This window comes from Rhincodon typus, chromosome 29 (assembly GCF_021869965.1).
Source record: "Rhincodon typus isolate 14 chromosome 29, sRhiTyp1.1, whole genome shotgun sequence".
NCBI lineage: Eukaryota > Metazoa > Chordata > Chondrichthyes > Orectolobiformes > Rhincodontidae > Rhincodon > Rhincodon typus.
The window spans coordinates 12,289,874-12,352,510 of NC_063360.1; the positions used below are offsets into that span (position 1 = coordinate 12,289,874).

Here is a 62,637-nt window from a genome sequence, read left to right on the forward strand (position 1 = left end):
GAATGTTACATTTATTTTGAGGGAGACAGGAGTAGGTCTGAGACTTTTTTTTTTACATCATTCAATAAGGGTATTATAAGGGCATAAAAGCAGAACTGCCTAACCATATTGGCAAATGAAGACAAATGATATGTCAATAGAAACATAATGGCAAGAATTTAAGATTAAATTTCAGACTACACCAAATAAATACATTCAAATGAGTAAGAAAAATTCCACGGTATAGACTCATGATTGACTAGAAAGGTTAAAAGCTAGTATGATACATAACAATAAAGCATATAATTGCGCAGAGATAAGTGGCAGGTCAGAATGTTTACAAAAGCAAAGATAGGCCACAAAAAGAAGTAATAAAAAAGTGAGAAAACGCAATGCAGAAATATAAAAACCAGCAGTATGAGTTTTTATAAATATTTCAAAAAAATGGTTAACAAAGTGAATGTCAGTCCTGTAGAAAGTGAGTCTTCAGCATAACTCATGGAAAATAAGGGGTTGACAGATACACAGAACAGGTATTTTGCATTAGTCTGCACCATAGAGGATACAGGTAACATTCCAGAAGCAGTTATAATCAGGAAATGGAAGAGAGAGAGGGAGAGGTTGTTAACTTGCTCGCCAAGCTGGCTTGTTTTCATTCAGACATTTCATCACCATGCTAGGTAACATCATCAGTGAGGCGTTCATCGGAGGCCTCACTGATGATGTTACCGAGCATGGTGACAAAACATCAGAACGAAAACAAGTTAGCTCGGCGATCAAGTCAACAACCTCATCCACAAGTTGAGCTACAAATCTTTGCTAAAACCTCAGACAGAGGGGGACTCGGGTACATTACAATTACCTGAGAAGTCATAGGGAGTAAATTGTTGGAATTGCAGGCTGAGTTATTTTGTTGTTCATTAGTACCTGAATCCTGATGGACTTCATCCTACTATCTTAGATGTGGTGCTTAGCGGGAGAATGGGGGCATTGGTTTTAATTTTCTAAAAGAGCCTTGATTTGGGCATGTCCCATTAGGTTGTAAAGTAGCAAATTAAACTCCTTTATTCAAATAGGGAAAGAGACAGAAAGCAGGAAACTACAGTCAGTTAGTTTAACATCTGTCATAGAAAAAAATGCTAGAAGCTACTATTAAAGTTATAGCAAGTCATTTAGATAAGTTCAAGGTAATCAACCAGAGTCAACATAGTTCTGTGGATAAGGATAAACTCATGGATGTACTGTACTTGGATTTGCAGAATGTAGTTGATAAAGTTCCACATTGAATAAAAGCTGCTTGTAGAGGGCAGCATATTGGTATAGACAGAAGTTTGACTGCCTAACAGGATTCAGAGAGTAGGCACAAATAAGTTTTTTCCTGGTTGGAAAGATTAAATGCATGATGTGCCACAGGTAATAGTGCTGGGACTTCAATTGCAAGGACGGAAGATACATTTGCCAAACCGATGGCACAGACAGATAGGGAAGTAAGTTGTGAAGGGGAAATTGGATGTTACGAAAAGATTGATAGTTTAAGTGACTGGACAAAGATCTGGCAAATGGAGCAGAAATGGGGGAGTGAAATTATCCATCTTGACAGAAAACAAAAAGCATATTATTCAAATTTTGAAAGATTGCAGAGTTCTAAGATGCAGAAAGATCAGCGCTCTGCGTGTCCTCATTCATGTGCAGATGGAGCAAGTTAATAGAACGTCACTATTTATTGTAAGGGAAATTGAACACAAAAGTAGGAAGGTTATGCTTCAGTTACACAGAACACTAGTGAGGCTACATCTAGAGTACTCTGTATAGTAGTTGTCAAATATTTAATGAAAGCTGTAAATGTTTTGGAAGCATTTCAGAGAGTGTTTATCAGCCTAATATATGGAATAGGTGAGTTATCTTGTAAGGTAATGTTACACAAGCAAGGAATCTGGTTTTTGCCCAATCCTATATAATTAAGAATTTTATGCTAACCAGCATTAGGCTCAGTGAACAGGTTGATTTGAGAGAATATTTAAATGAAAATATTTAATTCAAACTTCAATTAAAATACATTTTACAAACAAAACAGCAGACATTCAGCAATGTAGTGTTTTATTGTAACATTGACATTTCATAAGAAAAAAACAGCAAGAACAAAGAGCTATCAAATAAGTTCCATCCACTTCACCAACCTAATCGTTTAAATTAGGGTTAAATATGCATGAGAAATGCATAGCCTCCATTTTAATACAGTTCATGTTCAGGTGTTCATTCATTTGCGAATATAAATGACCTGGAGTTTTTAAAAAATGCTTTGAGCTTTCGGAACAGACTTCAGCTGAAATCAGGAGTACAGAACAATTCTGAATGTTAATAAAGACAAAGTCACAAAAAGAACACTCCTGTGCGGCAACATGATGGCTTAAACACACTACCTGAAAATTCCTTAACTGAAAGTAAGACCTATTGCTAGGTCATAGTATGAAGTGGATTCACACTGCTTATCACTTGTAACGGGAAACGTGATTCAACCCATTGCGTACTACTTGCCAGCTGCCAGGCACTAATACACTCTTAATATCAAACAGTCTTTGATTTAGAAATACATCAAAGTGGGGGAAATATTTCCATGTCTTTTTATATACAATCATTAACAAATATATACAAAAAACTGCATATGTACAGAAAAGTAATTAGTTGAGCCACTGGCCTGAGATTTAATAAACAATACTATCAGGAACAAAGGACAATAACACATCACAGATACCTTATTAATCAGGAGACTTTTGCTGTCAAATAAATGTTATGATATTTATTCAGAGTTGTAACCCTAAAAATTTAAAACTATATTCCATAATTTTAATTCATAAACGCTATATATTTTTGCTGCATTGCTCCGTCAATGTCTGAATAAATCAGAGGCAATGACATTTCTTAGTAATAATCTTATCCTTCTCACTGATGCAAAACATTGGTACCACGTATAGCCACATTGTGAAATAAGTAGGAGCTCTTCCACTTCACTCTGTATAAAGTGTGAATGCATAAAATCATGGTGGACAAGATGCAAACCTGTTTCTATGTCTGCCTAATGCACATGGACATCTTCTGCTATTGTATAACTATGGCATCTCCAAATACACACAATTTTCACAGATAACTCAAATTTAATTTGTTGAAACATTTAACAGTGGCAGGAACACTGGAATGCATAAAATAATCAATACTAATATTTTTTGATTTGTAATATTCAACAAAAATAATCAAATGGTTCATTAAAGCATTTGAAATTTGGAGTTTCTCCACAAAGCTTTTTTTTAAAATCAAATTTCTCACCACCTCTTGTATGTGCTTCTTAGTGTGGGAAACAGTTCCACTGTAGCTTTCTGGTAGTTCAGTGTGGAAGCTCCACATTCGTAAATCAGAACACTGCAAGTTATTTGACCATTCAAGGCAAAACACTGATGTAGAGACTACCTTCACCAAGTATCCATACCATCCAGAAGCCAATTAGTACCAATCAGGAATATGGATATTGTCCAATGTTCACCTCCCTAGTCCAGGAGCACATCATCAATTGTTGTGCCCTTGTGCCAGAGATCTGGGTTTGAAGTTTTCTGAAGAAGGGCTCCGACCCAAAACATCAACTTTCCTGCTCCTCTGATGCTGCCTGGCCTGCTGTGCTCCTCCAGCTCCACACTGTGTTATCTCTGACTCCAACATCAGCTGTTCTTACTATCTCTTGAAGTTAAGACCACCTGGTTCATAATGTTTAACAGTGTTTTGCTTTTGCCATTTGAGCCATTGAGAATCACACTACACATTTTAGACTTGATGTTACACAGTTTTTCAGAAGAAAAGTTCATGTAGAAATGCAGAGCAATATACACTGACAAAATATAATTTTACTGCAAAAAGGCATTCAGCCCAAATTTGCAAAATGAGCTCAGATACCACAGTTTAATTATGTCTCTTGAGAATTATACAATAAAAACTGATGGATCATATTACTGAAATTTCATGTGATATAATGGACAAACTGGGTCAGGAATATAAATAGTCAGGGGATCTTTAGGTTAATGAAATTAAGTACAATTTACCTGGGAAGGAGACCAAAGTAAACAGTATAAATGAGATTAAGATATTGTCTTTCTAAAGAGATTGAGGGTTGTGATGGGAAAGTGGGGATGATTTAATCAGCTGGCTTGTTCAAACTAATTAATGGACATCATACAGTCTTAGTACCTTGTATATTAAAATTTATACAGATAGAGTAACAACATTTGAGTTTGGCCATTAAATTATAGGGGATGCTTCAGACAAATAATTCTACATTGTATTTCTTTTTGTATTCTACAGCAATAGAATCATTTTTCTGGAAGATATTTCACCCTGAGATTAAGAGACAGCTTCAGGACCTCCTGCAAAAAATGTCTCCAATGAAGGCTGCTACTATAAAATCATATTCACTGCTGACTGTTAAGACCATTTTCTGAAACTGTTAATATTGTTGCCATTACACACAATAAAACTCAGAGGTTAGTATTCTGAGGAAGGGGGTAGGGCAATGATAAGCTAACTGTTAGAACGGATGAATGGAAGGTTTTTAATCCAGTTTTAAATTGACCATTATGCTAAATTTATAAATCGATGGCTTTGCATCCTTGATTCTGCTTTCTGTTCATTCCTGAAAGGAGTTTTTGAAAAATGGGATTTGATTGTCGATGAAATATCCTGAATCACTCGACATTCAGAACAATTCCTGAAAAATTTCTAAAACGATTTCTCCCAACTATCCATTATCAATATGGTCACTGCTTAAGATCAATAAAAATAAATGGAGCTTTACTTAATTACTATTTAAAAGTTATTTTGTTGTTCATTAGTTATATCCAGCCAACTTTCTAAACTAGGAATTTTCAAACACCTGATAAAGATTAAAAAGGATGCAAAACAACTGACAGTGAATAAAGTAGTTTTGTCACTGGGTTTATTTATTGTATTGGTGGAATTGTGGTACACGAAATATTCTACTTAAACAAAATATATTTCAATGCTCTTAGTCCAATTCCTCAAACTGCTCCTCCAGACCTGTCTACCACTAAAGCTTCACCCTAGTTCAGTAGTACACAGATCTATATACTCCTGAAGATACAAACAAGTTTGGGAGGACAGAATCTGATGGCATTACTGGCTACTCTTCAGCCCTAAAACATAGTCAATGATAAAAGAATCACTAAAAGCCTAGTGACATTGTTATGTGCTGATAATTCAGTAGATAAACAATGAAGCTAAGTAAGCCAGAATGACAAGCAATTTTTCTTAGCCTTATTGATGAGGAAACATTTGGAAGCGTTTAATCTGTATCTCTAATTATTTTCTCCAAACCAACTGAGCAAAGAACGATGGAGAAGTGGATTTGTTGTGAGGTCAATCTAAGGCCTGTGGGCTCAAACAAATCCGTACTTATGATAATAAGTAAAAAAGGCTAAAGTTTTATGAATAACCTCCGTTATGGCTAACTTGAATCAGCTTGGTTATAGCTACTGAACCATACAATATTATCTATTGTGCTATATTAATGTCAACATCTCCTGGTATGCTGATACTGTGAAAACACTAGCAACACCAAGGTAAAATTTGGGCAATTTGAAGTGGGCAATGGCATGTATGCAAACATGTATGAAGTTAGTGGCAAGCACAAACTGCAAACTGAATATAAGACAGATAAAACAGTATTTGAGAAGATCTATAGCTCAGGTTGTGGATGAGGTTGTAGACTAGCTCACCGAGCCAGTGGGTTTGATTGTAGAAATTCGACACCCTGCTAGGTAACATTGTCAGTGCGCCTCCGGTGAAGTACTGGTGTTGTGTCCCACTTGTTATTTATATGCCTTGGTTTGCTGGGGCTGTTGGCATCACATCAGTTCTGTTTTTCAGTTATATGCCTCAGTTTGCTGGGGTGGTTGGCATCACTTTCAGAAAAACAGAGCCGGAAGTGATGCCAACCACCCCAGCAAACCAAGGCATATAAATAACAAGCGGGACAGAACACCAGTACTTCACCAGAGGCGCGCTGACGATGTTACCTAGCAGGGTGACAAAATGTCTACAATCAAACACACTGGCTCAGCGAGCAAGTCTACAACCACAGATAAAGCAGATTTGGAAGAAGTAGAAAGACCTTCACTTATCTACATAAACATTACCAGAGTGCAATCAAGATGGAGTTCTGCTTGATTATTCAGCAATTTTGGAAAATACAAGACTCTGCTTTCATCAAAACATTCCATCCAAGAATTATACGTCAAACAAAAATACAGATACCTGCAATTCTAAATTGCATCTTAAAAAAAATTAACTGAACACTACCCACGTAATATTTCTTAACTTAAGTTATCTATTTACTCAACCTATGTGCTTGTAGTAACATATCTTTGAAAGATAAAAACACTTAAATATTTTCTTCATGCATTATTCAACAGAAACCATAGTCATCATTTGAATTTCAGCAAAATAAAACAATGATTTGCACATTGACTTTAATGTTAAATATAAACATCTAAGGAGATAAATCCATTGTCTATGCTTTAAAACTGTGCAAAGGGCATGTATTAAAACCAAACCAAAAAAATAGAAAAAAAATGGACTACTGAGAAAATGAAATTTTTAATGTTTTGTCTTTCACCTATTCTCTCTCAAGAACAGTACTGTCATTCACAAAAACCACACCCTTTGTTACTAATAACCTCTTGTCGACAATCTACATGTTTACAGTCACTCGTCAATTAGCTGAATGGGTGGGTTTGCAATGCAGGTGATGCCAACAGCATGGGTTCAATTCCTGCACTGGCTGAGGTTACCATGAAGGATTCTTCTTCTCTACCTTTCCCCTTACCTGCGGTGTGGTGACCCCCAGGTTAAACTACCACTAGCCATCTCTCTCTAATGACTTTACCTTTTGGAGGTAGAATATTTGTATGATGTGCTGAAAACGATTAGTCTCCTGTGCAATCAAGTACTTTGAAAAGATCCACTAAACAGAAGTCACAGCAGCTCCTTAACATTTAAAACAATGAAAAACTAGATGCTATTTCAGGAAGGGTGTCTCAATTAGAACCAGTGAAAGATTTCAAATGAAAATTTTCAAATACATTGTCTTCTCAATAACTGATGATTAACAAGGCTTTTCAGACCTTTTAAAATTTTGACCATTTGTACTTTTGTTTTTAAAATGAAAATTCCAAAAGAACAGACGGAAAGATTTGCATTTGTCTAGCACTGTATCACAGCTCAAAACTCCCAAAGTGCAGCACGTAGAATTATCTTAATATGTAGTGACAGTTGTGGGTAAATGTGAAGCTATTTAGAGCACAGCAAGCTCCCACAAACAACATTAAATGAAGTTAGTTTATTGTAAAGTGGGAAAATTCATGTTCAAAATATACTTTTCACAGCAAAAAAACCATTCTCTCACATTTCAAGCCAGGACATTAAATTCTTTTAAAATATTCATTAACAACTTGTTTCACATTAGCTATTTTCTGTTCCTGATTATTAAGTAGGTGGTGACATTCAATGACATAAAAAAGTGCATTTTAAAACTATAGTGAACGAACCATGAATATTTTTTTAAAAATGCTAAAGTGTACGGTCTACTGTGCAACAATTATTGTTACTTTTCCCTAGCAATATGAGCAGGAAAACCTGCATGGATACAAAAACATGAGAAAATGGTAATAATACCAATACTTTAACGTCTGCAATAAATTGCCAGCCAAGATGGGAAAATTTAATTAACACAATTTATTGGGAAGTGTATTTTCACCTCTATCGCTAATTAACTGTAAAAATTATTCAAGCTCTGTTTTATAGGGATTTTACAGCTGTCAATATTTTAGTACTGAACCATAGGACACTACCATCAATCCTAATGATTGATGAATGTGATAGCTACCTGCATCAATGGAGATGAATTATTCTAAGACAAAACTCATCTGAATTTTCACTCCAGTTACCAGTAGATTAAGTAAAGATGGAAATGCTGAGAATCTGAAATAACAAATAATGTAGGAACTGAGCAGCACCTCCACCAATTCTCAAAAAGCAGCTTAATCTCGTAAGCACATCCCTCCTTGCATTTTTAGCATCAAATGCCAAAATGTTAATACTGTGTCATACTTGAATCAACTGTGCTTGAAAAAAAAGGAGAAAGTAACAATTGACTGTAATTTCATCATTCCATTTGGAAACTTAATATTAGTGAAGTTTATTGATATTAGGAAAGTTGATAGCAAATATTGTGGAAGCTTAGCTATACAATGTATAGAATTTTTAAAGGGAAGGCCCTTCAATTGGAGTACTTGAACTCACTACTGCTTTCCAAACACTAGACAACAAAATTCTGAACAAGGTCTTTCGTACTAAGTGTGATTTCTTACCCTATTATTTCAATTCTCCTCCCTTTGACATCACGCTCCCAAAGCACCAAATGGGATACATGATTACATCAGAATAACTCGGCCTAAACATCGTGCGCTTTAGTGGCCATTAATCATGTGAATTCAAATTTGGGTGACAGAAAACAGCAAAATGCAAGGGACAAGATAGCCAAGGCAAATTACGTCCAGAGACATTTTCCAGCATGAAGCACTGTACAGTATTTGAGAAAGAGAATCCTAACTGATCATTTACTTCTGTAATTAAAATGCACCAAGGACACTGTAGCTGCCTAACAGCTACCTTACGGTTAGCCGGAGTACAAATGTGATGTGAAAAGAATTCAACTATATATGTGAGTCAAGAATGAAGAGAACAACCTTAACAGTGATAATGTTAAACTGTGTTTCTTTTTAAAAAAAAAGGACACTCTCCTATCTAGCTATCATGCCATTTAAAAAGGTTGAAAATGTTTAAAATAAGCAATCCTTCATAATTTGTTTAATTTCACTTTTTCAAATGAACAGAATGCTCCTTTCACTGAATTGCTTGCGGTCAAAACTCTTCCACAGCTTAAGAGCCACACTGCTCTTTCCATCAATGCAGGTGGGGTGCAAAAACAATTTTGAAAATAAATATATGGTGCAAGAGCCAACTGGTAATGAAACAAAGTCACAAGTTGCAATTTAAATAGATTGTGACAGCCAGACACTGCATGATTTGTAGAAGCAATGTGGTCAGTGAGTGTGGACAAAATTAAAACAATTTTCATTGTGTAAAGCATTAAGTAGAAGATATTGCATGATTGAGAGATATCTCTACTACTTTGTCAGCACAATGGCCTTCAGTAAAATAAGATCACCAATTAAACTTCTTTGCAGAGGGACACTTACATAATTTACGCTGTTTTTGAATGTGTACGTGTGTTAGGGGTGGGGGGCTGCAAGTTCGAATAGATAAACAGTTCCATCTCTTAATTACAACCCAAAATAGACCAACAGTAGATTGGCATTGATCTAGGGAGGGAAGCAGTGTTAGGAGATAATTTTAATCTGGAGTAAGTTTATGTCTGAAGAAGCCAGGGTCAGTTAGAAAACAGAGATAGTTCTGCAAATCCGTTATATATATAACAGCTTTTTTCAAATAAGTTACCTTTTCAATAGGTACATGGGCTGAGGAAACACACATGAAAACTAATTTAGTCTCCTAATCATTCCAAAATAAGACGGAAGGACACAATTCAAATAAATGCAAAGCTTTAAATGTAAATCTGCCTTCCTATCACTGGGTTTAGATTGGCTGTTCTGGAGATCCAATTTCCAATGTCTTAACAGTTTGTACACTGTGTTAGCAAATTTTAAGCATTGGATTACTGTTTATTCTGAGTTCACAATTCAAGGCTTATATCAGATCATGGGGACCGACTCCTTCCAACTCATTCTCCTTTTGCTTTTACCGAAATTAACCAATCAACAGGTCTGATTACCTTAACATCTAAAAAGGTAACAACATATTTAAATTAAACATCAAATACTAGTGAACAGAGTAAACTGCATCAGTACATGTCCTTAAATATCTGGGGAAATAAATCTTTTTTTAATTCCCAGTCTCTGAATGATGTGTCAGGACATCAATACACTCAAGCCTTCAAAATCAAGCCTCTCCAAATTCAACGCACTGCCAGTCAGAATTCACAACTGGAGAAAGCAATGACCCAATACTAGAAATCCCCACATAAATCTGACAGAGGTTAGCACCAGAAAAGTTTATAAGAGAAATTTTTCAGCAATGTAAACCATATCTGAATTTTAAATCAATTTATGGTACTAGTACTCAAACAGTGGCAACTGTAGTCAGAAGGGATACACAGTGGAAGAAATATTTTCAATTAAACTTGCAACACCTATGCAAGTAACTAATCTTTTGCTTTAAGTTTAGTTTTGAAAATATTTAAGGAATGTGTCTGAGAACTACTATTCAATCATAATATGGTTCAGCTGGAGTCTTACAAATGGTAAAACAACTATTCGCTAAAACTTGGTCACGTCTGAAGTCTTATACTTCATGCAGTTAGTATTTCAATAAATATCATTGCTAGTCCTTCAACGTGATCTGCACTCAATTGACAGCACAGAAAATGTTGGTAGTTGGTATCGGCAATCAGCACAAAAAAAAGGATGGAAATAATGTCAACAGAATTGGCAGTATACATTTTTTAAAAAGTGATTTTTTAGTTAGTTATTTAACAGAACCGGTTCAAGCATCTGTTAAAAACTAAAACAGGCTTTGCTGTTTTGGTTTAGAAGCAACTTGTATCTATATGATGTTTTTCATGACCTTAGGAAGTCCCAAAGCATTTTACAGTCAATGTGGCACTCTGAAGCATAGTCACTGTTCTAGTGTCAGAATATCAAGAGTTCTTGGATTTTTATTTCATTTGAGCTCATGCCTCTTATCTCCATACAAACATATGTCCAACCTGAGTGACTATCGAATAATGATATTTCTCAGTTTTTGATTTCTAAGTAAAGGAAAACAATAATTAACATTGGGCACAGCAGACACTTTACACCTGATACATACTGGTGATCAGGAACCAATTAGGTTGATTACAAAAATTTTACAAGTTTAAAACTTGTAAAATTGTGCACTTAAAATGTCAGGACCATCTACAGAGCTTAAACCTACTTTTAGGCTCTTCTTTAGAATTTGTAAATTGTAAGAACAGAAACTTCACACAGCACAAACTAGTGAGTAAAAGATCTATTCACAAATTGGACTAAGTTGCCTGTGTATGAAGTGCCTAATTACCTGGTCTAATGGGGCTGCAGTTTTGACATCCTAAATTAAAACAGCTGAGTTATGAGAATGGACTGGAGGGGGACAACAGTAGGTTCTTTCTAATGAATAATTTGGGAAGAACAACTCACTTTACTCATTTCCATTCATTTGTAATCTGGATTAGGAATAGAATATCCTTGACACAATTGCTTTAACGGAAATGGAACATTCGAGTTTGTCAAACCTCTTATGATAGTTCATTTCATAGTTACCCAAGTGTAATGTTCATAGTTGTAAGATAATTTATCATACATATTTTGGATATTTTCATACACTACACAGGTTCAATTTGGGTTGCAACAATTTAAAAGATTTAGATATACAAAATTCAAAACATTAAGTTTTTATACACATCTGCAATTCTGTATTGCAGCTGACATGTCTAGAATAGTATGGTCTGTTCAGAAAACACATGCACTTCAGAAACACGATGTGTCACAGAAGCAAAGGAAGTGCTTTTCAAATGCTGGGGCTGAGATACATTGTTGGGATAATATGAAGGAAACATTTTATATGCATTTGACCCATGCTGTACTTAGACTTAGTACAGTACCTCGTCCTTAATTGGCAACATACAGAAAGCTTGACATTGCATACAGTTTGTGTTGGACCTGACTTGTGACATACTTGATTTTAAACCTGGGATTCAGATTTAGGAAAATGCTTTATCCCATTAAATATTTCTCAACCCGATTGAGACACACAATAAAAACTAAAGTCGCAAAAAGACTTGCAGCTTTGGAAGGCTTTTCATATATATGTATGCAATCAAGGTTTCTGATTGATTGCCTGTCACAAAACTGCTCTGCTTTCTACACTTTTCTTCCCATAAAAAATAAATAAAATGTCTGACAACTGCATATTCAATTCTGGAAAATGCACTTCCGCCATCTGAGGCATGTTCATTTTTGAATTGTGCTTCCTGGTTTATAGCTTTCAGTGCTTCAGTATAACTCAGCTTTCTACTTATATTCACAAACAAATTAATGTTGACTAATACTAAAGCAAAATTAAGCTCAGCACAAAATGAAGAGCTTGATCGCTCGCACATGATTTACACAACTGGAATCACATTGTCTAAAGCTGCACGAACTTTGGATAAACAGAAAAAAAAATGCACATTCACAGAGGTTGATCATGGCACTCTGCAATCTGTTTGAGAAGACAGAATCTAACTGAACAGGTTTCGGCTGGACGCAGATTATTTAGCAGTGATTTGTCACTGACAAGTATTGACCACATAAAATCACATGATATAGTTGCTGCATGAGCAGAGTTGTGCAGAAATTTTGTTAACACTAACAAACAAGTTCACCTGCTGCCCCACCACTCCCATTCCCAACAAAGTGTCTTGGTTCCAACTCCCCAACATGAATTCTGTTCCAGATGTTTTCTTTGCCCAAGTTTCACATACTACATAGTGGAACACATAGGGCCCAGCCTGAGTGATAATATGATATCACTCTGATTCAATGGAGTGAGGCAGCTTCAGACCAAAATACATTGTTCTTCTGGAAGAACTTTCCTCTTCATTCTTCAAAAATGATCGGGTAAGTTTTACTGATGAGAAACAAAACACAGTGTTACAAAATGATCAACTTTAGTAAAAATACCAATATCAGTAAGAACAATCGTATTCTGAGGTGCTGGTTCTTGATTCTGTAAGTACTTGCAGACCTCAATTTCTATTCGACACATCAGTGTAATTGGCAAGTGCCAGCAGACTAGACAATTATGGACGACAATTATGTAACTGAAATGATTCTGTCTAGATAACCACAGGTGTTTTAAAGGCAATCACAAACTGAATGATTTTTTTTTTCCTTTCTCAGCTAAAGGGCACCATTGTCAAATGCAGCACCTCCACCTCTATCTAAGTTGGAGTCAGCTAATGCAGCATTGATAAAGGACTGAATGTAGGACTACCTTCATGCAATTATTTAAGCCAAACAAACAAACAAACAAACGTCAATTTTGGTGTAACTACTTAAGAAAATGAAATCAATGCAACCATTTACTGAAGTGCTGATGCCTACCACCTGAGAGGTGCAGCAGGTATGTGTGAGGTCTATAACCCAGAGATGTGACTGATTGAAGCCATCCACTGACATGTAAAGTTGTATGGCAGACCACCTGGGAATACCAGGTACAGTAGAAACCTGAACTCTTGTGGCACAGTGGTCATTTCCCTACCTCTGGTCCAGGAAGTCTGGGTTCAAGTTCCAGTTGGCTCCAGAGGTGTGCAATAACATCTCTGAACAGGTTCATCAGAAAATATCTTTTAAGGCACTTGTTGTTCAGTTGTAATGTCACCAGCCATGAAAGGATGCCCAGGTTCAAGTCCCATCTGCTCTAATGTGTGTCAACATACAAAATAGGAGTAGGCGGCATCTGGCCCAGAGCCTGCTCTGCCATTCAATAAGATCATAGCTGATCTTTTCACGGACTCAGGTCCACTTATCCGCCTGCTCACCAGAACCCTTAATTCCTTTACTGTTCAAAAATCTATCCCTGCCTTAAAAACATTCAATGAGGTAGTCTCAACAGCTTCACTAGGCAGATTCACAACCCTTTGGGTGGAGAAGTTCCTTCTCAGCTCAGTCCTAAATCTGCTCCTCTTTATTTTGAGGCTATGCCCCCTAGTTCTGGTTTCACTTGCCAGTGGAAATAGCCTCCATGTTTCTAACTTATCTACTCCCTTCATAATTTTATATGTTTCTATAAGATCCACCCTCATTCTTTTAAAGGCCAATGAGTACAGTCCCAGTCTACTCAATCTCTCCTCATAAGCCAACCCTCTCAGTTCTGGAACAAACCTAGTGAACCTCCTCTGCACTCCCTCCAGTGCCAGTGCATCATTTCTCAAGTAAGAAGACCAAAACTGTACACACTGCTCAAAGTGTGGCCTCACCAGCACCCTATCTGGCTGCAGCATTACCTCCTTATTTTTGAACTCTTATCCCCACTAGCAGTCAAAGACAATATTCCATTTGTTTCCTTAACTACCTGCTGCGCCTGCAAACCAACTTTTTGCAATTCATGCACAAGGACACCCAGGTCCCTCTGCACAGCAGCATGCTGCAATTTTTCACCATTTAAATAATAGATCATTTTGTTGTTATTCCTACCAAAATGGATGTCAAAATAGGTTGATTAGAAATATCAATATCTATTGTGACAACAACACTTTAAAATTTAAATCTTTGGCACCTAGTATGAAAACAGCTCTAAAAACAGTTGTATCACTGTCCAAAAGACAGCCAATGTCTCATGTCACATCATCCACAACACTGGCTCAGGGCAAAAATGCTATGATGTTCAGCTTACTCCACAAATCCCCACAAGAAACCAGGACTATTCTTGGTGGATTACTTGTACACCATAACATAAAAACTAGTACTGTTTGTGGGTTTAAAAATGAAAAATAATCTCTTGGTAATGCAGAATTTGAATATTGCTGCAAATAAAAAATTCTTTTGAAATTTTCCATCTCGCACTCATCAAAGCAGGTGCAAAAGATACTAAATTTCAAAGGGAATTACAATTTATTCTGCAAAAAGCATACTGATTGGCCAATTTGCCAAGTAATCAGCACCCTTATTTTTTGTATGCAGTATAAACTGTTGCTTCCTTTGAAGTACGGTAGTCTTACATTTGTCCTGATGATTGCTAGATAAAAAAGTTTGACAGCAGATCTGTTTATCAAAACAAAATGTAACAACACATTTTTATTTATTTATTTTGAAAGTACTTGGATTATTTACAGCTATAGCCATTTTATAAAGAGAATGAGCAAAATAAAAGCTTCATTTACAAAAAAATGTTATTAACATGAGGAATTCCAGTGTTGGAAAACACAATCCCCTTCAGTTGCACATTGCAACATAAAACATATCCAAGGAGGTGCAAAACAACTAGGTGCAAAATAATTCTAAACTCTGTCCCATTGAATACAAGGTCAGGAACAGCATAGGTTAGGTGGAGAGTAGAAGTTCCTCTATGCTTTTTCAATAATGCACCTCAGCTTTCATATCAAAAAAAAGTCCCTCTCCTGCAACTCCCTGTGCCACTTCTAATGAACATTTGTTAGCAATGAAAACTTGGTCAATGTGGGAGTTTACATTAACTAGGATCAAAACTATCTAAAATCCATGCATATAACCTCTATGCAAGAACAGACAAAGCAAAAGTTCATTCGCGTCAGCTTGACTAGATCATATCCCAGAGGTATTTTATTCATTGTAGTGTGCACACTCTCCCAAATCTCAGCAATAATGATCTGGTTTTGAAAGCTGATCATTTGGTTAGAGATCATCCAATTCTGTTGTATTCGTGACCAGAGAATGGTAACTTCACCAACATATACATGAAAATTTTTCAAATACAGCTAGTCAATAGGCAGTGGAAGGCATCTCAAAAAAAATTCTCTGCAAACATGTTGATGTCAATATGTCTTTCTATAGCTTAAATTTGGTTTACATATTTTTCATGTTCCACAAAGGAAATGGACAAAAATTAGTCATGATATAAGTTTACAGAGAGGAAGAGTTGATCTAACGGTAGAAAGCCCACAGCCATACACATTTTTAACTATAAAACAATAAAATTTCACAAACAACCAACTTTAAAATAATTCAAACTGCCAAAACATTAATTTGCATATTTGGCAGAAGTTGAAAACGCTTGTTTGTTAAAAATTTGTAAAAGGACAATTTGTAGATGTTTCATTTTATAGATTTTTGTTAATTTACCCAACGAGAATAAGGGTTCCAGTGAAACCCAAGAACCTGTGACCATATTGTTTCAGAGAATACTAAAATAAGTTTGTAACAATATCCCCAAGGTACATTCCATATTTCTGATCAGGCTACCAAATATTTGCTTTACTAATTACTACAAAGCATGCAGTAGGTAATTCAAAGCTGCATGATCTCAAATTTTCTACCACAAACATTTGTGTGGTCATAACAAGGGTAAAAGATCCAGTCATAAATGCACATCTTACATAGTTAGCACTAGTGAGAATTGGAAATCACAGGGTGAACTACCTATACATTTTGGCTAGAAAATGAGGGTTTGTGATCCAAGGCAGGGAGAAAGTGACGTTAAAAAGTTAGAACATATTGTATTCAGTTAAGAATGTGGCGTTTGTTTTCTGGAAAAAGATGAGATTTCAGGGTGTCTGAAATGCATTTTGAAAACGTATGACAAGATTGATCTAGATAAATTGCTCACGATTGTTAAGGGTTTAAACACCAGATCAAGATAGACATTAGGAAAATAAAAATGAATTTTTACCCAGAAGTAGTTCAATTGATGTAGATGGCGTAAATGGATTAGGCGAACAATTAAATGCAGCTCTGGTGAGAAGACGAGCAATAAAGGCACGCCATAAGAAAAGCTATGGAGATTGATTCATGAAAAAGGATGTTTTTCAGGGGGAGGACAGGGGAAGGAGAGAACACCTTATGGTTCCTAAAAATTTTTAATTTCTTGGTTGAAGTCTTTGCTGCTGATTACTACTGTCCAATCTGTTTTCCAGAGGATGCTGACAATGTATACAAGAAGGGGATAACACAGCTACTGCAGATACCTAAGCCTCATGGGATAAAAGATTTTCAGAATAAACCTAGTCAATGACAATGTCCCAATTAAATACTAGAATCACCGGTCTGATCTTACAACAGAAAATAACATGGTGGTGTACTACTAAATAAAATATGGTGGCATCTTTTTGATTGGGAAATTCCAAAAACTACAATAGTTTCAGAAGATTAATATTTTCAATTAGATACTTGAGTAGGAAGCATTTTTGATGTAAGTGGTAAAAAAAATGAGATCACCAAGTCTTTGTATAATTTACATTATAAATCTAATAATAATGGCATAGTAAAATACCATTATTAAAATACCTTTCAATTTCATCATACCCAAAGCCATGCACCTGCATTAGTGCTGAGTTGAATGTTCATTGTATACCAAATGTACCATTTATATACTTTATCTAGATAAAAATGGACATTTGACGAACACTGATGGAGGTACAAGAGTTATTTCAAAGCAAAGCATGTATCACACGAGTGTTGTTCACTCAATAAGTATTAGTTTATATATCAGGAAAGGTAAAAGAATAATCTAATGAATAAATAGATTAGATAAATTATTTGCAGTTTAAATTCGACTCAGTACTAATTCTACATATCACCACATTTGCTTAGGTACCTAATCTTAATGCACGTTGTTTTGAAGCAAACAGCACATTACACTTACAGTTTCACTTTCTCCGTCTGAAACTGAACGTACGTGAGAGCCATAGTGAAGAGGAGAGTAAATCCAGACCCTCTCTTCTGCACACTGAATAGGCGGAATCAAGAAGACACAAGAAGAACAGAAATAATGGAAAGCAAAAAAAGGAAGAAAGGCGAAAGGCAGTAACTGGTGAAAAACAGGCCATATGTTACATATATATCTAGAGTATGAATACAAGAAGAATAAAATAGAACATGTCAGCAGCACTGCTGATAGCAATGAAACCGTTTCATGGTGTAGTGGTTGGCATATTATCCCCACAAAATACTGAATTCCAGCAAGCATAGAATTGTCTTAAGAAAAAGAAAACAATTTGTATTCTGTCTTGTTTTGACAGTTGTAATAAAATGGTACAAAACCATGAATACTAAGTGTAGCTTATGTCCAAGTTGAAACTAATATGCTATTTTTTCCAATCAAGGCACCAAAAATGGAAGCAGTTAAAAATGAGTCTACTAATATTACCTCAATGGAAATCAACATCAACAACTAGAAATTATTCCTTGAAAAGGAAATTACTTGCATGAGGGAACTGCTTGTTAACAGATACAATTGAAACTCTCAAAAGACAGTTAAATCTTCACTATACAGAACTTCTTTCTCATTTGCAAACTATATAATTCCTTTATAAATTGTTGCCTAGAAAAGACAAATAAATTTATCAAATTTCTCATTTGCAAGAAGACTCAAACTATAGGCTTTGTTTGGTTAGCTGATCTCAGCAATGCTACTAGGAGAACTACACTAATGTAGTCATGCCTAGATTTGATTTAGATAGGGAATAAAATAATTCAGATTTGCGTCACCATCTGGTGACCCCTGATGGATGCAATCAGTGAGGTGAGTGCGTGAAGGAGTGGAGAGGAGTTGAAAATGTGTGTGCACGTGACACACACTCCATGAGAACAGAATTGAAAACTATGGTCAAAGAGCCTGCCGAATCACTGTGGTCCAACAGGGCTGATGATGCTTTGTGTCACAACCATACATAAATGTGAAATCGAATTTTCTCTGCAGCATGATACCCCGAAGATGTTGATATCTCCTTTCTAGGGTAGAAGCAGCAAACACGTGAGGGGGAAAAAAAAACTTTTGTACATTTCATTTTATGCTTTATCATCATTTATGGCAATTTCTTAATCAAGCTATATGAATATAGCCAATTAACCATTTTGCCAACATATTGGATATTTTGTCAATCACTTATGTATTTTAGCCAGTAAGATTACAAAATTACCTCATCACTTCAAACTCTGAAATATTTGCTACCTGCTGTCAAAATAAACCTCTTCTATTTCTAACCCAGATAAGGATTGATAAAGAGGACAGTGTAACAGTAACAACCGTGGTCCCATGTGTTGCCAGAAATAATGCTGCCAGCTGAAATACTGGATTGAGAACTATGATATCTTTCAGCTAAGGACAGATCAGAAATCCTATTTCAACAACATCTTGCTTTTACATCACCAAACTCTACGGGCTATAAATTTTTAATGTTAAATAAATGCAGGAAGGCAAAAGAATGGAGGCTGGAATTTAATGGGGCCCTTAGCCCGGGAGAGGGTAACAGGGAGGAAAATAAACGGGAAAAAAAATACAATACTGGAATGCCCATTACCTCCTTGACACTGTGGAATTCTATTAGTGGCAAGGACAGTCTCTTCATCCGTAGCCAATTTAAGTCGCAAAGGGCTCTCGGTCACTACTGGCTTTTTCAGGGGCAGATGGACACTTGTAAATGTAGAAAGGTTACCCATTAAGCCCTGGCAGCTTCTCTTTCAGTCAGAGATTAATGGGTGGGGGCAGGGATGCCCAATCAGGAAATGATTGCCCAACAGCAAATCCCCCTTACCAATCGTATCCCAGCCCCTTCAATGCCCACCAGCTACTGGGGCCTACTGTTGATCTGACAAAACGTAGCTGTGAATGGGGGAAAAAAAAACTCTATTGTATTAATATATAGTTTTGGCAATAATCTTGTTTCTCTTTTAATCTCAAGATCATATGTGGCAGAACTTTGCTAAGCTAACTTTATTGACAGACTAACTTTAGTATTGAAATAGCAACTATTTTCTGGAATGGAAATTTCTCTGCATTGATTTTGTTCTGGTCTGTTTTCATCACAAACTTGTATGGACTGAAAACAAGTTTCAAACTTTTCACAGACAAATGGATATATAACAATGTTAAAACTAAAATTGGGAACACTTAGTTGAACACAAAATAGAGATGATGGAAGATCAATTCAGCAACATTGAGGAGGATCTTTAAATTATAAGAACCAACTTACACTCTCATCAGAAATTGAAGTAGCTCGGGAAAAACTGCGTTGTGGAGAGTAAATCCAGTACTTTCCATCCATAAACTGGATGGTGTGATAAAAGCATGACAAAAATCAGGAAAGGCGAAAGTGATGGTGGAAAGAAAAATATTAAAACAATGTAAGTGAGAAAGACAAAGACAAAACAGAAAATGCAAAGTGATAATGTTAACAAAAAATAAAGCAAGATCATAGTAAAAATATCCTAGATACCTAATCATAACATTAATCCTTACCTAACTCTAATTCTTTAAGCTAATTGCAGGCACAGTCATCCAGACACTATGGTATCTAGCAAAGAATAATCCACTTCATTCGAGTAGCACACCTTTCTACACTTTCTCAACAAAAAAAAAAAGTGACTGCCGATTTGGCCAAATTGTCCCAGGAAGGGCCTGCTCACTCCTTAGGAAAACTAGGCTAAAAGAAGATTAGAGGAGGAATCAAGATCTTTAGAAGGTTATGGATATTGGAGAAATCAGATCATCTGTTGACAAACAGTAAACAGTGAAGACGAAAGGAGGAAATAATTAATATATTTTCAATTATGATCCCTACAAAGAAGCCACAATGAAGTAGTCACCCAACAATCAGCTTTGTGACATTAAAATAATTAATGGTTTTGTACAAATAACTAACCTCACTCAAGTGACCCCAAGTTCACAGAACTAGTACAATGAAGCAATTATTGAGGAAAAGTCCTAATGGCTGATCAACTTTTCTAGGTCCCATTAATGAGCTAAATTGTTATTCTCAATCAAAGACCTATACCAACCTAGTTTAGGCATTAGATTATTAAGTTTATTAAAGTGAGTTTTCTCTATTTCAAATGTCCACCAAGCAGATCACCTTGGAACCATTTCAAAACCAAAGAGACTTGGGTTTACACTTAACCCTCCAAATAGAACAGTCAAATGTTGGTCATCTAGTATCAGACATACACAGGTTTAAGCACTCACATGGAAGATAATAAATACGAAAATCTCAGGGCCGTTGTGGCCCAGTGGTAGCATCCCTATCTCTGATGAGGAGGCCTGGATTTTAGTCCCACCTGCTCCAGAGTTGCCTAACAACGTCTCTGAACAGATTGATTAGAACATGTTTAGATACCAGATACTTCTCATCAACAGCTCAACTATCCATTAACTATCCAGCACTGTGCTGCTAGATTAGGAGCTCTGATATGAATAAAGAATATGAAAGATGTAAACCCTATACAAAAGCAAAGCAAATTTCACTGCAGACCTGCTCCATAACTGCAGATACCAAAAACATGCAGTTTTGTCAAGTTTAAAACATAGAATTTTTCAGATCAGTTTAAATTTTCTTTAACCTACCCAACCCAAAAGTTTCTCAATGAGTCGACTACTGCAGAAGGTGAACTGAAATTAGTTATGTCTATCAACCTGGTGCAAACTCTCATACATAGTGTAGTTTAATGAAAGTGACTCTAATTCAAATACACCTGATGTCATCATATTGTAAGGAAAAGCTAGAACAAATCAATTCTTAGCCTGGAGGTATTGAGTACCTGGCACAAATTTAACTGAGTTGCCTTTCTGGACAAGTCTTACACATTTGCACTTTGCAGGCTTTAGTTATTTCCTGAGTTATACTGTGACTTTTGAATTAATAAATGCAAAAATACTTCAGGTAGGTAAAAACATGACCCTGTGTGCACATTATTCTTAAAACATATAATTTTGGAGAAAATGTTAAACTTCCTCTTGTAAGAGATCTGTTCAACAATTTCACATAAAATTCCTTTCTACATTATCCCATTGTCTGAAGAGGTTTCTTCCTCATTCATTCCAAAATGTTCTTTGTGACAAGGTGGAGGGTTTTCATACTCACAAAATACATGTCTGTTGCTGGAACCTCCTCATCGTCATCATCTTCTGCCTCCTCAGAGGCATGGCTAGCTGCCTCTGAGATTTGACTCACAGTGTCTGCTTCCAAAGTAACAGTGGAACTTGTACGTGCAGATGCTGAAGGAACTTCCCTAAAATGTAGAGATTCTCATTTAAAAGGTTCAGAAGAGACCTCCTGCTGACACACTTGCATACATGGAATTACACTTAAATGTCTTAATGCTCAATTCGTTCTACAAGAACAGTGAACAGTATTGGGCGTAACACCAATCTCTGAAGAACACGAAACACAACTGGTAATCTCAGTGACTTCGAAGGATTCTCTTGGATACGTAGATCATATCTCTGCACAGACACACACAGACACACAAAAACAACTAGGAGCAATGTACTAATTTGCAAATACAGATGCACAGTTAAAATGCTGGAGACAGAATGCCAATGTGCACTGGAATATACTGGGGGCATTGCTCTATACATTACAGGGCATAAGTGAACAGGTTAGTATGCTAATATTTGTACAGAGTACACGACTACATATCCAGGTCTAACACAAGGACATCTTACGAACATACAGTTACCTTGTGGTACAGTCAAGAAACTACACAGGTAGAGAAATTAAACTTCTGGATTTAGATTTTTTTGGTCAAATTAGCTTGTTCAAGTAAATTTGTCTCTAAAATTTGAAATGTTATCACACTGAAAACTTCAGACAAATTCCACATTTCCAGAAGATGCACGACTGCACTAAAACCTGAATATGCTTTCATTTATGTTCACAATTCTACTTAATATTTCCAAAATATACCAATTTTGAACATGGAACCAAATTATTACACAAGTGTCTGAAAAACATTTACCCTTTCAAAGAAACTCTTTAAAGCCAACAATTTAACATTGTGCACTATAAACAAGAATGTGAATGATTAAAGCTGACAGATGGTGCAATGAACCACAAATTTTAAATGCCAACTCTTGTTTCTATTGTTGAGTGTAACTACGTCAAATGGTTAAAGTGTGCTTGGTGGCTCACCAACAATTGTGTTACCATTTGCCCTGCAGAAGTAAAGCTTACTGGCATGCTGGAAAATTCTGAAGTGATTAGATTTTTGTGGATTTTTTTTCAATAAGACAGGTAAAAATGGTCAGCCACAAAAGCAAGAAGAGTCAAGTTTGATTAGGCAGGACAACTTTAAATTGGATAGTGTATCAACTGCACAGAAGCAAAATAATAAAAGTCAAGTACTTGAATAGACTTACTCATTAGTATCGTGTTTTTTTTGCTCCTGCTTATCATGCCGAGACCAGGGTTCAGAAAGGGAGCAGTTCTTGAGTAAATTAAGAAAAAAGGCATGTGCCATAGTAGAGCTTTTATTTTTCCAGAGCTTTGGGGCAAATTCCAGAAAAGAAGAATGAGACCCAGAGAGTTTTTTTCTAAAGCCAGTGTGGTAAGAATGGGCCAAGTAGCCTTGTTATAATCCTTCTATGATTTTGAGATCTGTTTACCCCAATGTATATGTGATATAATGACTGATGCTCAATAATGGTCTGATTTAGGTACGTGTTTTCATGATCTCAGAAAACAAATAGAATGGCTTTTAATGAATATTAGTTGACAGTCTATCCCGAGAAAGCCAGGAAGGGGAAAAAAGTTTTGGAGATTGCCCCTATGAAGAAGAGATGGGTAGAAAATGGAAGAAAATTTTATGAATTTTTACAGTTCAAGATAAGAGCAGAAAGTAGCACTGATACACAATCATCAAAATACCAGGAAAAGAAGTAATGCAAGATTGCAGGGAAAAAAAACAAGAACTGCACAATACATTCTTGACTGCCTTAGTCCTGTCCCTTCCCACATGGAAATTAATCTGCATTCAATCCCTAACTCTTACTTGAATAAGAACACAAGAATATAAGAAATAGGAGCAGGAGTAGGCTATCTGGCCCATCGAGCCTGCTCCACCATTCAAATAAGATCATGGCTGAACCTTTTGTGGGCTCAGCTACACTTAACCACCCACTCACCATAACCCTGAATTCCCTTACTGTCCAAAAATCCATCTTTGCCTTAAAAACATTCAACGAGGTAGCTTCAACTGCTTCACTGGGCAGGGAATTCCACAGATTCACAACCCTTTGGGTTAGTAAGTTCCTCCTTACCTCCAATCTGAATCTGCTCCCCCTTATTGTGAGACTATACACCCTAGATCAAGTTTCACCCACCAGAGGAAACAACCTCCCTGCTTCTAGCTTACTTATTTCCTTCATAATTTTATCTGTTTCTACAAGATCCCCACCTCATTCTTCTAAATTCCAATGAGTATTGACCCAGTCTACTTAATCTCTCCTCAAAAGCCAACCCTTTCAACAATTAAGCACAATTATTCATATCTATGTATTTCAAAGTTGCTTAGCTGGTTCTTTAATGAAGATGTTCATGGATGGTGAAATAGTTCTGCATTATCTATCCCAAGGAAATATAATTTCTAATCTCCAATATTGAGTAACGTGAAATTTGTTACACATAACATCATAATATTGAGCTATCCCCAGAAAACATACACTAACGTTTTATCCTCTTCCTCTTCTGTTGCTTCTTCCTCAGCTGTATGCTCAGTTTCGGTACTGGATTTTGCCTCCAGCTCAACAGTGACCCGCTGTAGGCCAGTTTCTGTGACCATCTCATCAGACCTAGGAACAAAAAAAATTTTAACAGAAGAATTTTTGGCAGGTTTGTACTATTTTTCTGAATTTTATATTAGTGAAATTATAAATAACTTTACAAAGATACCTTTTGATTAAGACTGTCTTCTTGCATTCTAATTCAAATTTCCCTATTAGCTTAAATGGGACAATCAGTGCAGAACGATGCCATACAAATCCAGAGATCTAGGGACCGGCAGGATGAAACAGCTTGGGCTCAGTTTTGGTCATTAACCAGCATCTGATGCTGGAAGCATACATTTGGATACTGGATGATTTCCGTCTCAGGATAGCATGTGCTGTGCACATAAGAACATAAGAACTAGGAGCAGGAGTAGGCCGTCTGGCCCTTCGAGCCTGCTCCGCCATTCAATAAGATCATGGCTGATCCTTTCGTGGACTCAGATCCACTTACCCGCATTCTCACCGTATCCCTTAATTCCTTTATTGTTCAAAAAAATATCTACCTTTTTTTTAAAAACATTTACTGAAGTAGCGTCAACTACTTCACTGGCCAAGAAATTCCATAGATTAACAACCCTCTGGGTGAAGAAATTCCTTCTCAGTTCAGTCCTAAATCTGCTCCCTCTAATCTTGAGGCTTTGCCCTCTTGTCCTAGCTTCACCTGCCAGTGGAAACGTCCTCTCTACTTCTATCTTATCCATTCCGTTCATAATTTTATATGTTTCTATAAGATCCCCCTTCAATCTTCTGAATTCCAATGAATATAATCCCAATCTACTCAGTCTCTCCTCATAAGCCAACCCCCTCAATTCCGGAATCAACCTAGTGAACCTCCTTTGCACCCCCTCCAGTGCCAGTACATCCTTTCTCAAGTAAGGAGACCAAAACTGCACACAGTACTCCAGGTGTGGCCTCACCAACACCTTGTACAGCTGCAACATAACCTCTCTGCTTTTTATTTCAATCCCTTTAGCAATGAAGGACAAAATTCCATTTGCCTTCCTAATTACTTGTTGTACCTGCAGACCTACCTTCTGTGATTCATGCATAGCAGCATGCTGCAACTTTTTACCATTCAAGTAATAATCCTTTTTACTATTACTCCTACGAAAATGTATGATTTCACATTTATTTACATTGTATTCCATCTGCCAGACCTTTGCCCACTCACTCAGTGTATCTATGTTCCTCTGCAAAGTTTCACAGTCCTCTGCACACTTTGCTTTGCCACTCATCTTAGTGTCATCTGCAAACGTTGACACCCTACACGTGGTCCCCAACTCCAAATCATCTATATAAATTGTAAATAATTGCGGTCCCAACACCAATCCCCGAGGCACACCACTAGTCACTGACTGCCAGCTAGAATAGCACTCATTTATCCCCACTCTTTGCTTCCTGTTAGTCAATGTCAGCACATGAGAAAGGTAGCAATAGGCAGCTGCCATTGTAAAACTGCACCTCAGTAAATTTTTCAAAAGATGAAGGGCAAAAATAAATCCAGGACACCAACAAACTTGTAATCACCTCAACTGTTTTGCAATTGAACAATTACAGGCTGCCAAGTTGAACTGCAATAAAAAGATTTATTTGATGTTTAAAATCTCTAGTTAATTTTGTTAAGATGAACACTTCGTAGATTTTTGTTTTTCTGTTTTCTGTTTCCTTCCCCTCCACTTGGAGCTTGAAGAAAATATTACACCCTGAGGTGTGATGAGCCCAATGACCGCCTTTTATACTTTGACTCTATGTCTGTGACACTAAGAAAAAGAAACTAATTTGAAAAGCTACCGGCCTCAAATCAGCATTCTGCACTTTAAATTATTGCATTGCAGAAAGAAATTGTCTATTCTCTCAATGAAATAATTTCAGAATAACCAAAAAGAATAACTGGTGTCTTAGGTTGGTTGCTGTGTATTCGTGTCTCAGATATGAAAGCTTGAGTATTGCTGAAAAAGGGAAACATGCCATTGAAGCTTTTCATCTTGCACTCAGAAGGATGTACATAAGAACACCAAATTTTAAAGGGGGAAGAACAATTCATGCTTCATGAGAAAAAGGTGTTGATTGGTGTCAAATTCACAAATGAACCAAAGGCTCCCACCTTTGATCCTGAAAAAGGCACAGTCCACTTCAAATTATCCTGGCAGGGTAAGGAACTTCAAAAGCTTGAGCACAGGTAATGTTAGTCATTTCACGCTACTACTAAGCAATAACGACACAAGTAGTATGCTCCACTAATCAGATGCTGCCACCAAGTCAAAATGATACATATTCCGCATCTCACTGGTCCTGAAATTCATCGACCACACCGATAAGTGAGGGGTACATGAATTTTAGTATCATTGTGACGCTGGGAATGTAGTCCACACATCCTAATCACTGATGGATTGTATCAATGAACACATCCTTTCAGCTGTTAATAACAGGCAGAATATCAACCACAACCAATCAATACATGCTTGAAAAACTCAGACTAAAGTGTTAACTTTGGATGCAATTTGGTAACTGGACAACATGAATGAAAAATTTCAAGCGTGCTAAGTATTAGATTAATGACCAAATTAAGATCAGTCAGGTTTGCAACATGGTTTACTTATGATTGTTAAAAACTACATATACGCAGGACCCTGTCCTCTGCAAACATAGGAACATGTACAAGCATTGGGCCTTCTTCAACCGAACCAATGTTGGGGGACAGCAGTTCCCTGGTGTATTCCCCATCGCAATGCTTCAACCAGAGTCAGCATGTGTTTCTTGAATTTAAACCAAAGGCTTGGAGATTACTGTTCCTCAGATGATTATCTGTGGCAATGCCTTGACCAATCAAGCAATCAGTATCTTTCTCTTCCACAATATAAATTGTAACTTCTGCTTAAAATTTGGTATTCATACCTATTCAGATGAATACAGGACGAGTACAAGATGAGAAGCTTCAACCTCACAGGTCTCAGAAATACTCAAATTCTGTACTACCAAACACAGTTTATTTATTAGAACTGTTCACCTCTTGACGCTCTATGGCTGGCCTCCGTACAGTTCATATATCCTGGTGTGGCTCTCTACTCAAAATGTTGCTGAACCCTTAGACAGGCAAGTCAACTAAAAACTGCTGTCTGGTTTATTGCTAACTAAGCACAAGTTATGAAAGATACTAAACAATATGAAATTTGGCAAAAATGCCTAGCAAATAATTGTTGGTGCATAGTGAGCATAAGTTCAGTGAAAGAAAAATTCAAAAGGAGCAGGATGAGTTCTCAAGAGTGGCTAAATATCCACAGGATGAGGTAAATGGGTGATCACTTGTTATATGTTTGACTGCCTTTGGGGCTGGGGCAGGAGTGGAAGCCAGAAAATAACATGCTCAGTACTTTTTCCTGCAATTGATCAAGGAGTTTTTTTAACAAGCTATCTTAAGAAATTTCATAGCTGAATTGGGGGTCGGCGGCAGGGTAGGAGGAGCGGGAGGCAGGGTAGAAGAGAGGAAACACCATTCTAAGATGGGATTTATAGTAAACCAATTTGTTTTTTAACCTGTTCTTTCTCATCATTCTATGAAAATCCAATTAGAAATGTTGTGATATTGTCCCTACCTGTGGACCAGGAGACCTGAATTCGAGTTCCACCTGCTCCAGAAATATGTAATGACATCTCTGAACAGATTGATTAGAAAATAGCGACAAAATCTAATTCATTGAGGCTACAGGTTTACTGCAGAAGTGAATCATAATATGAGCAATTTTTCTCTAGCATGTCACTGCCATCAATGACAGTGTGATTCGGAAGTTTGCAACAATCTAAGGTCATGAGATCAAAATACTTCCAATTAAACAATGCTTAGCTATAGAATAAGTGGCATCCAAAAGAATTTTCCCTTTTTTGGATGCGATTATGATGTGGAATACAACTGAAAAGGTGGTGGAAGCAGATTCAATAGTAATTTACTAAAAGAATTCAATTACAAGACCATGGGGAAGAGCTATGGAGTGAGGCTAATTAGGGAACACTGAAAGAGCTGGATAGATAAGAGAACTTTATTTGGTGTTACGTGAATTATTAACAATACCCAAGCCAGGTCAGATTGGATATTTTGTAATGGTATATAGTCCGGCCAAATTATGAGCCGTGCTCAATGTGACAAACCTCATCTTCATCATAGTGGTAACTAGCTATATAATACCCAGACATATATTCCGCTCATTGGTACAACTCTGAGCTTAACAGACAACACAGAAAATAGCAAGTCTGATTCTCACCCAATATCTGGTGCTGATGATAGTGTAGTTTTCCTAAGCAGGCATAAACAAACAGAATAAACAGTAAAAGATAATGGAGATTAGATCGCCATGTATATTAAAACACATTTGTCTAAGTAGAACGATGAGGCCTCAACTTAAACATAGAATTGTCACCTTCTGAGAAGATCAGTTCACAAACGGGTTTATACGCAAAATGATCAAGTATCATCCATGGAGATGAGTTAGTGGAACTCTGGTCACTACATCACAAGATTCTGAGATTAAGTCCCACTCTCAGTCTTGAGCACAGAAATCACAGGCCGTACTTCAGCACAGTATCGAGGGAGGAAACATTAAGGCCGGCTCTGTCTACTTGCGTGCATGTAAAAGACTCTACGACACAATTTCGAAGGGCAGGACAATTAGTTCCTGCGTCTTGGTCAATAATTATCCCTCAATCAACATCACAAGAAAAACTAATCATCTGGTCACATGGCTGTTTGTGGGAGTTTGCAAGGTGCAACTTGGTTACCATGCTTTCTATGTTACAAGAGTGACTACATTTCAAAGGTACTTTATTTGAGATTATGGTGGTTGTGAAAGCACTATACAAATGAAAGTCTTTTATTCTTTATTAAATAAAGTATATTGTGCTAAAATGCAACATTAGGCAAACCAACTGTCCTGTTATGAGATTTATCATTTTTCAAATGACCTTCACTACTGGTAAATCAGACATGATTATTTTGAGTTGACGCAAAAGGCAAAAATAAGAAATTTATAGGCAGTGAAGCACAAAATGGCCTCCAAGTTCTACAGCTCCTTCCCTCAACCTCGCTACTCCTTTAATAGGAGAGTTACAGTAAAATCGCTTTGACCTAGCTTTTAACTACTTTTCTCAATATTGCCATACATGGTGTTAAATTTTGTTTGATGATATTCTTGTGAGGCATCTTTAGATGCTTTAGTAGGTAAAAGATGAAATATGAATGCATGTTGCTGTTTTCCTTTGAATAAAACAAAACATCAAAACAGTACACAAGTAGATTACCAAAATTAGACAATAATTTAATATTTTATTCACTCCTGAGGATGTGAGTGTCACTGACTAGGTCTGCATTTATAGCCCATCCCTGATTGCCCTTGAGGAGATGGTGGTGAGCTGTCTTCTTGAACTGCTGCAATCCATAAGAAAGGCTGGATGGGCTGGGACTTTTTCCACTGGAGCACAGGAAGTTCAGAGGTGACCTTACAGAAGTTTATAACATAAGAGGTATAGATAGGGTTAATGGTAGTTGTCTTTTCCCTAGGATGGGGGATTTCAAGACTAGGGGGCACATTTTTAAGGTGAGAGGAGAGAGATTTAAAAAAGACGTAAGACACAAATTTTTTACACAGAGGGTGGTTTGGGTGTGGAATGAACTTCCTGAGGAAGTGGTGGGTGTGGGTACAATTACAATGTTTAAAAGACACTTGAACAGATACATGAATAGGGAAGATTTGGAGGGATATGGGCCAGGAGCAGGCTGTTGGGACTAGTTTAGTTTGGGATTATGTTCAGCATGGACTGGTTGGACCGAAGAGTCTGTTTCCGTGTTGTATGACTCTGTGCGCTGCAGGTAAACTTATAATGCCCGTATGGAGGGAATTCCAGGATTTTGTCCAAATGACACTAAAGGAATAGCAACAGATTTCCAACTCAGCATAGTGAATGGCTTAGAGGAGATCTTGCAGGTAGTTGAGTTCCTGTGAATCTTGACCTTTTAGATGGTACTGGTGCTGTCGAAGGATCTTTGGTGAATTTCTGCAGTGCATCTTGCAGCTGGTACACACTGTTGCTACTGAGCACCAGTGGTGGAAGGAGTGGACATATGTGGATGTGGTGCCAATCAAGCAGGTTGTCTTATCCTGGATAGTGTCAAGCTTCTTGAGTGTTGTTGGAGCTGCACTCATCAGGCAAATGGGGAGTATTCCATCATCCTCCTTACTTGTGCCTTATAGATATTGGATAGACTCGGGGAGTCAGAAAGTGAGTTAATTGCCTAACCTCTGGCCTGCTTTGGTAGTCACTATATTTATATGCAGAATCAGTTAAGTTTCCGGTCAATACTATTCCTCAGGATGTTGGTAGTAAGGGACTCAGTGATGGGAACACCATTGAATGTCATGGGGCAGTGGTTAGACTGTCTCTGGAGATGGTCATTGTCTAGTATTTGTGTGGTGCAAATGTTACTTGCCATTTGCCAGCTTAAACCTGGACATTGTCCAGGTCTTGGTGTATTTGAACACGTACTGCTTCAGTATCTGAGTAGTCACGAATAGTGCCCTTGGACACTATGCAACCATCGGCAAACATCGCCACTTCTGATCTTATGATTCTAAACATAAATTAGGGGATTAAATAAAGCTTTTAATAAAAGGGAGCACTTGCAAAAGAATCACACAACTTGAATTAACTCAAAGAAATTTCAACAATAATTAATATTAAAAGCTTTACTATCATCTAAGGAACTCTGTCTGAAGGCTCCAGGACTTATGTGAATTATAACCTTGGCATTAACGTTATTTGGTACATCTCACAACAGCCACCCAAATATAATTCTATGAATTAATGACAATAAGAATGTGAATTGGCATCACATATCTAACAGGAGACTCATTATGGAAACCTTTAATGGCCAATTATGTAAACAGGTAAGAAGCCTAAAAAGGAAAAGGACATTTTTTTTTAAAAAAAAGAAGAGATACATTTCATATATAATGTGCTTTCTGATGCACTTTTTCAAGTCATTCGGACAGCCATATGAATCTCCGGTCTGGTAGTTATGACTATACAGTACAGAACAGACAGGGTACCTGCTAACAAAGATGATGGAAGGAATAGGCACCGAGTTCTATTACAATCATTAGAAGCAATGGCCAAAAATTATACTAATGATATTTTTTAAAGCATGAGACATACAGACAAATGGATTGGTTACTGAAGGTATGTCTACCCAAAGGATTCAAACTCATGCTACATACCTGTAGCGATGATGATGCTCTGAGCCTTCTGATGGTGACTGTTCTGTTATTGACAAGGATGTTGTTGATGACAGGGTTGTTGCTATTGAAGCTGTAGTTGCTTCTTCAAATGAAGGGGGAGTGCAAGGAAGGAGATCTGGCCGGCCCAACAGTCCTAAAAAAAGTTGCCAAGTTAAAAAGCTACCAACAACATCAGAAAAAAACCACTACCCTACCACAACATGAAGCTAAATTATCCAAATTAAAAATGAGTGACGAGGGATCCTGTTCAGCTCAATGTTATGACTATGTAACTGCCTTCTGGTTATTCCTTATATTTCACGCAAAATACATAAACTTAAAATAAATCAGGATGCTGGATTCAGATGACATGCACACAAAAGGTGATTAAAGAGCTGGGCCACTTGTTTTAACAGCTCCTTGCCAAAATATCAGTAGTAACAGGGCCTGTTTCCTTGAATCGGAAGGATGCTCATATTGTTTTAATTTTCACTAAAGCATGACAAGTCAGTTTAGGAGAAGTGTAGACCTTTCAGTCTAAGGTCACCTGCAAGTAAAGACTGCCAAATAGATCATAGGGGATGCTTTTTAAGTTCAAGTTAGATTAGATCAGGAAGTTAATTTAGCCATTAGAATAACTGATAAAACTGAAAATACTGATAAAACTGGTTGTGTCCTACAGACTTACTAAAATTCTTTTACTAATTAGTGGGTGGCAGTGGTATTTTCAGAGACCTCACAATAAGCAAGAATTTTGTGGAATCAGTGTAAAGTGGTTACAAGGAATTAGATTTAACTGTATTCCCACTGGCAGAACACTATTATTCATAGCTGTAGATCTACTCAGAAGTAACTGATTAGAGGCCATTGACTAGAAATGTCTCTGGGGGATCAGTGTTAGAATCTTTGCTGTTAACTATCTTCATAAATTACCTGGATATAGGCATTATGATAATGATCTGCAAGTTTACAGATGAGATCATTTGCTTTAGGAGTGGAGAACAAATTTCTGCAAATAGATTTAGATGTTATGGAAATTGAGCCAAACTGGTAAATGGCAGTGTACCATTCGGTGCACTGGTATTCTCATTTGAGGAGAATCAACACTAGCAGTGCACTTAAACTTTATATTTTTTATGTAAAGGGTTATTGGAGAGAGATAAAAATTTGAAGGGATTCTGTTGTAGGGACAATTACCTTCATCTTCAAGAGTTGGGAAGCTCCTGGCTCCCCGCAGGTCATACCGTTTATCTTCATCTTCTGTAGGAATCTGACTGGCAGAAAAAGCTTGCCCTGGACCAATATATTTAGGAACTGGTAGAGAAGCACGTCCTTTCTTGGATGGGGATGACTTCAAGGCTGTCGTGTTATGAAATTGAAATGCTAAATGAATGTCAATGAATGAGACATATCAGACATCAAGGTTAATATAAATCATGTTTAAAGACTCTATGCCACTATACTGTCCTGGGACATGGTGTAACCAAGATTCCTGTTTCAATGAAAGTTAAGATTAACAAATAATCCTCTTTAGATTGTTGCAGGATCTTGCTGCATGCAAAATAGTTTCGTCATCATCTGCATTGTATTTGCTGAAGTGTAGAAAAGCCACTAATTCTGCATAAAACACCTTCAGACATTTCTGAAAGATGTGATAATAACTACTTAAGTAAAATCAGTTATTTTTTAGTGGATAAATGCACCCCATTGTGGTGAATTAAACCATACCAATTAACAAGCTTGATTCTAAACCTCTGCTGATGTCTGTACTGCAGGAATAGGAACATGAGATCAGCCTGTGTTTCCCATAGTCAAGGATAGATAACTGTTAGCCATACTCTACTGGAGATAAATATATTTTGATAGGATCAAATTTAGCTGGCATATCCCTACAGTAGAACTACCTGTTGCCTCTCTGTCCAAACTCAACCATAATGAATAGTCCTTCTTGGACTGTGTTACGTGTGGACTCCATAGCTATCCGTTTTTTTTTTAAAACTTTTTAACTCAATTCATGGTAACCTTAGTCAGAAGTACCAGATTGAAAGATTGCGTTTCTGACTAGAGTACAATCCTTACTTACGTGATGTCTTTCTGAAGACAGTGTTGCTCATAAATTTATAAAACCTTTCAGCATAGAAGTTTGGCCTGTGCACTGACACAGTGTCCTGTAGAAGCAAATAAGAATGATAAGATCACTCAACTGTTACATTTTGCAAAGGAGCAGCTATTCTTAACAAACTTAGACCAGTTATGACTAACTAATGCAGAGTTGTAGAATCAAACCATCAAATAGTTAATTATTAGGCACTGTGCTAAAGATTTTTAGAAGTTTTTTTTGTTTTGTTTTTACATTCTCCTGACAATCATGAGATAACTAAAAGTGAAATCCTGGACACAAATCCAGAGCTTCAGCTGAGAGTTGCAATTGGTTTCCCATGATTTTAAGTATTACCATATAGTGTACTGTTGACATGAAACATTTCAATTGTATCATTTTAAGATGAAAACTTACACCATCATGAACAAGTGCTTTCCAAGTGTGTTCCAATTTCTTGATTAATCTGAAAATGAACATCTACATAGTGAGATTAACATTAGTTTCTATTAAACCTCAATCTATTTACGTTAAGATGGAAAGCATCCTTTCAACACTTCAATAAACTTTAGCACTTTCATGAGAATAAAAAGATTGTGACATTAAATAGACATCAGCATATAATCTAGGCTAACACCTCAATGCAGTATTGGAACTGCTGCATTGATGAAAAAAGTCATCTTTCAGATGACATTATTTAGATAATATTAAATCCAGACATCTAGTCCCTTGGAATGAATACATAGATCCCATAACATTATTTTAAGAACAGACAACTGCACTCCTAAACCTCAACAAGTATTACTAAACAGATATGAACATTACCCTCTTTTTTTTTTTAAATGAAATCATACAGTGCACACATATGCTACAATTGCTAATATTTAATCAGTGCAATACATAAAACTTCAATGTTAAATCTGACTTCAAACAAGAGCACTAATAGAACGAGCTCAGGTCTAGAAAGAATACGAACAGGGAAAAGAGAAAATTGCCTTCAGCCCTTAGTGACTTGTGGTAAAATCAGTGAGGATCTAATTTACACAAATGAGAAAAGTCCCCGACTCTATGACCGGACTTAGCCATCCTTGGCCCAAGTAGCAGCTGGATTCCTTCACTTGGTCTCAGTGCATCTTTTAAACCATGTGGTCCTGTATGGGACTCTGCCACCAGCACATTTCAATTTGTTTCACTCCAGTCCTGATGCTGTCCCACTCTTGAATTCAACAAGACTCTTTAGATAGCATCTTCCAAACTCATGAAAAGTAGCATCTAGAAGACAAGGGCAGCAGATCTGTGGAACATCACCACCAGCAAGTACCCCTCCAAGCCACGTTTAATCCCAATTTGTAAACATATGGCTGTTCCTTCATTGACACTGAGTCAAAATCCTGGAACTCCCTCCAAACAGCATTGCGTGTCTACTTACACTAACAGGATTGCAGCAGTTCAAGAAGGTACCTCACCATCACCTTCTTACGGACAGTAAATGGTGGCCATCCAGTGACTCCCACATCTCGTGAATGAATTTTAAAAATGTCCTTAAAATTGTTCTTAAATATACTTCATCAGGTCTTCTTTGTCAACCTTGTCTTTTGCCATCTGGTCCTGTCCATTTAACTGTCACTCCACGCACAGTGGCTCAGTGGTTAGCACTGCTGCTGCACAGTGCCAGGGACCCAGGTTCAATTCCACCCTCAGGCGACTGTCTGTGTGGAGTTTGCACATTCTCCTCGTGTCTGCATGGGTTTCCACCGGGTGCTCCGGTTTTGTCCCACAGTCCAAAGATGCGCAGGCTAGGTGGATTGGCTATGCTAAATTGCCTATAGTATTCAGGGATGTGTAGATTAGGTAAGTTATACGGGGATGGGTCTGGGTGGAGGCTCTGAGGGTCGGTGCGGACTTGTTGGGCCAGAGGGCCTGTTTCCACACTGTAGGGATTCTATGGAAAAAAAACTGCATACCAGCTGTGTCTATGCCACAATGCCCTGTTGGCACCTCTGACCAGTTCTATATGGCCCTCTAATTAGTGATCTCTACAAATGAATACCCAGGGACTTATGTAGGCAATACTGTTGGAAATTATCCAACTTAAATGACTTGTTTGTTGTTCTCTTCTACGTCCCGCTGGCACAGATTGAACTTGGTACATCAGATATGTGGAGGTGTAGCTTCACATCTGTGTTGTTGGTGTTGGATGCCCATACCATGCGATTGATTGGAAAACTGAAGTTGCTTTGCTGCTTCTTTTATGGACGTCAACTGCTATATCACCCTCCCTGGAGATGTTACTTTTTTAGGGAAAGAAAGTGATCTGTGTCTTCAATATCATGTGTCCAATGATAATGAGGATGGGAGGTTTGTTGCCAGCCAATGATGATCATCTTGGTCTTCTCACAGCTGACGTACAGCCAGAGTTTTATGCCTCTACTCTACAGACTGGTCGTCATGTCTTGGAACGTCATTGATTCTTCAGTAAGCAAGATGATGTCATCTACAAAATCCAGGTTTATCAACTGGTGTCGTTGTCACAAGATGCTAAAGTCTGCATCTATCATCACTTTCCTCATGATGAAATCAATAACCAAGGGGAAAAGGAATACAGAGACTATGTAACCTTAGCATAGTTCTCTAATGAAGAAGGAGACGGTAGTGCCCTTGCCGATCTTTATGCTGCAGTTGGAGTTGTGGTACAAGATTTTTAAGATACAAATTTACATTCCTGAATGCTGTAGTGCCTTGAAATGGAGCGGAAAGACTACCGATGAATACAATCAAAAGCCTTCTCAAAATCAATAGTTAGTACCAAGCGGCTTTTGGTAATCTAGGTTGAACATAACGAACTGCACACAGCATGATCTCCCAACCCAGAAATCTACCTGATCTTCACAAAGGTTACATCTACTTCTGTTTTCAATCTGTGAAGGAAGACCATGCTGAAGATCTTGCCCGGTACTAACAGCAGTGTTCTGCTCCTCCAGTTGCTCCAATCGCCAACATTCCTTTTGTTGGCAGCTTGGCGATTGTCTTCGTCATCTAGGTATTGTTGAACAAATCTGTTGTGACTGCATCTTTGTCATGTTTCAATAGCTCTATTTGTATCTCAGCTCATGATGGTTCTTTGAACCTCTGATCTGGCAATTTCGCCCAGGTTGATGTTCAGCAACTGAGGTGTAGCGTAGTCATTGAATTCTGGGCTAAGCAAACAAAACATTTCCAGCTCTTTACTGCTATCCAGCAACGCCTGCTTGAAGTATCATAAGGACAAAATTAAGTTTAGCTGCCATGTCACTTCCAAGCCAAATACCTTACAGTTTTCAACCACTAAACTTAAATGAAGGCTACTACAGGCCACACAAATCTGTCCTCAAAAATTGGATAGAGTCAAAAGAATATAAAATTAACAAAACCAGTGGTCTGCATTATATTTTTCACAATACACAGATGTTAAAATGAAAAACCATTCAAACTCCATTTTACTCACTGCATTTAAGCAGAAACAATGGCCTACCTGTAGGACTGCAAAATGTCAATTATACCAATGTACAAGAGAAGTCTCTCTCCTTTGCCATTTATGGCAGGTATACCTCCCATCCTAATACAAAGAGGAGAAAGTGTAAATACTATGTTATGACCTAATAATGTAACATTGTACAGTAACAAACAACGAATGAGATCAATTTCTCACGGGAAAAAATATCATTGCTTTTTTGGGACTTCCTTTTGAAGTTACACAACTTGAACCTAATTGTCAATTAGTTTCCATAATTTCTTCAACATGCAAGTGCAGATCACCTTATTAAGCATTCAGTTCTAAGACTGTCTAATGCTGAAAGTGTTGCTCGTGCTCTTCTCTTGACACATGGATCTTGCATACCTCTACTGTCGTTACGGTATTCATACAATTCGAGCAGTGTTACCATGATACTTCATCAAGGATGGGGCCTATGATTGCAACAAGTAATTTTGGATGAAAGTCATGCTGAAGTTGTAAAGAGCGGATTTCAAAATGAATTTAGGTAAACCACACAATTTAACCACTTAATTGGTAGAGTCAGACTCTGGGGAAGGCAAACAAGAATTTTCATTGGTGCAGGAGGAAACATCTTTTAAAGACTCAGAAGGAAGTTCTTCAATTCAGCAATATAGTTCAAGTTTAAATCATGCTGCATTTACTTGAGAGCAGTTGATAAAAACAAAGTTCAAGTTAATCATATCAGGCCCTGTCATTTGTAAACTAAAAGTTAAAATGAAAATTTCTTTTTAAAAATACATCACATACGTATCATCTGTGTCGATTGACTCGCCCCGTGAAGTTCCACCTTGAATAGATTCCATGGCTGTGGAATATAGAGCTTTCTGTGCAATAGGTCGCTTCTCATCAGAGGTACTTAGTAATCCCTCAGCCTGTCTTTCACGTTCTGCTTGGTCCAAATTGTGAATGCCCAACAATAAACTGTAATCCATGATTTTAAAGCTCTCTAAAACCTATTAAGATCATAGGAATTCAGAAATACAATAATTAGTGATGCTCCAAACAAGAATGAGAGGAAGTCAAACAATCCAGATTGAAAATTTGACTGACAGCACAAAATTAATCAAATTGGAATTAAAATATTCCAAAACATTCCAATTTTAAAAATATTTTAAAATAAACATTAAAATTTCATTAAAGTATATTCAACCTAAAATAAGAAACATGCTACAAAACTGAAATATTCCTTCTAATCTCAGATAAATTACGTTAAATTGGAAGCATTTACAATATTACCCATTGGTTTAGGTCGGGAAAACAGTGGCTAAACCATACACACACCATATCTCCCCAAGAAACACTTTGGTCAGATAAACTGTTCACCAGTCAATTGAGACAAGGATTTAAAAAGGTGTTAGAAGAATACTTATTCCAATTTTTACTTATCATTCCCCTTCCAAAAGGTAACACTCATGGCCCTTCAAGTTGTATCTTCTATGGTGGTGCCAGGTTTTCCTTAAAGTTATCTTCTTTAATCTAATTTTGTTTTTTTTCAATCTCTTGTACATTTTGACATTCTTGTTCCTCATTCTTCCCGAGTGTTACCTGATCAAATCATTAGAAACTATTTTCCAAATCAGTTCCTTGCTCTAATCTTGAACATACTGTTAAGTCATATTATTTTCTCCCTTAAAAGCTCAATAACACAGATGCTAGCCTTACCAGACAATCTCTCTGTAGAGTTTTAATCAGAGCACTGTTTGTGTCTGTGTCCAAAAGTAACCCATCTGCGAAATCCTGCATGAAGTCCAGGTCTTTGAATGTTGGCCTGCATTTCTCACGCTCTTTTCTTGAAGCTCTCCGTTTGTAGGTTGAACCTTTTAAATCATACTTCAAATGCATCTTCACCACTCGTGGTAACACATTATTCATCACTGCCACTCGGATATTTTTGCCACCAGACTGGACACAATAAAGTCCATAAAACTTTGGCAAGAGAGTCCTTGGGTTTTGATTCAGATTCTGGAACAAAATAGACAAACTACTTTCAATATATTAGCGAAATACATGAATGAATATCATCCTTCATATGTCAAGAACACAGGATAATGCTCCACATGCCAAGACTTTTGCCTAGATTTTGGCTAGAGTGTCCCAATCCCCACGTTGGTGTCATTCTCTGATAACCAACGTTTTTAATAATCAAATGGATATCGGCTGCTAAAAGGCAGCCCTTGAACCATTCTCATCAAAAACAATCTTGAGGCAGGAACATGTCAGCAAAATGACTAGCAGCACAAAACTACAAGCCTGGTGATCAGGCTGTTCTGGCCTCTGCCAAATTTCCAAAATCATCCCCAGAGTCACTGGATGTCATTTCATCTTAAAATTAACATTCAATTTTTCTCCTATGGGTGAATTGAAATGGAATAGAAATATTTATACATTTCAGAGATTGCATAACAGTTAGACAGCTGGCTGATGAGAAGTGCATCAAATTCCACGCACAAATATTTCCAATAACTTACTACCATGCAGCATCTCAGGCCTCATGTGGATGGCTGTTGGCTGAGGTACCAAACGGTTATGGTGTCTATGGAACTATATTCTAGCAAGGGTCAAGACCTTTAAAAAGAGGAGGTGGTAAAAATGGGGGATGGTTGAAGAGTGGATGGAGAGAAAATTTACTCACCATATAATAACCTGGAAGTAACTTTTGCAGAAATTCTGCTTCTTTGTTTACAACGGTCTTTATTATGAACTCATCATCACTAGTCACATAAAAGAGAGAACCACTGGCACCAGGATTGGAGAGTTCAATCAAGGGCTCATTGCACAATGAATACTGTCAGAAAACACATTAAAAAAGCAAGCTTTTATCTAGAATCCAAATTTTGTTGATACATTTACTACTAATTTACCCACCATTTTTAATGGTCTGTATATATATCACAGTTATTTCTTTGTTCATTATCAACAAAATAAATTCAGAAAAGTTTACTTTATAAAAGCTCAAATATGCATTCCAGAGAATCTCATCGAGTAGGTATTTTAAAATTACATCTGTACCCATGATGTTACCTTTCACAATGCGGTTCTGGCGTGTTCTTTTTACTTCAGAGGAAATCTTTCCCTCCCCTACCCTTCACTGTGTTCAGCCATGACCGATGCATTTGCCCACATTTCTGATCTGACCTTTTCTACTCCCTTCCTGATCTGTGATAGGTTTCCCCATGGCTGCCTTTACACTCCATCAGCATCCATATTCAAAAGGATCAACCTACGTCATTTCTGCTATTTCAAGCATGATAATGCCATCATCAAATACATCTTCCTTCCTCTCCCCTGTCACAGTTCTGAAGGGACTATCCTTTCTCTAATACTTGGCGCACTTTTCTATCACCCAACGTCTTGCCTCCCGGCCAATGACCTACTATGCACTCATAGGGCCCTTTTATTCCCTCCCTTCTCACCGTCCAGGGCACAAAACCACTATCCAGGTGAAGCAGAGATTAACTTGTACTTCTTTCAACCTAGTCCACTGTAATAACTGCTCAAAACAGTTTCCTCTGCATTGGTAAGAACAAACTTAGTCAGCAAGTACAATCCTACTGTTTCAGTCACTTGTCATTTAATGCATTTTGCTGTCATGCTCACATTTCTGTTTCAGAGATACTGCAATGCTCCAGTGAAGCCCAACACAATTGCAGCAACAGCAGCTTAGTTCAGGCACTTAACAGCCTTGTGAACTCAAAATCAATAATTTATTCATTTAAATTCCCTATAGTATGGAAAAAAGCCCTTCACCCAATAAGTCCACACTGAACCTCAGAGCTTCCCACCCAGACCCATCCCCCTATAACTCCACATCCCTAAACACTATGGGCAATTTAGCATGGCCAATCCACCTAGCCTGCACATCTCTGAACTGTGGGAGGAAACCGGAGCACCCGGAGGAAACCCACGCAGACACGGAATGTGCAAACTCCACAGACAGTCGCACGAGGATGGAATAGAACCCGGGTCCCTGGCACTGTGAGGCAGCAGTGCTAACCACTACACCACCGTGCCACCCAGTTCAAGAACCTCAGACAATTAATTCTGTTCTCCAATTTGCTGTCTCAATCCCTCCCTCAGTGTCTGATTTACTTGATTTTGCTTTGAGCACAGCTGAATATATTCCACTATTAATATCTACTCTGGGTATCTCTCTCTCTTTTCTACAATCATTATGATCCCTTTGTCTTTTGTTCTGTGACAGTTGTGATCTCTTGCCTCCCTCACCTTCTAAACCATTTGCTCTCCCCATCCTTTTCTACAGTACAAAACCCATTACTTTTCCAGATCTCTCTTCAGTTCCAAAGAAGTCTTATCGGACTTGAAATGTAATGTGTTTCCTATTCCACAGGTGTTGCCAGACCTACCAAGTTTCTCTAGTGCTTTGCTTTTATTTCAAATTTCCAGCTTCTCAGTATTTTGCTTTTGTTTTAGAATTTTGATTTCCTAACACTATATTGTGTAACAGTGAAAGTCCAGGTGCAACTGCAGAGAAGGCAGAGGAAGCTACCACTGTGGGAAAAAAAAAGCCAATCAAAATTGCTGGTGATATCAACAAGGTAGTTTCCTGGGCTAACTATACTCACCCTCTGATAATTACTTACATTTTTATTACAGCACATATACCTACATGAAAAAGTGCTATATTAAAAATAAGATCCTGCCTCAGGATGTATAAGCTAGTCAACACTTTGGGAGAAATGGAACAAAAACTAAATAGAGGTTTTGTGTAACTTTGTTAGGAAGTTAATGGGCAAAGAGGGTCTCACCCATCAGCTGACGAGGTGACAAGAGGCTTGTAACATTTCCTTTGGGGAAAATGCAACACAATAAACACTAGTCAGGCACAAAGTGGCCAGTAAAAACTGAAAGAACTATGGATGTTGTAAATCAGAAACAAAAGTTGCTGGAAAGGCACAGCAGGTCTGGCTGCATCATTGAGGAGAAATCAGAGTTAATGTTTCTGGTCCGGCACCCCTTCCTCTGAAGTTCAGTTAGTTCTTGACATGATCTTATTTGTGTCAAGTGTTGTGACTCAATTAACTAACAAATGCAGTTAAAATTTTATTACAAAAAGAGAAATAAAGCTGTAGATCTCATGTCTTGCTTGTAACATACTTGAATGATTAATTAGTTTTAGTTTCCATAATGGAAGCTCAGATGACCAATAACATATTTAGTGAGCAGAATTTAATGCCCTTCCCCAATGGGAGGTTGGAAGCATTTTATTGGAGTGGGGGGAACAGAATTCAGATCTGAAACCAAAAAACTGAAGTAATATGACGTTCATGTTTGTTATACAAAATTTTATTTTGCATCTGTTACAGGCCTGAAATTACAGACTGTTTATCACAGGGCGACATTACTCAAAATACTGTCTTCAGAAAGGCCCAAGCTTAAATTATAATTCTACTATTGTGATGTTATATGTCATGCAGCATACTATACATACTAAAATAAATATCTCAAACCCATCCACAATCGTTGCCTCAATGAAGCCCATGACAACATTCCATGCAATTCGCTAGAGAGCGAGCGAGCAAGAATAATTTTGTTCCACATCTGAAATGCAATTCAACTGAAAAGGAGTTGTGGTATACAAAATCCGGTATTCAAAATAACCACACTCACCAAATAATCATCTGGTCGAATGCCAAAGAGTTCCCTAAAGTAACGAAATGCCACTGGAGCATAGGTCTTAAATCTGAAGTCAGGGAAGTGATGTGCTGGAGTCAAATTACTACCTTCACTGTAATTTAAAAGAAAACTTAAGTGCCAAACATGAATTACACTGTATTACATTTACCATATGTAGCCAAATACAATCCCTATTTATAGTATAGTCCAACAATGCACCAATGAAATTATCAACTTGCCTCAGTGTATTTCAATGCACTGACAATTCTAATATATAGTACTGATATGCGAACAGTCCTAATTTAAGTTTAAACACCAATGATACAATGATGTAAGCCAAATATATATATAAATTTTAATACGATTTGGTCAGAGTCTGGGATTATGGTTTTGGGGTTAGTAAACCCCTAGTAGGATTTTCTTTCTGACTAAAATTTATAATTAACTTGTAAGCATTTCTGTAACTAGGGCAATTTATTTTAAAAATAGTTTTTGAAGCATGGCAATAGTGCACAAAACTCATTCACTCTAATGGACTTTCTGGTTACCTTGGATTGCTTTTAACTCAACATGGTGAATAAAAAGGCCTCAAAGATTTGTTCAAGTGGTTTGGCACTTTTTAAGCTTAAAGTAAATGCTGAAAAAGACAGACTTTAAGTTTCACTTTTGATTTTGAGTAAGCAGTCTGTCATTGGAACAGGACTGGCTGTATATAACAGCGCTTCGAAGAAAGAAATGGTTGATGTAGCAAATTAGATGACCTTGGAAATAAGAGTTACAGTTAGTCACAGACCAGAAGTGTTAACATAAAAGCCCTAAAGAGGTTATGTCAAGCTCAGTACATGAAGCTCAGGTTTGTTATAGCTTCGTGAAAAAGCTATCTAGTTCCAATCTAAACATTGAAGACAGAAGTGATTTAAACCCACAAGGTGTTAGGTACTGGGATTCTGGCGTGAGCATATTACAAGTAGTCTTTATCAGGGAACTGAATCAGGATGTGTTTTGGGCACCATACAAAAAGTGTTTTGTTTCTTTTCAATACAGAAAAAGTGAGATTTGGGGTAAACAGCATTATATTTTTACTGTGTTTTAAAATCTTTGAATTTGTATTGTAAGTAGATATTTTGGATTATTCTACTTTATCTGCTTTCCTATTACAATAAACTTCCATTTTGTTGTTAAACCAATCCCTTCAGCAATGCATGGTCATGTTTCAGTGAAGGACACTTTGTTAAACCCAAAACAAATAAAAATATGATTTATCAAGCCAGATTTCTATCTGGCATCTGACATGTCCAGTAAAAATATCAGCAGAGATGATAATAATGCACACAAAAATGTATTCAAATATACGACCACAAAATAATGAGTTCCCTTTCATTTTTCTTTCAATGCAGAAATTCAATCACACTATCTCTGGAGTTTTCAATGTACTATTTCAGACAACAGTATGAGTCAAATTCAATATTATAAAGCAATTGAATTTTTACAGCAAGTGTAGAATCCCTCTTTGGCTTAATCCGATGCAAGTGCTAGTTCTATTTTAAAGAAACAAAACAAAATCAATTATGAAAGCGAAAATGTTTCTGAAGCTTAAGAGCCACATAATCAACTGATCAGATTGATGCAAGTAGCTGGACTATTTATTACTTACTACTTTGTCACATTTAAAATTCAATGAAGAAAGCAATTGAGTTTACATTAGGGCTGATTGTTGATTAAAACAAACAGTTAAAATGTTCGTTTCAATTGATCGCAAGTTAAACAGTTTAATTGATAAAATTACTGAACATAAAAAAAACAAAGATGCTGGAAATTAGGAATAAAAATCAGAAATTACCCACCTTTTCCCCAACCTCCAGTGGGATGCCGCCACCACCAGACACATATTCCCCTCCCCTCCCTTGTAAGCCTTCCACAGAGACTGTTCTCTCCAGGACACCCTGATCTACTGCTCCCCTACACCCAACATTTCCCCACACCCCCCTGGCACCTTCCCATGCAATCACAAGGTGCAACACCTGCCCATTTACTTTCTTCCTCCTTAATGTCCAAGGGCCCAGACAGACCTCCCATGTAAAGAAGCAATTTACCTGCACTTCACTCAATCTATTCTACTGTATTCGCTGCTCACAATGTGGTTTCCTCTATATTGAGGAGTCCAAGCACAGACTAGGCAACCACTCTGCAGAATACCTACGTTCTGTCCACAAAAAAGAATCCTGAGCCTGCCATTTCAACACACGACCATGCACCGTGGCCAACATCTTTGTCTCAGACTTGCTACAGTGCTCCAGCGAACCTCAGTGCAGGCTGGAAGAACACCAAATTATTTTCTGCTCATGAATCCTGCAACCTTCTGGCTTCAACGACAAGTTCGATAATTTTAGGGCCTGAGCACCTTCTCGCATGTCCTTTACCCCAACCCTCACATCCCAGACCTTATCATCATTTGGGCTGCTACCACAAACAACCCATTTTCAGCCACTAATGGTCTCCATTATCAGCCATACATTCCTAGCTGACCTTTACACATTCTTTTGTCTGCCCAACTTTTTGCTCTCGGTCTCTCTCTCGACTCCATGACTACCTATCATTTATTCCTTCCCCCTTTCCCCACCACATCTTCAGCATCTATACCAACCAGTTCCTAGCTACAATCAGTTCTGAAGAAGGGTCACTGGACCCAAAATGTTAACTCTGCTTTCTTTCCACAGAGATGCTGACAGACCTGCTGAGTTTTTCCAGCAATTTCTGATAAAATTACTGCAGCCACTCCATTCAGGCTTGTTTCATTACGGATGTTATGACATGTAATTGTATAGTGTGTGTATACAAATAACAAATATATATATAATATTTAAAGTTTTGGCAAAGATCTGTAGCTCGGGCTGTGGATGAGGTTGTTGACTTGCTCGCTGAGCTGGCTTGTTTTTGTTCAAATGTTTCATCACCATGCTAGGAGACATCATCAGTGGAGCCTCCGATGAAGCGATGTTATCATATTCCGCTTGGATTTTATACTGTCCGGTCCTTTGTGGTGAATACTATCATTTCCAGTTTTGATCTGTCTGGGTTTGTATATGTTGTCCAATTCTATATGTTTGTTGATTGAAGTATGGGTGGAGAACCATGCCTCTAGGAATTCCCGTGTGTGTCTATGTTTGGCTTGGGCTACTATGGTTACTTTGTACCAGTTAAACTGATGGCCTTCATTGTCTGAATGTACAGATATTAGGGAGAGTTCACCGCGTCGTTTTGCTGTTAGCTGATGTTCACGTATTCTGATGGCTAGTTTGTTTCCTTCCTCTCTGTCTGATGTAATGTTTGTGGCAGTTGTTGCATGGTATTTCATAAACCACGTTTGTTCTGCATGTTGTGGGAATGGGGTCTTTAACCCTACTCAGTGTTTGTCGTAGAGTGGCTGTGGGCTTGTGGGCCACCATGATTCCTAGTGGTCTTAGGAGTCCTGTTGTCAGTTCCAATATGTTCTTGATGTAGGCCAGTGTGGTCAGTGTGTTAGGTCGTACTGTGTCCTCCTGTTGTGTCTGTTTTGTAGATATCTATGGATGAAGTTGCGGGGATATCCGTTTAAAGCGAGGATCTTGTGTAATTCATTGGTTTTAAGTGCTTTTGGATTTTGATGGGTTTACCAATTAATCACAGTTGTCTTCATCTTCCCGGCACAGTTGTCCTGGCTCGTTTAAATAGCATCCTAATGCATTCTAAGGAAGGGTCACCGGACCCAAAACATTTAACTCTGCTTTTTCCTTCACAGATGCTGCCAGACCTACTGAGCTTTTCCAGCAACTTTGTTTTTGGGCCTAATGCAGCTTTGTTTGTGGACGTTGGGGTGGTTGCTGTGGACATTGAGGATTTGATCTGTATGGGTTGCTCTTCTGTATACTGAGGTTTGGAACTCCCCGTTTATCAATCGTTCTACTTTAACATCCAGAAATGGAAGTTGAGTGTTGTTTTCTTCTTCTCTTGCGAATTAAACTCCTGTGAATATGCTGTTGAAGAGGTGGTGGGTCTCTTCTAATTTGTTGCACTTAATAATGACAAATGTGTCATCTACATTCTGAATCCACAGTTTAGGTTGAATGTGGGGGAGGGTGGTGCGTTCTAGTCTTTGCAATGACTGCTTCATGACCACCTCATCAACAGCATATTCACAGAGATTAAATTTACAAGAGAAGAAGAAAGATAGATTCATACAACACAGCAACAGACCCTCAGGTCCAACTTGCCTGAGCCGACCACACATCCCAAATCTGACCTTGTCCCATTTGCCAGCATTTGGCCCATATCCTTCTAAACCTTTCCTATTCATAGATCCATCCAGATGCCTTTTAAATGTTGCAATTGCACCCACCTCCACCACTTCCTCTGGCAGCTCATTCCATACATGCACCACCTCTTTTATTGCCCCACCCTTTTTGTGGAAAAGTTACCCCTTAGGTCAATTTCATATCTTTCCCCTCTCACCTTAACCTAGTTTTGGACACCCCACCCTACAAAAAGGATCTTGCCTATTCACTCTATCCATGTCCCTCATGATTTTATAAATCTCTATAAGGTCAGCCCTCAGCCTTCAACTCTCCAAGGAAAAGAGCCCCAGTCTATTCAGCCTCTCCCTATAACTCAAACCCTCCAACATCCTTGTAAATCTTTTCTGCACCCTCTCAAGTTTAACGATGTTCCAATAGAAGGGCAACCAGAATTGTACACAGTATTCCAAAAGAAGAATGTCTCAAACCGAACTTAAGTATAAAGAATATTTCTTATGATACTGGAATCAGCTTGATAACAGGTAAAGTTTATTCTTCAATAAACTATGAAAGTTAAAAAGAAACTAGTTTCATCTTATCTTTACCCTTCCTCCCTTCAACTGCTTTTTGTCGAACATTGATTCATTTGAGCCACAATTTGAATTTTTAAAAATTCACTTCACAGTTCTGTTTATACTGTTCTTTTTAGACCATTTTCTTGTTAAAGATGGCTCTTTGCTCTATGCAGTGACCTTCAAGTTATCTACTCCATCCAATCCAACTTTGTCTTGTCACCTCATATTAAATGATACCTGCCCATCCACCCAAACTGTACGTGGAGGGACAAGTCTCCTTTATATTTTTCTTACTGTCAAGTATCAAATAACTGGGAGCAATCAGGTAAACAAATAACTTCATATTTTTAATTTGAAGAAACAAGAGGAAGTACAAATGGTATTTGAAAGAAAAGCATTGAACAGAGCTCCTATTTTGACACTATTATTTTCCCAACTTCAGCAATTATGTATTAAAATATTAATTGGCAAAATTAAATGCATTAATCAGAGAAGGCAACTGTGATTAATTGGTAAACCCATCAAAATCCAAAAGCACTTAAAACCAATGAATTACTTTGAAGGGGAGACAATATTTCAACAAATGCGATAGTCAAATTATTAAAAGCAACATCTTGCACACAGGTAAGACACAGGAACAACTAACCTTTTACCGTAAGAAAAGTGAATCATTTTTGCCTGTGGTATCAGCCTGGTTCAGCAGAAGCAGGGTCACCTCAGAACCAGGCAATTATACATTTGAGCCAATTACAAACTTAATAAGCAGATCATTACATGGTCACACTGGATTCCATGTATTATCAAGGCAGTCTTCTGGATCAAGCGTTCAGCCAAGGCACTGCCTATTTGGTGGAATTTAAAGATCTATTTGAAAAATAACATGAGTTCCTCTTTTTGTCCTAGATGCATTGTTCTCCCAACCATTAATACTGATTAAACTGATCATTCATTTCATGTCTGTGGAATTTTGCTTTGCACAAAATGGCACACATTCCCAACAGTGACTAGACCTTACCTCTGGCTAGATGTCAGTGGTCAAAACGCTTAGTAATTAAAATAGCAATAGAAACAAACAATGTAAAAAAGCATGAGAAGAGTAACTTGTTTTAGTCATTTATCTGTGCCAAAAAATGGTATTTGCAGTAAAAGGTGACATACCTAGGGAAGAATATGCTTTCAACTACATAGAAATCTTGCATCAGTACATCTCTTTCAGGCTTTGAACTGAGATTTCCTACTGTGTATCCAATACCCAGTTGAATTGCTCCTTTAAGAGTGGATGAGGTTGTCTGAAATATATTTAAGTGTCAGGTTAACCTTTATCAGTATAAAGAAACAATCAAGTTCTGTTCACTTCATGCCCTGAAGCTTGTCTAGATTTTGAGCGACATCAACAAAAGAACAAAAAAAGCTTGAAAAGAAACGTGATATTGTTGCTATAAGAACTTTACCAAACATAAAAATAATGCAGATAGTATTCAGACAAAGTTGATGAGTTTTCACAAATTTCTTAACTGAACACAGCATCTTTAGTATAAATGAAGTACTGACAAAAGAACAATTCCATTGATAAGTCATACTCTCCCTAGATTTTTGTTTTATAAACAGGGTGTTCCATAATTATCTTACTCAAGTCATTAATATTTCTCTTTCAAGGCAAGGTCTAGCTCATGCATTTGATGGCCTTGGCCCCAGAAACTTCTTTAGATTGTGTAATGCGACTAGCAGGCAGGAAATAATGCACCAAGCAGATAAAGACTGCAGCGCCAAACTAGTCTCTCAGCAATATGTCAAACATGTTTTTGTCATTGTAATGATGGTTTAAGGGTAGAAATCAAGTATCTGAATCAAAAGTTGAATCCAATTTAATTACTGTATCTTATGACATTTAAACGAAACAACTGACATTTGGAGTCAAAATTTACACGGCTTGATTAATTACTCAGCACACCACTTAAAACAATAAATATATGCATTTCACAACACAAATGTTGCAGGATTGTGCCTCAGCAAAAGATGGCACTTGCAGGGTTTGTAGAGTTTTCAGGAGGGGGCATTGTTGAGAGACAGTTAATTCATTGCACAAACTACATCAGCTTGCAAATGAATCTATATGTCTGAAATCAGAAATATCCAATTAAACTTAGACTAGCTTACACAGAAGATCCCGACCCTTGTAATGGCGTGGCTGCTGAACATCAAGGTTCTCAGTACAACCTTTCTTCCATAACATCATGAAAGCATTGTTAAATAATTGTAGTCAGTAAATCTTTTTGACCTTGTCACTACGGAAAATGACTCAAATTAATACAAGGAAAAATTCTAGAACTTAGTTGTTATACCTTGGAATAATTTGCATGGTTAAAATTACTTAAGACAATTTCTGTCAGGAAAAAAGGCTGGTCAGAAAAAGATACTTCTAGATTATTAAATGTTCAACAGATTAATTCAGATTAAAATTCAGAATGAGTTTTAATAAGGGACTTCATTAGAATATTAATTACTATTCTTTTTTCAGATGTGGTTTGATTTAGCACATTTCCAGCATTTTTGTTTCAGATTTGACCTTTAATCTTTGTTTTATCTTGGCAAATTAAACAATTATCTAGATTTTTAGGGTGTTAATCATTTTCCTGTTTACAAAACTCATTTTAAGATGACAAATTATTGTTTTACAATTCACAGCTATGATAGCATTCAAAATATTAAGTTCTATTTGTCTATGACTTTACGATTAAAACAAAAGCATAAAGACTGACTGGGAATCCCTATTTTAACTAAATTTAAAAACAATGCAATGATTGAATACCTTTTTGTATGTAGTTTCCCCAGAAGCATCTACTCCTCTGTGTCCAATCTTTCTGCTTGTAGGTGCATCGATATTTCCAGAAGAAGAGGGCATCTTGAAAAGAATGCAAGACATTAAATACATTAATTAAAATTTTGTACAAAGTAACAAACATTATGATTGTCTGCAAGAAATTTTTAGGATAGTTGTAAATGCTCACCTCAGTCAAGCATGTTTTTTTACTGAACGATTCTGTAAGTAAAGAGAAAAGCAAAACACTTGTAAAATTCATAATTAGACTCGAACATAAATTAAGATCATTATACTTAAGAATACAGGAACAAGAGTAGGCCATTCATCCTTATAAATCTGTTGTGCATCAAGTTAGGCCATGATTGGTAAGTATCATAATGCCACGTACCCAGTTTGGTTTACAGGATCAATTGTAACAAACTACAGGAAGTTTCATCGGCACTGGCAACTCTCTTTTGCTTCACCAAGATGTTACTTTTCCTATGCAAAAAGGTACTTAGAACAAGAGACCATCACAATTCAGCTTAATAAAAACTGAAAGAACTACTGATGCTGTAAATCAGAGACAAAAGGGAAATTGCTGGAAAAGCTCAGCAGGTCTGGCAGCATCTGTGGAGACAAATCAGAGTTAACGTTTTGGGTCGAATGACCCTTCCTCAGAACACCCAGTTCTAAGGATCACTCAACCCAAAATGTTAACTCTGATTTCTCTCTACAGATGCTGCCAGACCTGCTGAGCTTTTCCAGCAATCTCTATTTTTTTGTCTACAATTAAACTTAACCCTGTCCTCACCAAATGAATGCACATGTGCAAACATAATTGGAAAGCAATTAGACGAAGGAATCCTGGAAGATTATTCACCTTACTAATCCAAGGACCCAGAGCAAATATATGTCCTTGAGCTTTTGAGTTGTTGCATGCAATCACTTCGGCCATTTAACAAGTTCAATATCAACATCGAGCACTTCAGAAGTATTGTGGGTAAAATTCAAAAAGGTAAACATGCATTTAACTTTTGTTTTGACTTCTTGACCAGGAAACCTGGAAGCAAAACAATTCCATTATCTTGCTGCATTTGGGACAGTGTGACATGAAACTTAAGAACTTTTAAATTCATTCATGGGATGTGGATTTTGTTAGGTAGACCAGCAGTTATATCGATTTGCCTTGAACAATGTAAGGTTGCTTTCTTGAACTGCTGCAATCCTTGGGGTGTAGAGCCACCAACATTTGTTGTTAGTAAGGGAGTTACACAATTTTGACTTAGTGGCAGGGAAGGAACAATGATATAGTTCCAAGTCAGGATGGTAAGCAGACTGGAGAAGAACTTGCAGGTGATATTCTCATGCAACTGTCGTCCTTGTTCTACCATGTGGTCCAGATCGCATTTTTTTAAGGTGGTGTCAAAGGAGACTCATTCAGTTATTGCAGTGCATCTTGTAGATGGTACATATTGTGCACCAGTGATGAAAGGAATAAACGTCGGAAGTTGTAGATGGGGTGCCAACTAAATGGCCCGCTTTATCGTGGATGGTTTCATGCTTCTTGAATGTTGTTGGAACTGGCCTCATCCAAGCAAGTGGAGAGTATTCCATCATTCTCCTTCCTGACTTGTACCTCATACATGGTAGACAGATAATGGAGAAACAGGAGGCAAGTTACTCATTGCAGAATTCTTAGCCTTGAACGTGTTCTTGTAGCTACAGAATTTATTTGGATGGTTCAGTTCAGCTTAAGATCAATGGTAACTAAGATGTTGATAATAGGGGGGAATTCAGCAATGGGAATGCAACTGAATGTCAAGGGCAATGGCTAGATTCTCTCTTGTCGGAGGTGATCACCTTGTAGCGCGTGTTATTAGCCTCTTATCAAACCAAGTCTGAATGTTGTCCAGAGAACTTCAGTAGGTCTAGCAGCATCGGCCGAGAGAAATAAATTTAACATTGAGTCCGATATGACTCTTCAGAGCTAACAACTTTGATTCTCTCCACAGAATCTGCCAGACCTGAGTTACTCCAGAATTTTCTGTTTTTAGTTTAGATTTCCAGCATCCGCAATATTTTGCTTTTATCTGGTTGTTGTCCAACTCCTTCCACATATGGCCACGGACTGGTTCAGTACCTGAGGAGTCGTGAATGTTGCTAAAAGTTGTGCAGTTGTCAGCAAATATTCCCACTTCTGACTTTATGGTGAAGAGAATGTCATCAATCAAGCAGCTGAAGATGGTCAGACCGAGGGCACTATATTCAGGAACTCCTGCAGTGCTATCGTGGGGCTGAAATGACTCATCACCAAACACCTCAACCATCTTCCTTTGTGTTAGGTATGACTCCAACCAGAGAGTCTCCTGTTGATTTTCACCGAGTCCAACTTTCTCGGTAACCTTGATGCCATATTTGGTTGAATGCCACCTTGGTGTCAAGGGAGTCACTTTCAGCTTCCCACTGGAGTTCAGCTCTAGCTTTTTTGTCCATGTTTAAACCAAGGACCTGAGAGGCCCAACCTGAGCATCAGTGGGCAGATTATTTCTTTACAAGTGTTATTTGATATAACACAGTTGATGATTCATTCCGGGTCACTTTCCTCGTGACCCAAAGTAGACTGACAGGGCAGTTAATTAGCTGAGGTGAACTCATGTGGAAAGCAGTGTTGCAGTTGCACTGGAACAATTTGTCCAGTGGTGTATCAAGTTCCAGAGCACAAGTCTTCAGTACTATTGCCGAAATGTGATGTTGCAGACCTGAGGAGGAGGCAGAGTTGGCTGAAGATGGATGCAAATGCCTCAGCCTTGTTTAATGTGCTGGACTTACCTAGATTCTTAGGCTATTTAAGGAGCCTCATCCTTTAGTAAAATGTTTAATATACAACATCATTTTCAACTGGACGCAACAGGACTGCAGAGATAAGATCTGATCTATTTGTTATGGATCATTTAGCTCAGTCTACTGCATGCAGTTTCTGCTATTTGGCTGTTCTATAGCCTCACCAGCTGGAAATCTCGTTTTTTGATTTGCCTGATGTTCCTTCTGACAAGCCCTCTAGCCACTCTTCATTGAACCAGGTTTAGCTGCTGGTTTGGTGGTATTAATAGAATGGGGGCACATGCCAGACCATAAGGTTGAAGGCAATTCTGCTGCTTCGGATGTTCAGACTCCTGCTCATTGACTGCAGCTAAACCTTCAACACCATTGTCCCCTCCAGACTGATCTCAAAACTCCGTGACCTTGGTCTCGGCTCCACTCTTTGCAACTGGATCCTCAGCTTTCTGACCCACAGGCCGCAATCAGTGAAGATAGGTAACTGCACCTCCTCCACAATAACAGTCAACATTGGAGACCCCCACCCCACCCCACAACCCAAGGGTGCATCCTTGCCCCGTACCGTACTTCCTGTACACCCACGACTAAATTCCGAACAAATGCCATCTACAAGTTCACTGACAACACCACCATAGTAGGATGGATATCTAACAACAACGAACAAAATACAGAGGGAGATAGAAGGCTTGGTGATGTGGTGCAATGCAAACAACCACTCTCTCAATGTCAGCAAAACTAAAGAATTGATCATTGACTTCAAAAAGAAAGGAGGAGAACACGCCTCCATCTACATCAATGGAACTGAGGTTGAGTCTGGTTCCTTGGAATGATGATAACTGAACCTGTCCTTGACTTCCCACATAGATGTGGCAGTCAAGAAGGCACAACAATGCCTCTTCTTCCTCAGGCAGCTCAGGAAATTTGGCACATCCATAAGGACCCTCACCAACGTCTGCAGATGCACCATTGAAAGCATACTGTCCAGATGCATCACAGCCTGGTGTGGCAACTGCTCTGCCCAGGACCGTAAGAAACTACAGAAGGTGGTATGCACAGCCCAGACCATCACAGAAGCCAACCTTCCATCCGTGGACTCAATTTACATGGCTCACTGCCACGGAAAGGCTGCCAACATCATCAAAGACCGATCGCAGCCCAGTAATAACCTCCTCCAACCTCTTCCATCAAGCAGAAGATACAGAAGCCTGAACACACAAATGAGCAGGCTCAGGAACAGCTTCTTCCCAGCCATTACTAGACTAAACAGACTCTCTAGCCTCAATAATGCTGATCTTGCTAACGTTGATCTCACCTAGCGCATACCATGTACAACAAAACCTGTATGTCTCTGTCTAAGTCTTTCTATCCTGTAAATCCTTGCTTACTATGATCTGTCTGTACTGTTCGTAAACAAAGCTTTTCACTGTACTTCGGTACAGATGACAATAAATCAATCAATCAATAGGCCCTAACAGACACCCAGTTTGAGTTGCTCAATCTGTCCGAAATCTATCCCATTTAGTACAATAATACAGCTACACAACATGATGGAAGGTATCATTGTGAAGACAGGATTTGGTTTCCACTATGCAGTGGTTACTCCTAATGATACTTTCATAGACAAACATATCTTCAACAAATAGATTGGTGGGAATGAGGTCAAGCAGATTTTCCCCTTTTGTTGGTTCCTTTGCCACCTGCCACAGATCCAGTCTAGCAGTTATGTACTTTAGGATTTGGCCAGCTTGGTCAAACACAGTGACAGTGATTCACTCTAGGCGATGGGTAGTGAAGCTAACAGCCCATTTCTGTGCTGCTGCCACTTTCTCCAGGTGGCGTGCACCATGGAGGAGTACTGATTCATCAGTTAAGGGGAAGGTGATAGTAATCAGCAGATTTATTTGTCCATGTTTCACATGATGCCATGACACTTCATGGGGCATGGAGTCAATGTTGAGGGCTCTCAGGGTAACTCCTCCCTGATTGCATAACATCATGCCATCGTCTCTGTTCAGACTATCCAGCCAACGGGACAGGACATACCCAGGAATGGTAATGGTGTTGGCTCTGACAGTGTATAAGGTATGATTCCATGTGTATGACTATGTCAGGCTGTTGCTCTGATTAGTCTGTGGAATAGCTCTTCCAATTTTACCACAAGCTCCCAGATGTTAGTAAGGAGGACCGTGCAGGGTCAACCAGCTGTGTTTGCTGGTTTTTCCAGTGCCTAGGTTGACATTGGATAGTCTGTCTGGTTTCTTTCCTTTGCTTAGACTCTCAGCAGTATGATACAACCTGGTGCTTGCTAAGCCATTTCAGAGAGCAGTTGAGAGTAAGTCACTTTGCTGTGGGTCTGGAGTTACATATAAGCTGGGCCAGGTAAGAATGGAAGATTTCTTTCCCTAAAAGATATTAGTGAATCAGATGGGTTTTTACTTGGACCAGATTTTAATTGAAGATTGTACTGAATTCAAATTTTACCATCTGCTCTTGTAGGACACAAATCCACGTCCCCACATCATTAATTCGGGGTTCTACTTCAGTGACATTACCACTATGACACTGCCACCTGCAAATAGTGCCTCTCGACCCATGCATTTAGATAAAAACTGGCATCTAATATATCAAAGATGATGAGGTTGGTTGGCTCACTGAGCTGGTTTGTTGTTCCGCAGATGTTTCGTTACCGTGCTTGGTAATATCCTCAGTGCAGCCTCTGATGTGAAATTCACCAGAGAGGAGGAGAAGAACAAACAACTCCTATTCCTGGATGTCATGGTAGAGCGCAAGTCAAATGGGGAACTGCAAACGAAAGTACACCGAAAAGCTACCCTACATCAGCACTACCCTACATCAGGAACACGTCAGAACTCACAAGACTTCTACGACCGCTGGGCATCAGAGTGGCACACAAGCCCACATCAACCCTACGACAACTGCTCACCTGAACTAAAGACCCACTCCCCGCCATGGACAGGACCAATGTCATCTACAAGATCCCCTGCAGAGACTGCGAGAAACACTACATCGGACAAACAGGAAGGAAACTAACAACGAGAGTACATGAACACCAACTGGCTACAAAAAGACACGACCAGTAGTCACTCAGCTCAATCCACATGGACAAGGAGAACCACGACTTCGACTGGAACAACACCAAGATCCTGGGCCAGGCTAGGTAGAGACAAGCACGAGAATTCCTGGAAGCATGGCACTCCATGAAGCATGCTATTAATAAACACATTGAACCCGACCCCATATACATTCCACTAAGGAGGAAACCTGGAAGTGAGGCAATCCATTGCAACGGACCCCAGAGTTTATAAACCAGGCGGGAAAACACACCGACGCTTCACCGGAGGCTGCACTGAGGATGTTACCAAGCACGGTAATGAAACGTCTGCGGAACAACAAAACAGCTTGGCGAGCCAACCAACCTCAACACCCACAACCCGAGCTACAGATCTACTCCAAAACCTTAGATATCAAAGATGAGCTTTGTTGAATTAGTGAGGCAAATGATTTTGGTTATGGATGAGTGCTACCTTTGCAAATGTTCTCTTTTTACTAAAGGCAATTGTGACACTTGCTGAAATACAAATCACTGCGTCTTACCAATATATCATGTCACATTTAAATTACATGATTCATGCTCACAATTCAAACTCAAAGTGAGGTTGGCAGGATATTCAATATGGACTATGGAATGGGTGGGTTTAGAACAAGTGAAATAAATATAAGAATCAAACTTTTGATCCTTTCTTCTCCTGAAGTGTTGTAGCTGTCCTCCAGATTGGTCATTAGACACACACCAGATGCAGCCAGATCAGCCCCAGCTGACATAGATTGACACAAAGTAGATTCTGGGAGCACACTAATAGGTTACCCTTATGACTTCGTTCCAGATATTGTCTGCATATGGTCATGCAAACTTTCCACTTAATTCCCATGTGTTGATTTTAAAAATTACAGGAGACACAAGACCCATTTTGAAAAACAAATAAATTACTAAGTAATGATTAAATCACATAGGGCATCAGTTTTAAAACCCTGAAGACAGCAAGAAAGGCAACAAAACTGACAGCCAGTGCTGGAAGAACAATAGGGAGAGGCAGGCATTGTGGGACCCAAATCCGCGTACATGTATGTGGAGAGAAAAGTTAAACAATTTGAAATCTTTAAAGAAAAAAGAAGCCACACAATAGAACGAATTTAATATTAAAGCGTACATATCCTCTCACTGTTTTCTTACTAAGCATAAACACAGTATATGAATTATATTTCTATGCTTGATATAGTATTCCCAGACTTACTTAAATAATATAACCTACTTTTCACAGAGTTGCACAGTCAAATGCAAATTTCCAGGTCATATGGTTTGTTACAGTAATGTGACCACTGAAGGAATTTTAAACCATGCTGACCCCAGTTATACAGGCCTTGCACATCATGACGCACTTCTATCTACATCAGAATTTTTTTGGTAAGTTCTGGCAACTCCTAGAGTAAGCCAGTCCAATTTTATTCCATAGAGTGTAAGGACATAGTGGTAATGCATGTCCAAAGTATCTTTATATTAAAAGCTTGAAAAGCTTCTGGTTATTGATTATTCATCTTTACTCCATTGGGGTCTTTTTCATTGGGAGATATTTGAGATTACTATTAATTTAAACTGTCACTTTGCCAGCTTCTATATTTTAATTAGCTAAACAGTTATAAACATTTATCTTTATTGATTATGAATTAAATAATCCAAAATTCATTCTTCAAATAATGCTGTAGTCCAATTTACAATCAACACTTGAATTCAAGTTCTCCTTATTTAGGTGAAAAATAATGTACTGCAAAGTAAAACAGTTCAATGGATTTGGATTATGAAAATGTCATATTCAGTCTCTGGTCTATCGACACACAAGCTTAATTAATATTCCCCCTACACACACACACACACACACACACACACACACACACACACGAGACAGAGAGATAAAGACACCCACTATTAGGAAGACCATAGTCCACGAAGATGCCCATTCCTAATTAACATACAAAACAGTGCCCCTATCCCAGAGCTAAGAGGCACTGGTTCAGGTCCCATCTGCTCCAGAGGTATAAAATAACATCTCTGAACAGGATTATTAGAAAATATTGAGTCCTGTGCAGAGTAAACACATATGAACATTTTATGATGACCCAGAAGAAAGAAGAAGCCTGCCAAAGCTCAATGTCAAAGTTCATATGAATAATGATCACATTGGCAAATTAAGTGACAGCAACTCGTTTTCATGAAGCTGCATCATAACGAATCAACAATTTCAAGCAAAGAAAGCCTGCAGAGGAAATAGTGAGCATTAAACATAAATTAGTTGGGAGGAATAATGGAGCCCTTTTGTATCAATCTGAAGAATATAATCTAACAGATTTTGTTTCCTGAATTTACGCTAATCTAATTTTATCAAGCTTAAAAACTAAGTATTTTTTAAATATTAAGAACAAGGGTAAGACCGTCGCAGCTCTGACGTCAACTGATTGAAGCTCCAAAATTTAATTAGTATCAACAATGATAGTAAGACAAATAATCACAACTTAAACTTGCTACATTTGTAATTTTCTGAAAGCTACAGCCAGCGCTGACTGTTAAATACTGCCCATCATTTTCATGAGCACAAAAAGATTTGTTCTTCCTTTCACTACATGAAATGTGAGCAGATTGCATAGCAGATTTGCTATGAATTGACCTGCACAGAACATCACAGCCTCATTTCCAAGCAGCTCTTAGATATAATAAACCTCTTCCTTATATCACATAAAACCAGCTTATCTGTCACGAGGCAAGACACAAACAACAGTGTTATGACTGCAAGTAACTAAGTACATAGCAGCACAACAAAGAACTGCAAAGAAATCCAGATTTTCACTGGGAGGTGTTATCTAAAGTATTTTTGTTCTGCATGTTTTGCCAAAAAGTACTGATAGTTTAATACCCTACAAATCTCAAATTAAACGTCTAAGATCACAGCACAATTGTTGAGAATGTTTGGTAAATTCCAATACATCACATGTAATAGGAAAGTTTGCTTAAAAGATTATTTTAATACCACTATTATATACCAAACCACTTAGTAGGATAGCACATTCCATTTTGTATGCATCAGTATCTCCATCTGTGGAAAACAACCTTTAAAGCAGCATCAACAATCAAATGCCATACAGGCAAGCAGCAATGTAATAGAATCAGCATTTTTATACTTTATAAAATGATAGTTGCCAAAGTAAAGTGTTAAGTTGTACCATAAAAATTAGTATTCTAATTATCAAAGTATTACTCTGCATGCACTTGGAGGTCAGGCAACAATTGAACAACCTTTGGTTTTGCATTCTCTGTAATTCTACATAACCTAAATTATTAAGGCTTCATTGTCATAGTCAGCAGCTGTGCTTGATATTAATAAATTAAGTAAGGTAAGCTAATACATTTGAAAACAGTAAAAAAAAATTGCCCATTCCAGTCCTGAGTTCATTCCAGCAGAATGACCCTCAACTTACTTTCAGTGCAGAAGTACATCATAATAAACTAGCTTAGCCACAAAACCCCCAGTCCTCCAAACTCTCTCACCTATCCTCTGCAGCTATGCACCTTGTTGCCCCATAGCGTGCCTCCAGAATGAGACTGCTTCTCACCAGCACCAGCATCAACTGCATGACTGCCATTCAGTGGCTACTCAAATTCTCCACTTGTCCACGTCTTAAATACAGTCCTTTCCACAGACTTCATTCGTGCAATGCCTTTTGCATCGTACAACCTTTTTATTCAAAAAGACCTTCCAAGAAATATTTTGGCCTTGCACCAAACCCATGCTCCAACTCCCAATTCATCAACGTTATGGCCTGCTCCCTGCCATTCCCCACTAACCACTCCCACTATTACTGAACTATTAAAAACATATGAACATGGGAATTAGGGGCAAGAACATACCATATGGCACCCTAAAGCCTGCTTCACCATTCATTACTGTGGTTAATCAATCATCGGTCTTGGCTCTACTTTCTTGTCCATTCCCATATTCTTTGATTACACACGTGGAGTCTCCTTCAGAGTTTAATTGATTTTTTTTTGGAAGAAACCGAAAATTTAGAAGTGTTTATAAAATGTTTTCTTTCTTCTCATTTTTTTCTCTCAGCTGATCTTTCTTTTCCATTTTTTATCCACCTTTCTCTGTGTGCTGTTCACTTCACAACCTTCACAATCCTTCATTCTGACTGCTTAAGAAGATGCACAGTTGCCTGCCTGTACAATCAAATGTGACATGCCCAATTTCCGCCATTACAAAGCATTATATAATTGAGATTAGATAGGCAAATTCAAGTTACAATCATTGCCTGCCTAGAGCAAAGAATGGGGTATGTTTGATTTATTTGCTCTGACCAAATCCACATCTAAAATATTAACTGTTCTGTTCTCTTCACGGATGCTGCTTGGCCTGCCCAGTGTTTCCACTATTTTCTTCCGTTTCAAGTTTTCAACATCTGTAGTCATTTCACTTTTATTTTTAAGTACTGATTCTTTTGGTTGTTATATAATAAAAACTGATAATTGAATACTTCTAATGGAAAGTAAAATTGCACCATTATCAAAATACATCACCTATTCTTCATTAATGGACCTCAGTAGACTTTCTGTTCCAGACATTTCAGGGTACAACCATGGCTGATCCAATATTGGGACTTCAGATAGCCGTGCTGCAGCGCACTTCGGCGAAAAAGTTATAAATGATGATTATTAGAACAGACCTTTAGGGCAGTGAAAAAGTTTTACTACAACAATAGACTGCATATTCACCATATTCGTGTCATGAGCACAGTGCTCACAGATTGCAAGAGTGAAAGTGCAAATCGGGATCGGTTCTGGGTCCTCTTTTGTCTGTCATTTATATTAATGATTTGGATGAGATTATAAAAGGCATGGTTAGTAAGTTTGTGGACGACACCAAAATTGGTGGCATAATAGACAGTGAAGAAGGTTTTCGAAGAATACAAAGGGATCTTGATCAAATGGGTGAATGGGCTGAAAAATGGCAGATGGCATTCAATCTGGATAAATGCGAGGTATTGCATTTTGGTACAACAAATAAGGGTTGGACTTATACAAATAATGGAAGGGCCTTGTGTGTTGTAGAACAGAGGGACCTAGGGGTTCGGGTACATAATTCTTTTAAGTTTGGGTCACATATGGAGAGGGTGATGAAAAAGGCATTTGGCATGCTTGCCTTCATTACTCGGTCCTTTGATTATAGGAGTTGGGAAGTCACATTGAGGTTGTATAGAACAATGGTGAAGTCTCTTCTGGAGTACTATGCTCAGTTCTGGTCGCCCAGTTACAAGAAGGATAATATTAAGTTGGAGAAGGTTCAGAAGAGATTTACCAGGGTATTGCTGGGTATGGAAGGCTTAAGTCATAAAGAAAGGCCAGATAGGCTGGGACTTATTTCACTGGAGCATAGGAGGTTGAGATGCGACTTTATAGAAGTTTATAAAATAATCAGAGGTACAGATAGGGTAAATGGTAGCTGTCTTTTCCCTAGGATGGGGGATTTCGAGTCTAAGGGGTACATTTTTAAGGCAAGAGGAGAGAGATTTAAAAAAGAGATGAGGGGCAAACTTTTTACACGAGGGTGGTTCGTATGCAGAATGAACTTCCAAAGGAAGTGATGGATGCAGGTACAATTACAACGTTTAAAAGACATTTGGATAAGTACATAAATAGGAAAGATCTGGAGGGATATGGGCCAGCAGCAGGCAGGTCAGACTAGTTTAGTTTGAGATTGGACCGAAGGGTCTGTTTCTGTGCTGTATGACTCAATAAAGGGCACTGAGCACAACAGCAACAACATTGCACTTGCAAAGGGCAGGAGAGCTCAGGTGGAGTCATGCAGTCTGGGGAACTTTCACAAAAAAAGAGTCTGGTCATTTTGGCTCAGTTTGAGAGCGGGTTAAAACTATTGCATTTTTCTTTTATTTAACCTACTTTTTATAAATCAACCTGTTCAGAAATGTTATTACACACCTCTGGAGCAGATGGAATTTGCATGCCGGCCTCCGGTTACCACAAGACGGCTCCCCAAATGAAACAGGCAACCCCATTATAGATAACACAGTGTGGATCTGGAGGAGGACAGCGGGTCAGGCAGCATCAGAGGAGCAGCAAAGTTG

At 38.0% G+C, this 62,637-nt stretch overlaps 1 protein-coding gene across 3 annotated transcripts; it reads right to left on the reverse strand.

The window, feature by feature from the left end:
• Positions 1 to 6,048: 6,048 nt before the first annotated feature.
• On the reverse strand, positions 6,049 to 50,822 carry pip5k1ca (phosphatidylinositol-4-phosphate 5-kinase, type I, gamma a). Of its 3 annotated transcripts, none has more exons than XM_048614268.1 (16): positions 50,795 to 50,822; positions 50,596 to 50,688; positions 48,945 to 49,075; positions 42,935 to 43,052; positions 39,939 to 40,091; positions 38,969 to 39,268; positions 38,054 to 38,259; positions 37,283 to 37,366; positions 34,189 to 34,237; positions 33,757 to 33,841; positions 32,871 to 33,032; positions 31,674 to 31,827; positions 28,668 to 28,700; positions 24,307 to 24,435; positions 21,728 to 21,875; positions 6,049 to 12,804 (listed from the first exon to the last, which is right to left on the reverse strand). In XM_048614268.1, exons 2-16 carry the CDS (start codon positions 50,686 to 50,688, stop codon positions 12,802 to 12,804), a joined length of 1,848 nt encoding a protein of 615 aa, XP_048470225.1. In that variant the 5' UTR covers positions 50,795 to 50,822; the 3' UTR covers positions 6,049 to 12,801. The 3 variants fall into 3 exon arrangements, with proteins under 3 accessions (XP_048470225.1, XP_048470224.1, XP_048470226.1); XM_048614267.1 differs by having other exon boundaries at positions 32,871 to 33,056; XM_048614269.1 differs by lacking the exon at positions 28,668 to 28,700 and having other exon boundaries at positions 24,313 to 24,435; positions 32,871 to 33,056.
• Positions 50,823 to 62,637: the final 11,815 nt, after the last annotated feature.

Bases quoted from the DNA above. Each gene is read 5' to 3' on its own strand.
- pip5k1ca (XM_048614267.1), bottom strand. From the start codon at position 50,688: ATGCCCTCTTCTTCTGGAAATATCGATGCACCTACAAGCAGAAAGATT. The intron at 43,053-48,944 runs GTATGTCACCTT...TTTAAATTACAG, and splicing joins GAAAGCATATTCTTCCCTAG to TGAAGGTAGTAATTTGACTC. The intron at 34,238-37,282 runs GTAGGCCATTGT...GTTCATTTTCAG, and splicing joins GACATTTTGCAGTCCTACAG to ATTAATCAAGAAATTGGAAC.